Source organism: Heptranchias perlo, unplaced genomic scaffold (genome assembly GCF_035084215.1).
Source record: "Heptranchias perlo isolate sHepPer1 unplaced genomic scaffold, sHepPer1.hap1 HAP1_SCAFFOLD_122, whole genome shotgun sequence".
Lineage (NCBI taxonomy): Eukaryota > Metazoa > Chordata > Chondrichthyes > Hexanchiformes > Hexanchidae > Heptranchias > Heptranchias perlo.
In genome coordinates, this window is record NW_027138451.1 from 868,078 (window position 1) to 932,984 (window position 64,907).

The 64,907-nt window shown below is 45.6% G+C and overlaps 1 protein-coding gene and 1 non-coding gene across 2 annotated transcripts; both read right to left on the reverse strand.

Moving 5' to 3' along the window:
* Positions 1 to 36,370: 36,370 nt before the first annotated feature.
* Positions 36,371 to 39,426, reverse strand: LOC137308158 (probable G-protein coupled receptor 139). Its single transcript, XM_067977043.1, has 2 exons — positions 39,354 to 39,426; positions 36,371 to 37,269 (listed from the first exon to the last, which is right to left on the reverse strand). The coding sequence occupies exons 1-2, from the start codon at positions 39,424 to 39,426 to the stop codon at positions 36,371 to 36,373; spliced, it is 972 nt and encodes a 323-aa protein (XP_067833144.1).
* Positions 39,427 to 58,394: 18,968 nt separating this feature from the next.
* trnai-uau (transfer RNA isoleucine (anticodon UAU)) lies at positions 58,395 to 58,490 on the reverse strand. The gene is made up of 2 exons: positions 58,453 to 58,490; positions 58,395 to 58,430 (listed from the first exon to the last, which is right to left on the reverse strand). It is a non-coding gene; the product is annotated as a tRNA-Ile (tRNA).
* Between the last annotated feature and the right edge of the window lie 6,417 nt (positions 58,491 to 64,907).

Sequence of the window (64,907 nt, forward strand, 5' to 3'; positions counted from 1 at the left end):
ACATACAGAGAGAAAGAAAGACAGAGTGAAACAAGAAGAGAAAACAGGACCGATATTATAAAATTATAATTTGACGCTTATTTATTTTTTTGGTTTACTGCACATGAACACACCATAACCAAAAAAAAAGAGAAAACAGGGAAAAAGAAAGCCAGACTGAGAGGGAGAGAGAGAAAGACCAAGAAACAGAGAGATAGTGGGAGCGGTGGCAGAGAAAGAGGTAAGCCGAGAGAGTAAAACAGAGCATGAGAAGGAGAGAGAGAGAACCAGAGCGTTGGGTATGGAGACCACTAGTGAAATGGTCAGTTGCAGGTGCCGTATAATGCTTCAAAATATAATCATTTTATAGTCCCCCTATATATAATTCCCTCTCTATAATTATGGGTTTAAATTTATCCCGACCAACATTTCTCACCTGACTTATGGGAATGAACTTTCTTGATCTCCGGCCGTCGAACATTCCTCCCGTAGTGATCACATAAATGGAATCATAGAATCTTACAGCGCAGAAGGAGGCCATTTGGCCCATCGTGCCGGTGCCGGCTCTTTGAAAGACATAACCAATTAGTCCCGCACCCCTACTCTATTCCCATATCCCTGCAATTTTCTCCCATTCGAGTATGTATCCAATTCCCTTTTTAAATTTACTATTGAACCTGCTTCCACCACCCTTTCAAGCAGTTCTTTCCAGATCCTAACAACTCGCTGCGTAGAATAAAGCCTCCTCATCTCCCCTTGGTTTTTTTGCCTATTATCTTAAATCTGTGAAAATTGATAACCGCCTCTCGGACCAATGGAAACAGTTTCTCCCTATTTATTCCATCAAAATCCCTCAGAATATTGAACAGCTCCATTAAATCTCTCCCTAACGTTCCCTGCTCTGCGGAGAACAATCCCAGCGTCTCCACTTTCTCCACATAAAAGCAGTTCCTCATGCCTAGTACCATTCTTGTATGTATCTCCTGCAGCCCCTTGAAGAACCTGACGTCTTTCCTAAAGTGTGGTGCCCAGAATGAGGCATATCGGGTGATTGATGAAGGTTTACCATAAATTCCTTGTTTTTATACTCTATGTCTCTATTTATAAAGCCAATGCTTTTTAATGAGACTTATCAATCTGTCCTGCCGCCTTCAAAGTTGTGTGTACCTAAACCTTTAGTATTCTGTACCTACAAAACTTTTAAAATTGTACCATTTGTTTTATATTGCCTCTCCCCATTCTTCCCACCAAAATGCGTCACTTCACACTTCTCTGCATTAAATTTAATCGGCCACATGTCTGCCCATTTCACCAGTCTGTCCATGTTCTCCTGAATTCTGTTTCAATTATCATGTAATTGAATTGTATAGAACTACCCCTGTAGGATATTCACTGCTGCTTCTGGAGTGTGTGTGTGTGTGTGTGTGTGTGTGTGTGTGTATGAGAGAGAGAGAGCGGAAGAGAAAGAAAGGAAGAGAGGGAGGCATGGAAAGGAGGAGACACAGTTAGACAAGGGGACATAATAAAGCAGGCAGGCAGAAAGTGAAAGTGAGAGAATGGGAAAGTCAAAGTCAGAAACAGATATAGAGAAAGAGGGAGAGATAATAGGGAAGAGAGAGACAGAAAGGAAGAGAATGAAAATGCATAATAATAATCAGTGACTAAGGAGGAGAAAGGTAAAGACAGAAAAAAAAACATGAGAGACCACTAGAAAGACATAAAGACAGAGAGAGATATTGCCGGAGAAACAAACAACGATAGTCAGAAATAAACACAGAAAGGAAAAAGCATGAAGTGAAGAAACAGAGGGAAGGCAGCACGTGGGCCAGAGAAAAGAAGTGATATGGAGAGAGACAAAAATTAAAATAGAAAGACACGGAGAGAGAACACAACGACAAAAGAAATATAATGATCAAAATACAAAGAAAATTAAGACAGATTCAGATAAAAGGCGGGGGGGGGGCAGTCTGTGTGAGTGAGATCGAATCAAAGAGGGGCAGAGATGGAGAAAAATAAGGAGATTTATTAAGACAAGAGAGAAAAATAAAGGAAGAAAAAAAGCGGAGATATATTATATATATATATATATATATATATGTGTGTGTGTGTCAGAGAGAGAGAGAACGCACTCATGAATGGAACCAGAGAAAGGTACACTGACGAGGAATTACAACGTGCTAGAATCGGAGAGATAAATAGACAGAAGAAATCAATTCAAAATAACCAGAGACTGATAGAGAGGCAGAGGAGGAGAGGGTCAGACATGAAGTAAGACAGTAAGAGAGAGAAAGAAAGAGGACCAGAAAGCAAGGAGAAAATAGAAAACAGAAGAGAGGAGGAGAAATACGACAATTCAAACCGAGATTGAAAGAAATGGAATGAAATACAGAACCAGATGAAAAGAAGAGATCGGGAAGTCAACTCGCAACAGAAAGAAAGAAGTAGACAGAAACAGAGCTGGAGAGAGTGGGACATAAACAGAATGAAATAAAGACGGATGAAAAAAGGGAGAAGGAAGAACGAGGTCGAGAAAAGGAAAACGGAAAAGTAGATACACAGAGAGAAACAAAGAGCGAGATAGACAGAGGGAATAAAAAGAGAGAGAAGGATACGGAGAGAGAGGTGGAAAGATAAAAAGACGGATGAAGTCAGAGAGAGGGAGAGACAACGAGGGAAAGGGGCAGGGAAGCTGATGTGAAAAAAGACAGAGAAGGCAAAGAGAGAAGATAGGCAGCGTCATGCAGACAGAGAGAGAGGCGCATAGAAAAAAGCCAAGAATAACAGGAAGAAAAAGATAGAGATACAAACAGCACCAGAGAGACAGAAATTAAAGTAGAAATGTAAAAAACAAGATTGAAAAACACACAGGAGATAAACAGGGATAAACGATATACACAGAGGACAGGCACGTAGAAACATGAACAAAGATAAAACGTGACAGCAAGGTAGAGGCAGAAACCATTAAATAGCCAAATAAACTGGATGATCAGCCTGGAGTGTGAGGGTGCTGACTAGCAGAACAGCAACAGATGAAGCAGGCCAGACAGTTCATGTCTGTTCTGGGGTTACATTTTTGTGGATTTAATTTTGACAGTTCGAAAGGTGATACCTGGAGGCTGCACAATAAAATCACTCAGTCGTATTTACCTGACCCTGACCATTATTTTCTGTGGGAGATTCGCAGCTGCTCTCTGAGGCAAACATTCTTCCGATAAACGAAAGCCTGATATTAAATCGGCGTCAGCACGTCTGAAGGTAAAGGACTTTTAAAAGGTGGAAGGACTGTTAATCGGATTGTTAATGACACATTGTAAAAGAAGATCACCATGTCAACAAGAACGATTCCAGGGGGGGGGGGGGGGGCGGCTAGAGGTCGTTAGAACACCTGCGGACTTAATTTCGTTAAGTTGTGGACATTGAGAGAAAACACATTTGGTGTCAATCAATCGTGGGTTGCATTTGTAAGAACGTATTGTTGACAAGTCATCGTCCCAGAGGCGTGGTTCTGTATTCAAACGGATTTTATAAGCTGCACAGAAGTTGAGTGGGGAGAGACACAGATCCACCACGACTGTCCCATCCTCACATTTCGCTTCCTGGCAGCACCACCTCAGCTGAACTGTTCATTATACTCACTAACACACAGCTTGGTGCCTCCATGCAGGTTTACAGATTGCCTGTGAAGCAGGTGACCTGACTACATGAGAAATGCACGCTACACAACTACCGTATCAATCAAAAAATATCTGCAACCTTCCCAGCAAGCTTGAGCCAACCATGAGCATATCACTTTCGTTATGGGGTTAGTTTAAGGCGCACATTTGATTTCCAAACGGTTATGGATTTGGGGGTTTCAGGATGTGTTTTTTTATTGTTGCTAAAGCAATTCTAAATCGGTCTTAAACCCAAGATGTTGATAAATTCTAATGTCATTTTTACTAATGTATTACTAACAATAATAAATGATTGTTTTCTTCATAAAGCCAAGGTTTGTGCCTGAAGTTTCTTTCGGCAACATCGCTCATTAAGTTAAATGTAAAATTAAACCTTTTGCAAATTGAAGTCTAAAATCATTTTGCACCTTTTTTATACCTACATTTGTACCATGTGAAACTCCCCCAATAAGTTATTGGATTCTGTAATAAATCACAATGTACTCTTAACCCTTCTACAGTTTTGCTAAACTAGACAGGACCCCACAGCACTCTCCTGCTCTGTTACTTTACAAATATTGTTATTGTTTCAGCTTAAAGAAAAATATGAACTTTGGAGAAATAAACTCAATCCCAGATCAGAGCTATATTTAGATTGAGTCCAACTTTAATCTGATTTATTCAATAAAAGCTACAACGACATTCTTTACATAAAATGAGTAATTTGACCTTTCCTCTGAATGTCTGGTCTCTCCTTCTCCGTAAGCATTATGTTCAAATAACCAAATGTTAAATGTACATTTTCTTTGCAGAAATTCACCCTTTCTTGTTTAATTCCATCACTGCACGACTGCACTGATGTTTAACAGCAACTAGTTCCAGTCTCACTCAGTTTGTATCTTTAACTAGAGTGGAACTGTGATTTAACAGGAGCAGCAAATGAACCTTCTCCGTGTCTCTCAACACAACAAGCATCCGCCTTGTCCCTCAGTTAAGTGGCCGCTTCACCCATCAGTAAGACGGCTGCCTCACTGGCGGCCATTTTGTTTCATATTCAGGGCGGCTATTTTGTTTAAACTTCATGATAACACTTTTTTCAACATGGCCACTTGTCCCTCAATAAATTGCCTCCGTGCAGCGGGCCATTTTGTTTCCAGTTCAGGGCAGTGAAGCTGTTGTTCACAATATCATCATAGGTACGGCACAGGAGGAGGTCATTCGGTCCATTATGCCTGTGCTGGCTCCTTTAAAGGACAATCCAATTAGTCCTGTTTCCTCCTCTGCTCTTTCCCCACAGTCCGAATGGGGGCTTTTTGTAGTAGTTGTTATAATTTATAAATACAGGTTGTTTTTGTCTATCAAGGTCATTTCCCAATCTTTCACACTTTCGATCCATCTGCCTTATAAACTGGGCTTTGTTTCTGTGTAAATGAATGTTAGTGAGATACTGAGCCTGAAACTAAGTGAGGGATCTTGCTGTGGATTAGATTTTTAAAAACGATTTATTGTTTTGGCACCTCTGAATGTCTAGAATTTGTTTTAACACGTTGGCTAATTGGAAAAAGCCACAAATTGGAAGTTGACCACAAACTACAGGCGTTTTATTCCCTGCTCCAGGAACAGAAGGGAAAACGAACACAGCGACCGTTTGGATTCTGCAGCAAACGCTAACACGGACAGACAGACAGACCGGCACGTTTAAGGGGGAGTTTGTGAGTGAGTGGCAAAGCAGGAAAAAAAACCTTGCAAACTTCAATTGTAGAGAGAAGCAACATGTGCTCTTCAGTCTGTACTGAGTGTATTTCTCTTTCTCCCCATTCCCAACTTTTCTCTCTCTTTAGATTCTCTGCTTTGTAAATGGGGATTTCGTTTGTCAATGGTGTCTGCTGAGAGATTGCCTGTGTAACGGAATGAGTGCGTGAGTGAGTGAGTGTGAGTTCGATCTGGGCTCTTGCTGTGCCTTTTTAATCCCTTGCTTTGATTTTAATCAAATCCTTTCTCTCATTCTAACTCTCTCCAGAGGATTTTTTTGTGTAAATGCTGTAACATGAAGACGTGGAAAGCTAAAATTTGGGAGGACGAATCTTTAGACAAGGGGCTTTCTCTCCAGAGGGGACTGACCGAGGCATTCACCGGAGGTTGCTCTCAATGGGGCTCACGTGAGCTGTATCTGGTTAACTGTGCGATCACTGGGAGCACTTTGGGATCACTGGGTCACTGTGGGATCATTTTGTGATCATCGTGGGATCACTGTGGGCATTGTCGCACCACAGGGACACTGTGGGATCACTGGGACAACATGGGGTCGGTGGGACACTGTGGGATCACTGGGAGCTTCCAATGTTTCCGATTTTACTATTTTTTTTCAACTGAGGTTTCCCCTCCACTGTAGTTGAAAGGTCCCTCGACCGTGTCTGTCCCATTTCCTGCATTCTGCCCTCACCTCTTCCCCTCCCTCCCAGAAGCACTATAGGGTCCCCCTTGTCCTCACCTTTCACCTCACCAGCCACCACATTCAAGGTATCATCGTCTGCCATTTCCACAATCCCCAGCGTGATGTCACCACCAAATTCATCTTCCCCTCCACTCCCCCTGCAATAAATGCTGGCCGTGCCAGCGACGCCCACGTCCAATGAATGAATTAAAAAGGGGGTTCATGAAACACAAGGGATTGTGGTTATTTTAGCGGCCATTCGAGACGGATTCTCGGTAAGTCTTTGTATAACTTCGCATTTCCGAATGAACGTCAGTACAGATAATATTAGTGGGACAGGACGCTGGCGAAGGGCTATTGAATGACACCATGAGGAGTTTGGGTAAACGTCAGTACAGATACAGTCAGTGTCGATTGGGTAATCCAGCATGAGACGGGCTTTGTAATGGTCAGAGAGGTTGGGTGGGCTTTGTAATGGAGAGAGACATCAGGAGGGCTCTGTAATGGACAGGGAGTATCAAATAGGATCTGTTGTGGGTCGGGGGGTGGATAGTTGTGTCTGGTGCGCTGTAATGTGCAGAGAGGATGTGCTGTCGTCTGCAATGGGGGAGGGGGAGGATTACATGGGCTCTGTAATGGACAGGGAGGATCAGATAGCCTCTGTAATGGGCGGGAGGATCAGATGGGCTCGGTAATGGACAGCAAGGATCAGGTAGGCTCACTAAATGACAAGGGGGATTTGGCGGGCACTGTAATGGGTTGGGAGGACCAGATGGGTTCTGTAATAGGCGGGGAGGATCAGATGGTCTCTGTAATGGGCGGGGAGGGTCTGGTGGGCTCTGTGATGGGCATGGAGGATCGTGTGGGCTCTGTAATGGGCGGGGAGGATCAGGTGGGCTCTCTGATGGGCGGGGGGATCAGGTGGGTTCTGTAACAGGCAGGGAGGATCAGGTGGGCTCTGTAATAGGCAGGGAGGATCACGTGGGCTCTGTGATGGGCGGGGAGGATCAGGTGGGCTCTGTGATGGGCGGGGAGGATCAGGTGGGCTCTGTGAGGGCGGGGAGGATCAGGTGGTCTCTGTGATTTGCGGGGAGAATCAGGTGGGCTCTCTGATGGGCGGGGGCATCAGGTGGGTTCTGTAATAGGCGGGGAGGATCAGGTGGGCTCTGTAATAGGCGGGGAGGATCAGGTGGGCTCTGTGATGGGCGGGGAGGATCAGGTGGGCTCTGTAATAGGCGGGGAGGATGAGGTGGGCTCTGTAATATGCGGGGAGGATCAGGTGGGCTCCGTGATGGGCGGGGAGTATCAGGTGGGCTCTGTAATAGGCGGGGAGGATCAGGTGGGCTCCGTGATGTGCGGGGTGGATCAGGTGGGCTCTGTAATGGGTTGGGAGGATCAGGTGGGCTCTGTAATTGGCGGGGAGGATCAGGTGGGCTCTGTGATGGGCAGGGAGGATCAGGTGGGCTCTGTAATGTACAGGGAGGATCGGTTTGCTCTGTTGTGAGTGGGATTATTGACGAGCTTTATTGTGAGGTGGGAGGAAGGGCGGGCTCTGTGTGTGTGGGGAGCATTTGCGGGCTCATTTCTGAGGGGGAATATAGCCGAGCTCTGTTATGGGGGGAAGGGCAGCCTCTGTAGTGGAGACGGGTTGTGGGCTCTGTTGTGGAGAAGGGGATATTGATGGGCGGGTTCTGTTGTCGGCGGGGGGGGGAGTGGGCTATGTTGTGGTGGGGGTGTTTTTGATAGGCGGACTCTGTTGTGGTGGGAGGTGGTATTGCTGGGCGGGCTCTGTTGTGGGGGGGTCGTTGATGGGCTCTGTTGTGGGCGGGGGCGGTTGATGTGCGTGCTCTGTTACCGACCGGCCTGTGATGTGTGGTAACAAGTTTCGTATCAGCATTCGGCGCCTTCTGTATTCGGTGAAATGGCTTCAAACTTCTTCATTTTGGGATATGGGAAGCGAATGGGATGGGGTTTGATGGATGCAGTTTATGGGGAGAGAGCTAGAATTTTGAGATCTCAGTGCCTCCAAAAACTCTGATTTTTCTTAAAGATCCGTTTAACTCCCTTGTTTCATTTGGAAACATTTCAGAATTTTTGCAGTGACAGGAGACAGATTTGTTTAATGGTTTTCACAAGTCTCATGTACAGACCAGGAATGACCCGGGTTTAATCCATATTCTGTGCTGAGTTATTTGATACCAGTTGGAACAATACAACTAGACTGAGTGCCGCTGGGGTATGTCAGGTGTAAAATCCACCAGGGCTCCTGCTTTCGATGGCGATCCAGTGACCCCGGTACCGGGTGAGAACACCATCAGTGAACTCCACAAACTCAAACTCAAAGCTCAGACACCTGGGCAGCAAACTGGTGGCAACCAGTGACTGTGGAACTGAACCATAGCCTGAGTTTGCACTTTAAGGGGAGGACGAAAAAATATTTGGAGAGGTGGAAAGAAAAAATAAGTGACCAAGTGATGAACTCGCCAAGGCTTCTTCGACAGCACCTCCAAAACCCGCGACCTCTACCAGCTGGAAGGACAAGAGCAGCAGGCACATGGGGACAACACCACCTGCACGTTCCCCTCCAAGTCACACACCATCCTGACTTGGAAATATATCGCCGTTCCTTCATTGTCGCTGGGTCAAAATCCTGGAACTCCCTTCCGAGCAGCACTGTGGGAGAACCGTCACCACACGGACTGCAGCGGTTCAAGAAGGCGGCTCACCACCACCTTCTCGAGGGCAATTAGGGATGGGCAATAAATGCTGGCCTCGCCAGCGACGCCCACATCCCGTGAACGAGTAAAAAAAAAATTCAAACAATGAACACAGAGAGGGGGCGGAGTGTGTGAGACGGGGATTTACAGCTTTGGGGGAAAAGGAGAGGAAAGAATGTTCCATAGATACTAGAATTTTCTGTTCTGAATTTTTATCCTCTATTTACAGTGATGACGTTTGTAAACTCCATTTGCAGGGTAATAGAAGGGGAGGATTTGAAGACGGGAAACTCAAACGAAACATCATCTCAAGCTCTGATAGAGTCTCTCCATTCATCAGGACCTGAATATTAGCGGCCTTTGAATGTGGAAGGAGAATTGTTTGTCTGGTCTGTCTGTGGGAAGAGATTTCAAACATCAGTGTGACTGGAAAAGCACCGAGACAAACACACCCGAGTGAGAGTGTTCCAGTGCACTGACTGGGGGAAGAGATTGAACCAGTCACAGAGCCTGAAAAAACATCGCACCATTCACAGCGGGGTGAAACCGTGCACGTGTTCTGTGCGTGGGCGAGACTTCAGCTGATCGTCCAACCTGGAGAGACACATGGACACCCGCACCATGGAGAAACCGTGGAACTGTGGGCCTGTGGGAAGGGATTCAATGACCAGTCCCAGCTGGAAACTCATCGACGCAGTCACACTGGGGGAGATCGTTCACATGTTCCATGTGTTTAAAAGGATTCACTCTGTCATCCCATCTGCTTACTCACCAGCGAGTTCAAACTGAGGATAGACCGTTAGTCCGCTCCATGTGTGGGAAGGAATTCACCAATTCATCCAAACTGCTGAAACACCAGCCAGTTCGCACTGAGGATAGACCGTTGGTCTGCTCCATGTGTGGGAAGGAATCACTAATTCATCCAAACTACTGAAGCACCAGCGAGTTCACTTATGACTGCAGGGGTTGGATTCTGCTGTTATTGCTGAAATCACCTCGAGGGCTGAACCATGTTCATTCTACATAAGAACATAAGAACATAAGAAATTGGAGCAGGAGTAGGCCAATCGGCCCCTCGAGCCTGCTCCGCCATTCAATAAGATTATGGCTGATCTGATCCCAACCACAAATCTAAAGAACACAAGAAGTCGGAGCAGGACCCGGCCACATAGCCCCTGGGCCCTCTCCGCCACCCACAGGGCATTGACCGATCCGAACTCAGCTTCATGTCCAATTTCCTGCCCGCTCCCCATAACCACTAATTCCCTTTACTTCTAGGAAACTGTCTATTTCTGTTTTAAATTTATCTAATGATGTAGCTTCCACAGCTTCCTGGGGCAGCAAATTCCACAGACCTACCACCCTCTGAGTGAAGAAGTTTCTCCTCATCTCAGTTTTGAAAGAGCAGCCCCTTATTCTAAGATTATGCCCCCTAGTTCTAGTTTCACCCATCTTTGGGAACATCCTTACTGCATCCACCCGATCAAGACCCTTCACAATCTTATATGTTTCAATAAGATCGCCTCTCATTCTTCTGAACTCCAATGAGTAGAGTCCCAATCTACTCAACCTCTCCTCATATGTCCGCCCCCTCATCCCCGGGATTAACCGAGTGAACCTTCTTTGTACTGCCTCGAGAGCAAGTATGTATTTTCTTAAGTATGGAGACCAAAACTGTATGCAGTATTCCAGGTGCGGTCTCACCAATACCTTATATAACTGCAGCAATACCTCCTTGTTTTTATATTCTATCCCCCTAGCAATAAAAGCCAACATTCCGTTGGCTTTCTTGATCACCTGCTGCACCTGCATACTAACTTTTTGATTTTCTTGCACTAGGACCCCCAGATCCCTTTGTACTGCAGTACTTTCCAGTCTCTCGCCATTAAGAAAATAACTTGCTCTCTGATTTTTCCTGCCAAAGTGCATAACCTCACATTTTCCAATATTATATTGCATCTGCCAAATCTCCGCCCACTCACCCAGCCTGTCTATATCCCCTTGCAGGTTTTTTATGTCCTCCTCACTCTCTACTTTCCCTCCCATCTTTGTATCATCTGCAAATTTTGATATGTTGCACTCGGTCCCTTCCTCCAAATCGTTAATATAGATTGTAAAGAGTTGGGGACCCAGCACCGACCCCTGCGGAACACCACTGGTTACTGGTTGCCAGTCCGAAAATGAACCATTTATCCCAACTCTCTGCTTCCTGTTTGATAACCAATCCTCCACCCATGCCAGAATATTACCCCCAATCCCGTGATTTTTTATCTTAAGTAATAATCTTTCATGTGGCACCTTGTCGAATGCCTTCTGGAAGTCTAAATACACTACGTCCACTGGTTCCCCTTTATCCACCCTATACGTTATATCCTCGAAGAACTCAAGCAAATTTGTCAGACATGACTTCCCCTTCATGAAGCCATGCAGACTTTGTCCTATTAAATTATGCTTATCTAAATGTTCCGTTACTGTCTCCTTAATAATAGACTCCAAAATTTTACCCACCACAGATGTTAAGCTAACTGGCCTGTAATTTCCAGCCTTCTGCTTGTTTCTGGTTATGTTACTAACCCATGGAACTGGGCTGGGGTTTAATATTCTGGATAAATGTAAAGTAAATCAGCATTGTTTTAAAAACGTTGTTGTAGATTTTGGTATTTCCAACCTGAGTGTTCAGCATCACCTAACTGGAGCTCAGAAAGGACGATCCGGGGGCAGGATTTTACGGTGGGAACAGAACTTTACCCTCGACACAGTCCTTTAGGGCCACACTGAGAGGGGCAAACGGGATTTTCGTCTTTCTTGTCTCTCTTTACTGACAGCAAAGTCGCCTTGGGGGTCAATCTTGATGCGTCGAAGGAATGTGTCCGAGCTGCTCTCTTCCGTGGTTCAGAGCTCATGGACAGGGAAAAGAAGATTCCTTTACACCTGTGTTCAAAGCCGGGAAGAACAATGGAGAATGCTGCGAACGTGTTCTCAAATCAGAGATTGGAGCAAAACCGTGATCTGTTTCACTGAAACGGCAGGATTAAGTTTCGAGTTTAAAGATGACTGGTAATTGTTCTTTAATTGTAACAATTATTTCCGCTTTAAACAGAATCACTGCACCGTGCAGTGTCCACCAGCGGACGGCGACATTTCCACCTTACTGGAACCACTGCACCGTGCAGTGTCCACCAGCGGAGGGCGACATTTGTCTCCAATTGTAATCCTCGCAGCAGTGAGTCACTTCGAACTTCAAAGGTAAAAGAACCAATTAAAGAGCAACCTGTGGAATTATTGTCACTGGGATATATGCTATCAGCTTTTTTTGTACTATCATTTCTTGTTTCTTGTAAAAGATTGACTACAACCTGTAGTTTTTGGTCATTTTACCAACTGTGCTTGGATGAAGTTTACACTTTAGCGAATATCGTCAACACAGTTTAATAAAGCCCTGATTTATCAAGCGTATCAGAGAACACAGAGTGCATTCTCGGAGGATTGGACAGAATATGGGAAGAATTGAGTTATGACGATGGGTCATGAGGGATACAAGGAAGTAGTGGAGATGGCTTATCTGTGATCGAGACAATGGGAATAGAGATGCCACATAAGATGACAAGGTCAAGCATGTTGCCGTGAATATGGATTTCATATGGAGCGAGAGGTTAATGGAGGACAGGAGGCCAGTGATTTGCGAGGAGAGAGGGCAAGTTCATTGATTTCAATTTCCAACCGAACTTATAGCCTGGTCGGAAATTTAAGAAAAGGAAGGAGACAGTCTGAGAGAGTCCAAGGTGGATGTCTGAGTCCTGTGGTGGGAAGAAATTGAGTTGCAGACCAGGTGGAGACAGCTTGAAGCATCGACATTCAATGTCCGCCTTCGGGACAGTTTGGGATAGGAAGTGATCCCAGGAGGTGTTCGACGTGCAGAGTATCAGTGGGCGTACAGCTGGAGGTGAGCGGGAAAGGTAACAGTGTCTGTTCCTTTAACTGGCGACCGCACAGTAACAGAGGGCGCACTATCCCTTTAAGAGCCGACCCTTCCTCGCTACAACATTTTCTTTTGTCTAAAATTAATAATAAAACTCCAGAAAATCCAACACATTTATTTATAAATACTATAATATTCTGGCTCACCACACTGTTGCCTTTTTCATTTGTTTTTAAAAACGTCGTTCTTTTTCAATAATTAATATTTTGAAAAATAATCCTTTATTTAAAAGATAAATGAATAAACATCCCCGGCCCGTCTCCTTGAGTGTTTGACACAAAGAGACACTGGGTTTGGATCCATCGCACTGGTCAGCAGAATCCCGCCCCCTCCCTACTGTGAGTGGACCATGAACAGACTATCGGACTCCAGTCCATCTCCGCGCTTACTATTGGTAATGAACTAATGTCAATCATCTACACCCGCCAAGTTTGATTTGGGGGGGAGGGGGCGTCGGTGGGTGGAACTGAGGCCCCAGAACAGAACTCCGGCCAAGCAACAGAATCGGTAACAATCGAATTTTCAATTTGCCAATTGAAATAAAGGGCTCAGGCGGCGGGTCACTCCGGGTCTCAGGTTTTCTGATCGGGGAAAGAGCGGCGGGTCGCTCCGGGTCTCAGGTTTCCGATAGGAGACAGGGCGGCGGATCGCTCTGGGTGTCAGGTTTCTGACAGGGGACAGGGCGGCGTGTCGCTCCGGGTCTCAGGTTTCCGATAGGGGACAGGGCGGCGGGTCGCTCCGCGTCTCAGGTTTCTGATAGGGGACAGGGCGGCGGGTCGGCTCCGGGCCTCCGTTTACTGTTTAGTGTTAAATAAAAAGAGAAAACTATGCAAACACTCAGCAGGAATGTTTAGTGTCGCCTCTTCACTCGGCGCTGAAAACCCGCTTCTCGCCACGGTAAATTTCAATCAGGAATTCGGGATCTCAATGGCAGGTGCTAGTACCCAGAATACCCGGGAGCTGGAAAACGGCCTATTCATACCAATGGAACCCAGCGCGCAGGCTCAGTATATGTTTGTTGCCAGTTGCAATGTTGTAAGGGGGTGCAGACAGAGATCGAGGACCGGGGATCGATACAAACCACGATGGGGTGGGGCGGGCGCGGGGAGATAGAGAGCGAGGGCCGGGGATTGATACAAACCACGATGGGGTGGGGCGGGATGGGGAGATAGAGAGCAAGGGCCGGGGATTGATACAAACCACGGGGGTGGAGACAGCGAGCGAGGGCCGGGGATCATTTGACACCCCGAGAGGTGGAGATAGTGAGCGAGGGTCGGGGATCATTTTAAACCCCGAGAGGTGGAGATAATGAGCGAGGTTCGGGGATCAATGCAAACCCCGAGAGGTGGAGATAGTGAGCGAGGGTCGGGGATCATTTTAAACCCCGAGAGGTGGAGATAATGAGCGAGGGTCGGTAATCAATGCAAACCCCGAGAGGTGGAGATAATGAGCGAGGGTCGGGAATCAATGCAAACCCCGAGAGGTGGAGATAATGAGCGAGGGTCGGGGATCAATGCAAACCCCGAGAGGTGGAGATAGAGAGCGAGGGTCGGGGATCAATGCAAACCCCGAGAGGTGGAGATAGTGAGCGAGGGTCGGGGATCAATGCAAACCCCGAGAGCTGGAGATAGTGAGCGAGGGTCGGGGATCAATGCAAACCCCGAGAGGTGGAGATAGAGAGCGAGGGTCGGGGATCAATGCAAACCCCGAGAGGTGGAGATAGTGAGCGAGGGTCGGGGATCATTTTAAACCCCGAGAGGTGGAGATAGTGAGCGAGGGTCGGGGATCAATGCAAATCCCGAGGGGTGGAGATAGTGAGCGAGGGTCGGGGATCAATGCAAATCCCGAGGGGTGGAGATAGTGAGCGAGGGTCGGGGATCAATGCAAACCCCGAGAGGTGGAGATAGAGAGCGAGGGTCAGGGATCAATGCAAACCCCGAGGGGTGGAGACACACTCTTCGGAAACACGACTGTGGGTCTGAGGACCCTGAGCACACGGAACCCGTGCGTGTCCAGAGGGCGGCATCTGCGATGATCTCTCCCATGTGATGGCACCGGTATACCAGATAACCAGCCGCCATCTTGGAAGAGGAAGTTGGGAACAGTTCAGTGATCAGCACGGCGCATGTGCGGCCCACTTGCTACAGGAACAAGGAGTGGGCGCGGATTCAGGGTCTCAGTGACCAGGAGTATATTTTGGGCGAGGCTTCCGGATTTCAGTGATCAGAAGCAAAGCGTGGTCGGGGCTTAAGGGTCCGAGAAAACAGGAACGAAGACTTGGGAGGTTTCAGTGTCCCACTAACCAGGAACAAGTTATGGGAGGCGGGGGGGGCGGGGGGGCGGTGTGGGCCGGGTCACTGTGAGCAGGAACAAAGCCGGGTCGTGGCTTTAGGGTCCCAGTGGCCAGGAACAAATTATGGGCTAGGGTTCCGGGTCCCAGTGAGCAGCAACAAAGCCTGGTCGGGGCTTCATGGTTCCAGTGACCGGGAAGGTGAAGTGAGAGTGACTGCCCTTGACATCAAGGCAGCATTTGACTGAATGTGGCACAAAGCAACCCAGTAAAATTGAAATCAATAGGAATCGGGGGAGAACTCTCCAGTGGCTGGAGTCATACCAAGCACAAATGGAGATGGTAGTGGTTGTTGGAGGCCAATCATCTCAGCCCCAGGACATGGCTGCAGGAGTTCCTCAAAGCAATATCATAGGCCCAACCATTTTTAGCATTTTTTTATTCGTTCATGAGATGTGTGCGTCTCTGGCAAGGCCAGCATTTATTGCCCATCCCCAATTGCCTTGAGAAGGGGGTGGTGATCCGCCTTCGTCAACTTCTGCAGTCCATGTGCTGAAGGTTCTCCCACAGTTGCTTCATCAATGACCTTCACTGCATCATAAGGTCAGAAATGGGGATGTTCGCTGATGATTGCACAATATTCAGTTCCCTTTGCAGCCCCTGACATAATGAAGCAGACCGTGTCCGCATGCAGCAAGAACTGGACAACATCCAGGCTTGGGCTCATAAGTGGCAAGAAACATTCGCGCCAGACAAGTGCCAGGCAATGACCATCTCCAACAAGAGAGAGTCTAACCAACTCCCCTTGACATTCAAGAGCACTACCATCACCGAATCCCCTACCATCAGCATACTAGGGTCATCATTGACCAGAAACTGAACTGGACCAGCCATATAAATACTGTGGCTGCAAGAGCAGGTTAGAGTCCGGCTATTCTGCGGCAAGTGACTCACCTCCTGAGTCTCCAAAGCCTTTCAACCATCTACAAGGTCAACTCAGGAGTGTGATGGAATACTCTCCACTTGCCTGGATGAGTGCAACTCCAACAACACTCAAGAAGCTCGACACCATCCAGGACAAAGCAGCCCGCTTGATTGGCACCCCATCCACCACCCGAAACATTCACTCCCTCCACCATCAGCGCACCGTGGCTGCAGTGTGGACCATCCACAGGATGCACTGCAGCAATTCGCCAAGGCTTCTTCGACAGCACCTCCCAAACCCACGATCTCTACCACCTAGAAGGACGAGGGCATAAGGCACATGGGAACAACACCACCTGCACGTTCCCCTCCAAGTCACACACCCTCCCGAATTGGAAATATATCGCCGTTCCTTCAACGTCGCGGGGTCAAAATCCTGGAACTCCCTTCCTAACAGCACTGTGGGAGAACCTTCACCACACGGACTGCAGCAGTTCAAGAAGGCGGCTCACCACCACGTTCTCAAGGGCAATTAGGGATGGAAAATAAATGCTGGTCTTGCCAGTGACGCCCACATCCCATGAACGAATAAAAATAAAACAAAGAGTATGCGAGGCTTCAGCGCCCCAGTGACCAGGAACAAATAGTGGGCGGTGATTTCGGCTCCCAGTGAACCGCAACAAATAGTGGGCGAGGCTTCAGGGCCCCACCGACCAGAAACAAAGTACGGGCGGTGTTTCAGGGCCCCAGTGACCAGGAACAAAGAGTAGTAGGGCCTTCAGTGTCCCAGTGACCATGAACAAAGTATGGGCGGGGTTTCAGGGTCCCAGTAACCAGGAACACAGAATGGGCGGGGCGTCAGAGTCCCAGTGGCTCGGATCAAATAGTGGGCAGTTTTTCAGTGTCCCAGTGACCAGCAGCAAATAGTGGGCAGGGTTTCAGTGTCCCAGTGACCAGGAACAAATAGTGGGCAGGGTTTCAGTGTCGCAGTGAACAGGAACAAATAGTGGGCAGGGTTTCAGAGTCCCAGTGACCAGGAACACATATTAGGCAGGGCTTCAGGGTCCCAGTGACCGGGAACAAATTGTGGGCAGAGTTTCAGTGTCCCAGTGAGCAGGAACAAATAGTAGGCAGGGTTTCAGGGTCCCAATGACCTGGCGCAAATAGTGGGCAGGGTTTCAGGGTCTCAGTGACGAGGAATAAATAGTGGCAGGGTTTCAAGGTCCCAGTGACTAGGAACAAATAGCGGGCAGCGTTTCAATGTCCCAGTGACCAGGAACTAATAGTGGCAGCGTTTCAGGGTTCCAGTGACTGGGAACAAATAGTGGGCAGGGTTTCAATGCCCCAGTGACCAGGAACAAATAGTAGGCAGGGTTTCAGGGTCCCAGTGACCAGGAACACATATTAGGCAGGGTTTCAATGTCTCAGTGACCAGGAACAAATAGTGGCAGGGTTTCAGGGTTCCAGTGACTAGGAACAAATAGTGGGCAGGGTTTCACTGTCCCAGTGAACAGGAACAAATAGTAGGCAGGGTTTCAGGGTCCCAGTGACTAGGAACAAATAGTGGGCAGGGTTTTGGGTCCCAGTGACCAGGGACAAATAGTGGGCAGGGTTTCAGAGACCCAGTGACCAGGAACAAATACTAGGCAAGGTTGCAGGGCCCCAGTGACCAGGAACAAATAGTAGGCAGGGTTTCAGGGTCCCAGTGACTAGGAACAAATAGTGGGCAGGGTTTCAGAGTCCCAGGAACCAGGAACAAATAGTAGGCAGGGCTTCAGGGTCCCAGTGACCAGGAACAAATAGTAAGCAGGGTTTCAGAGTTCCAGTGACCAGGAACAAATATTAGGCAGGGCATAAGGGTCCCAGTAACCAGGAACAAAGAGTGGGCGGGGCTTCTGCTTCCCAGTAACCTGGAGAGAAAATCAGTCACACATTTATTGTATTCTCACTCTGCACACAGTGGGTGTAGAACTGAACCCAACCAGAGTAGAGCGAGGGACAGAACTGGGAGTGGAAGAGAGGAATGTTGGAGATGGTGCGATAGGTTTGGATTTCAGCACAGGGAGGAGGGAGAGTGTGTGGGACGGGGATTTACAGCTTTGGGGGAACAAGAGAGGAAACATGTTCCATAGAAACTAGAATTCTGTGTTCTGAATTGCTATCCTGTATTTACAGTGATGACAGGGTATTAGAAGGGGAGGATTTGCAGTCGGGAAACTTAAACCAAACATCACATCAAGCTCTGACAGAGGCACTCGATTCATCAGGACCTCAATATCATCGGCCTTTGAATGTGGAAGAACAAATGTTTCTCTGTTCTGTCTGTGGGAAAATGTTTCAAACATCAGTGTGACTAGAAAAGCACGGAGACAAAAACCCGAGTGAGAGTGTTCCAGTGCACTGACTGTGGGAAGAGCTTCAACCAGTTACAGAGCCGGAAAAATCATCACACCATTCACAGCGGGGAGAAGCCGTACACGTGTTCTGTGTGTGGACGAGGCTTCAACCGATTGTCCGACCTGTCGAATTACAGGGACAGCCGGACCACGGAGAAGCCGTGGAAATGTGGGGTCTGCGGGAATGGATTCAATTAACCATGTGAGCTGGAAACTCATCATCAACGCAGTCACACTGGGGAGAGGCTGTTTACCTGCTCCATGTATGAGAAGAGATTCACTCAGTCATCCCACCTAGTGAAACACAAGAGAGCTAAAACTGGGGAGAGGCCGTTCACCTGCTCCGTGTGTGGGAAGAAATTCATTCATTCATCCCACGTCTCTGCACAGCCAGTTGACATGTGACTGCAGGCGTTGGATTCTGCTTTTATTGTTGCTGTCAATCACATTCAAGATTGAATCATGTGCATTCTGGCAGATGGGCTATGGATCTGCTGATGTTAAGAACCCCAATAACTGGGCTAGAGTTTAATAGTATGATATCGGTCAAATAAATCAGCTTTGCGTCAAACACACAGTGTGTGGAGTCCTTAATCTCTCCGGGATAAGACGAGAATATTTGATGTCCTGTTACTCATTTCCTGATATTGAGAAGAGCAATAGTTCCAACACCACTCTCTGTTTTCTGGCCTTTACCCAACTTTCTATCCATGTTGTTATGATCTGGAATTCACTGCCTGAAAGGTGGTGGAAGCAGATTCAATAGTTACTTTCAATATGGAATTGGATAGGACGAATTTGCAGGGTTATGGGCTAAGTGGAGGAGAGTGGGGCTAATTGGATCGCTCTTTCAAAGAGCCAGCACCGACACGATGGGCTGAATGTCCTCCTTCGGTGCTGTAACTTTTCTTTGATTCTTTCTATGATTCTATGATTCTACCTGCGTCTTTTCTCCTCATGCCTCTGCGTAATATCATGGCACTTTTCTCTCGAGTGCTCAAGTTCGAGCTTTGTGTTGCTGGTGTCACTGCGGGGCATTTCCTGGATCGCACGTTTCCCGAGGTGGTCACCCCACAGCTACAGAGAGTTCAGGAGGATAGTAAGTGGGTGGTCATCCGACAGGGTAGGAAGAGGCAGGCAGTTCAGGAATCCTCCGGGAGTGTGGCGCTCACGGACCGGTTTCAGTGCTGAATACCAGTGATGGTGACGCGAACTAGGGGAATCCAATCTAGAGCACATCCACGGCACCGTGGGGCAAAGGACTACACAGTGGTGGGGGGGGGGTGCACAGCCATGTATAGAAATGCACACAAATGATAGGTGATTGATAGTCAGTGGGATAGTCAGGCGTTTCTGCAACCGCCGACATGAGTCCTGCAGAGTGCTGTCTCCCCGGTCCCAGGGTAAAGGACGTCATGGAGAGGTTGCAGAAGATTATGCGTCTGGGAAGGGGAACAGCCAGAAGTCGTGGTCCATGTTGCAATCAATGATATGGGAAGGAAAGGGTTTGAGTTCCTGCACACAGAGTTTCAGGAGCGAGGGAGGAAGTTAAAGAGCGGGACCTCAAATGTGATAATCCCTGGATTACTCCCAATGCCACGTGCTAATGGGTATCGGACCAATGTCCTCGTGAAGTGTTTAACTGGTGCTCTGGGTGAGGATTTAAACTAAATTGGCAGGAGGAGGGGCACAAGGATAAAGAATTAGAGAGGAGAAACAAGGTGCATAGAGGACTGGGAAAGACAAACAGCATTAGCATAAAGAGTATTTCAGAAATTGGAGGGAGCATACAGGGGTAACGTGAGGCAGACTAAGATGAGTTTTGAGTGCATGTGCATAAATGCACGGAGCGTGATAAATTCAGTTCGTAAGCTGCAGACGCAAATTACCACGTGGGATTATGAAATAGTTGCAATTTGGAGGCCTGGCTCATACATATCAACTTAATATTTCTGGCTACAAGGTATTCAGGACAGGTAGGGAAGGAAGACTAGGAGAGAGGGTGAGGGGGCAGGGTTGATCAGTGATATTGTTACAGAACTGGAAAGGGTGATATAGAAGAGGGTTCAAAGACAGAAACTATTTGGTTAGTATTGTGGAAAAAAGAGAAGATATTACGATCCTGGGTGTATACTGTCGGCCAAAAAATAGTGGGAAGGAGATAGAGGAACAAATCTGCAGGCAAGTTGCAGAAAGGTGCAAGAAATATAGAGTCGTGATAATGGGGGTCTTCAATTATCCCAGTTTCGTCTGCGAAAGTAACAGTGTGAAAGGAAAAGAGGGGGATGAATTTCTAAAATGTGTACAAGAGAACTTTTTGACCAGTATGTTTCCAATCCAATGATGAAGGAAGCAGTGATGGATCTAGTACTGGGGAAGGAATTGGCGCAAATGAACCATGTTTCAGTGGGGGAGGATTTGGGAAACAGTGATCATAATATCAAGGGGTACTTATGGAAAATGACAACGAACATCAAATGTGAAAATACTCAACTGGAGGAGGGCTCATTTCAGCGAGTTGAAAGGGGACGAGACACTTTCCCACTAGGGGGAATGGGGAAGCATCGAAAGCTAGAAATAGATGATTAAGGATATAGCGACTAAAAAGAAACATAAAAAGGAGGCTGATGATAAATGTTAGGCTCATAATACAGTGGAGAATCAAGCTGAATACAGGAAGTACAGAGAAGAACTGAAAAAGGAAATAAGACGGGCAAAGAATATGTATGAGAATAGATTACCGGGTAACATAAAGTGGAACCCAAAAGTCTATTCTAAACATGTAAATAGTAAAAGGATAGTCAAAGGAAGGGTGGGGCCGATTAGGGAAAACGAGATCTTCTTGTGGAGTCCGAAGGCATGGCTGAAGTACTCAATGAGGAATTTGCATCTGTCCTCACCAAAGAAGAGGATGCTGCCAATGTCACAGTACAGGCGGAGGTAGAAGAGCAATTTGAAAGGATAAAAATAGATAATGAGGAGGTACTTAAAAGGTTGGCAGCGCTCAAAGTAGAAAAGTTACCCGGTCCAGAGGGGATGCATTCTAATTGGCTGAGGGAAGTAAGGGTTGAAATTGCGGAGGCTCCGGCCACAATCTTCCAATCTTCCTCAGATATGGAGGCGGTGCCGGAGGACTGGGGGATTACAAATGTTACACCCCTGTTCAAAAAATGGAAGAGGGATAAACCTGGCAACTACAGACCAGTCAGTATAACTTCGGTAGTGGGGAAAGATTCAGAGAGAATAATTGGAGACAAATTTAATTTTCATTTGGAAAAAGCATGGGCGAATAAATCACAGCCAGCATGGATTAGTTAAAGGAAAATCGTGTTTTACTAAATTGATGAAGTTCTTTGATGAAGTAATGGAGAGGGTTGAGGAAGTTAGTACAGTTAATGTTGTGTATATGAACGTTCAAAAGGCATTTGATAAAGTGCCACTTCATAGACCTTTTGCAAAATTAAATCCATTGGATTAAACGGGCAGTGGCAGCTTGAATAAGAAATTGGCTAAGGGACAGAAAGCAAAGAGTAGTGGTGAAATATTGTTTTTCAGACTGCAGCGAAATATATAGTGGTGTTCCCCAGGGGTCGGTAATATGACCACTGCAGTTTTTGATATATATTGATGACCTGCACTTGGGTATAGAGAGTATAATTTCAAAGTTTGCAGATGACACAAAACTCGGAAATGTAATAAACAGTGAGGAGGATAGTAACAGACTTCAGGAGGACATAGATAAACGGGTCAAATGGGCAGACACATGGCAGATGAAATCTAACGCGGAGAAATGTGAGGGGGTGTAGTTTGGTAGGAAGAATGAGAATAGGTTATATATATATATATATATATATATATATATTAGTTCATGGGATGTGGGCATCGCTGACAAGGCCAGCATTATTGCCCATCCCTCATTGCCCTTGAGAAGGTGTTTGTGAGCCGCCTTCTTGAACCGCTGCAGTCCGTGTGGTGAAGGTTCTCCCACAGTGCTGTTAGGAATGTAGTTCAAGGATTTTGACCCAGCGACGATAAAGGAACTGCGATATATTTCCAAGTCCGGATGGTGTATGACTTGATACAAATGGTTCACTTTTAAAGGTGGTGCAGGAACAGAGAGACCTGGGGTGCACGTGCACAAATCTTTGAAGGTGACAGGGCAAGTTGAGAAGGATGCGCAGTCAAAGGGTCTCCACACCTGCCATATTCCTATTCCTGCTCCCTAATGTAAAGCAGTCACACAAGTATGTGGCCCTAGATTCTTCGAAACATTCTAAACTCATATTATTAGAGACATAAACGTCTTCCAGTTGCGTTCGTATGTTTAGTCCTTCAATGAATCGTGTGTCGAAGTGCACACTCCTGGCGAGACACCTGAGAGCTGCGTTTTGATAACCCGACGCCGACCCGGAAGCAGGTTCCGATCTCTGAAGGGAAATGATGAACCAATTGGATCTTTGTGACAATCCGGCAATTTTTTTTTGCATATTCTTTTCCAAGATTATTATCTTTAGCTTTCCAACTCGCAATGATATAATTGGACCTCACTGCCTCTGATTTCTAGTTCCCGATATTAATAAAGTACACAACACGGATTTAGTTACAATACAGTAGTAGGACAGGCCTGAATATCCTCAATTTAAAACATGAATTAACTTATTTCAAAGATAGTCTGACTTCGTAATATGAGGTCGTGATATCACTGTAATAGTATATTGTTAACGTGTGCATTTTTAACTTTCAGTTAACACCCTGCTGCATTTCCTATGCCCTATGCAAGGGTATTCGATATTTAGGCAGGGCAGGCAAAAAGGAAAAGGAGGTGGGGTGGCGTTGTTAGTAAAGGATGAAAACAGAACAATAGTGAGAAAGGATATTGGCTCAGAAAATCAAGATGTAGAATCAGTTTGGGTGAAGTTAAGAAGCACCAAGAGGCAGAAAACACTGGTCGGGTTGTCTATAGGCCTTCAAACAATAGTGGTAATATAAAGGATGGGAACAAACAGGAAATTAGAGATGCGTGTAACAAAGCTACTACAGTAATCATGGATGAAATTAATCTGCATAGAGACTGGCCAAACCAAATTAGCAATAATATTGTGGAGGATGAATTCCTGGAGTATGTACGAGATTTTTGTTTTAGACAAGGACACTAAGGAGCCAACAAGGGAACAGGCCATCCTAGATTGGGTATTGTGCAATGATAAGGGGTTAATTAATAATCTTGTTGTGCAGGGTCCTTTAGGCAAGAGTGACATAACTTGATAGGATTCTTCATTAAGACGGAAAGTGAAGTAGTCCAATCCGAAATTAGGGTCCTAAATCTAAACAAAGGAAACAACGAAGGTATGAGGAGTGAGTTGGCTATGATAGATTGGGAAGCTTCATTAAAAGGCATGACAGTTGATAGACAATGGCTAACATTTAAGGAACAAATGCATGCATTGCAATAATTATACATTCCGTTCTGGCACAAAAACACAAAAGGAAATGCGGCCCAATCATGGATAACAAAAGAAATTAAGGATAGTATTGTAGCCAAAGAGGATATAAAGTTGCCAGAAAAAGTAGTAAGACTGAGGATTGGGAGCAGTTTAGCATTCAGCAAAAAAGGACCAAAAGATTGATTGAGGGGAGAAATAGAGTATGAGAGTAAACTTGCAAGGAACATAAAAGTGGACTGTAAAAGCTTCTACAAGTATGTAAAAAGGAAAAGATTAGTGAAGACAAATGTAGGTCCCTTACAGTCAGAAACGGGAGAATTTATGATTGGGAACAAGGGAGTGGGAGAGCAATTAAACAAATACTTTAGTTCTGTCTTGACGGAAGAGGACACAAATAACTTCCCAGAAATGCTAGTGAACCAAGAGACGAGTGAGAAGGAGGAATTAAATGAAATTAGTATTAGTGAAAAAAATAGTGCTGGAGAAATTAATGGTACTTAAAGCCGATAAATCCCCAGGTCCTGATAATCTACATCCCAGAGTACTAATAGAGGTAGCCATGGTAAGAGTGGATGCATTAGTTGTCACCTTCCAACACTCTATAGAGTATGGAACAGCTCCTGAAGAATGGAGGGTGGCAAATCTAATCCCATTATTTAAAAATGGAGGGAGAGAGAAAATAGGGAACGACAGACCGGTTAGCCTAGCATCAATAGTAGGGAAAATGCGAGAGTCTAATATAAAGGTTGCGATAACAGGACACTTCGATACTATCAACGGAATTAGGCAAAGTCAACATGGATGAATGAAAGGGAAATCATGTTTGACAAAGCTACTGGAGTTTTTTGAGAATGTAACTGGTAGAATAGATAAGGGAGAAACAGTGGACGTGGGTTATTTGGATTTTCAGAAGGCCTTTGACAAAGTCCCATGTGGAAAATTCAAAGCACATGGGATTGGTGGTAATATACTGGCATGGATTGAAAATTGGTCAACATTCAGGGAACAGAGAGTAGGAAAAAATGGGTCTTTTTCTTGGTGACAGGCAGTGACTAGTGGGGCACAGCAGGGATCAGTGCTTGGGCCTCAGCTATTCACAATATATATATGAGAATACCTACGAGATGCCCCTCTAATGAAATGCATATGTAGTAAGCTTTCAGTAGCTCAATAAGATGCCACCAGAACAAAATGGCAGTATGGTAAACCAAGGGTTAATATAAGTGGCCCATTTTGCTAGCTAGAATTAGAACAATGAGCTTTTCAATTAGCTTTTCTTTGATCATTCGTTTATGTTATTAATTTTCTGTATGAAAATGTATGCTTTATGATCAATCAAGCAAAGAGAAATGATAAAGCTGAATTCTGGGGTAAGGAGGTGTAGGGAGTGTTGTTTTGCAGCTACCTAATGAATGGTTCCTTATTTCAGACAAGGTCGAAAAACATCCCAGGCCAGAGATAAGCAAGACTCCCTTTCCTTTGACCTACGCACGAACAGGGATCACCTGTGAGTGGTCGGTCATTACGTCAGTTAGTATGGCTTGCCCAGACTCAGCTTATGATTGGTTTTAACCCCTTGCTAATCATGTCCCTCCCCACTCTGAAAATGTATAACTGTGTGAACTCTGACTATGTAATTTGCCTGTTCTATGAGATTGACCAGACTCTGTCAAGAGTTGAAATCAATTCTATAGATGGGTCAGCTGCAGCTAATAAAATTGTGTTAAAACTTTCAAGTGCATTCACTTTCAGTTTTTGCTGAAACAGACTAAGAGTAAAGAATCCGGTATCGTCATTTGGGGGCTCGGGTCCGGGATCTCAACGGTCGATCGCCGAGAGTTCGCGGCGTAAGAGACGAATTGTCTTGGACACGGACGAAGGAGAGGGCGCACCGGGTGAGTAAACACTTCTTTACCACTCCGGCTTTCCTAAATCTGTCACGTCTGACGACGAATCGTCCCATCGCTAACTCTTGCGTGGCGTCCTTCCGAGATTCAGCCGAGTACATAGTCTGGCGAATACACGGATATAGGTTAGTGATTAACATCACTTAGGTTCAGTCGGCGTACTGAGGGAGTGGTAATCAACATATCACTAGGTCAGGCTTTGAGTTCCGGGTCATTGAGTATAAACCGAAACTCTGAAGCGGTAGGTCAGTGATCAACAAACATCACTGAGTCCAGTTCGCGTTCCTGGTCATTGAAAATAAACAGGAAGTGCGAATACGGTGCGTTAGTGATCAAAATATCACTCGGTTCGAGTTCCTGGTGATTGGATATAAACAGGACCTTTGAACACGGTGGGTCAGTGATCAATATCACTAAGGGTTAGGTTTCAAGTCTCTGGTGATTGGGTATAAACCAGTACTTTGAATCCTTGGGGATTGGATACAAACAGGTACTGATTGCTTGTGCTGATCGACTGCAGAAGGAAGTGCCTGTCACACACCCCGCCTTAGACTGGCTGTTAAGAGAGGAGATCCTCCACGCGAAGGTCAGGACCCTGAAGTGGGTGTAGTCACAAAGGGCACTTAGGATTGTGAGGCACAAGCAGTCAGGACCATCATTAAATCCAGGAAGTAACTGGGTGGCGACATACGGTCGCGTTAACTAGTTGACTTGACTGGGTAGCGACCAGTACAGTTGTGTTAACTGGTCGACTAAGGGTAACAAAACAAGATAAGATGGGTAATTGTTTGGATGTCACGACGGAACCGGGAAGTCCCTTACAAATTTTGTGTGAAAAATATCCAGACAAGGTAAAACAATTAAGACAGTTGTCAGGGGGGCTGAATAAAAGACTGGTCAATGAGGAATGGCCATTGGGGGGCAATAAAAACCTAGATGCCGTCACTAAGGCTGAGGAACTAATTTGGAAAAATAACGGCGGTAAACCAGCCAAAGGGTTAATTGCTTTATGGAAACAGCACTGTCAGGAATTGAGAGGAGCGTCAGTATTAGCCAGCTGGCAAGATAACGCGTTAAAGTTAGGAATAGGACTCACTGAAGGAGGAATAGTTAAGTCTGCAGAACTCCGAGAAAAATAATGTGCTCATGCAGAACTGGAGTCTGAAAAGACTTCGGTCGAGTCTAAAACACTTGATAGGAGTGGATTACGTCATCCAATGGTTGGCATGGCTTTGACCGGGGAAGACGATGAATTCGATGAATGGAACTTCAGGTCCCATGTAACTCCCCAGGGTCCGAGTGCTCCTCCTGCATACAGCAGCCTCTATCCCTCAGCAGCTCCGAGACCGGTTGTTCAAACCGCTGTCATAACGCCTCAAATTGTTTCCCCAGTCTCCTCCCGTACCAGAAGTCAAACTAAGGGCTTATTGGCTCCAACTTTTAAACCCTCAGCCAACCCACCTAGTTCCGGACAGCAGCTGAGACTGCACAGTCAGGGACTTAGAGACACAGACACTAGAGAGCCGGGTGACGACTTGATATCACTAGACTCAAGACGTAATACTGAGACACTAGTTAGATATGAACCGACCCCTCGTCTGTTACCAATGAGACAGGTGCCGAATCTCGCCTATGTCGCGGCTAACGGCGGAGACGCTGACAACCCCCAAACGATAAATGTGTACTGTCCATGGAGACCCCACGAAATAATGGCCATTCTAACCGGGATACCGGATAGAAAACAAGCACCTACCTCATTCGTGGACTTTCTTCGGACTACCATTTCCGTCTATAATGCCGAATCAAGGGACTTATGGTCGCTAATACAGCAAGTTTTAACCCCTGCTGAACATACTAAATTCCTAGCAAAGTTCACCTATCAGAATCATGCCGCACTGGTGGAACAGGTAGCAAATGATGAACACCGCCAGCAGCGTCTTTTTCCTGCCCTTAGTGCTATTCTACAAAAAACAGTTGACATAACCAAGATCTTAGACACCAAGCCTAAAAAGGGAGAGGGAGCAGAAGAATATTTGGAAAGATTCTCTGAAATATACCAAAATCAGTCAGGGGATGTAGCATACCGTGACAAAAAGGACTCACCACAGTACTGCGCTATGCTATTGAACTGCCTACCGAGTCAGGTTGCTCAAGCAATTAAGACTAATAATATGAACTGGTCAGAGAATACTCCCACCCAGATGAATAGGGCAGTAAAATACTACTGGACGAATAATAAGCACCAGGAAGGTCAAGCCCAAGTTAGGGTCAAGACTGAGTATGTGATGAAAAAGGAAGAGCCAAAACTCATAACAGGATATCAGATGGAGCCTCAGTCTTGTGTCCCAGGATGGGTGGACAGGGAAGGGAATGGATATGTTACACATCCTAACGGACCAACCGCCCCTAATTATGGCCCACACTATGTTCCCCCGAGACGTAATTCTGAACCGAGAAGAGGAGGAGGGAGACAGACAGGGTCAGATGGCTGTTTCAATTGTGGTCAGCGGGGCCACTGGAGCAAGGAATGTCCCTCCCGTAGACAACAAAAAAGGGAACAGATGCAGGGGCAGCGAAGAGGAGGTTGGCAAGGGAGTCAAGGACGAGGAAGATATACGGACTTTTCCCAAAATAATCCCTTCCCCCAGTATTGACTAGCTAACCTTGTGGTGAACGGGATCCAGTCAGAACAGGAGCCCGTTCTGTCATTAATGATCGAAGGAAACCCACATACATTCTTAGTAGACACCGGAGCAACTATGTCATCTGTCCGATCGGAGCTCAATCTCCCTGAGTCCGGGCAAAGACAGAGTCTGTCTGATTTCCAGGGACAAGTGAACCAATACCCGATATCTAAACCAGTGGAAGTATATTTTGCAAAATGACTCAATAAAACACCAATTTATAATCACAAATGGACTAGACTGTAACCTCATGGCTAGAGACTTGCTCTGTACATTTCGCCTCAGCATTGAGTGCGGGGACAAAGGACTGACTGTGAAACCATGGGCCCCCAAAAGGCAGTGTAATGTTTCTATCACCACACAATGGTGGTCTCTAGATTTTAAGGATGAGGGTCCCCTTCATGTAACCTTGGCTTACGATATGAGTGGGAAGAATAAGGAATTGGAGGACTTTTACCGAAGCTATGTAGGAACGGAATGGGAAGTTATCCGTCGAGCTATGGTTACAGGACCAGAAGGGAGAGCAGAGTATGTTGAGATCCCCTCAGAGTTGTGGAAGGAAGCACCTATTATAGGTTACATCGCTCGACGTGCTGCAAAAACAATGGGAAGGGATCCAGGATACTTTGAAATAAAAGGAGCCCCACATATCACCCGGGAGGTGAATTACCCGCACCATGCGAGGAATCTAGGACCCATGGTAAATCGGGCAGTCGAACAAGCTGATCCAAATAACCGGCAGAAGCACATCCTGTCAAATGGCCGGACTATTCTGTTTTATCAGACACCAAAGATTAACAGGGCACAATTGCACCACCATGTGGGCAAAGAAAAACCAGAATATGTCAATCCGCAAGTGTGGGCAGAGGACCCCACACAAGTAGGATGCGTTAAGATGACTCCTATTCATGTGGCCCTGCAGGACAATGTTGCATTACCCTCTATTCGACAATATCCACTAAAGCAACAGGCAATACCAAGCATTGACAAACTGATCGCTGGGTTGTTAAAGCAAGGGATTTTGATTAAATGTCAGTCCCCGTGTAACACGCCCATTCTTGCAGTTCCGAAGCCAGGGAAACCAGACCAGTACAGATTAGTACAGGACTTACGATCTATTAATGCTATTGTACAATCGCTACACGCACTTGTACCCAATCCGGCCCATATTCTGGCTCAAGTCCCGGCAGCAGCTAAAATCTTTGCGTTAGTTGATCTCCAACATGCCTTTTTCGCCTTGCCGCTAGACCCATCGAGCCAGTATCTTTTTGCCTTCACTTACAAGGGACAGCAATATACGTGGACCCGACTGCCACAAGGTTTCGTTAACTCCCCAACGTTGTTTTCTAGATGCCTACAGGAGCAATTACAGACATTGACTTTAAAACAAGGGTCTGCACTAGTCCAGTATGTGGACGATCTGTTGATAGCCAGCCCTGATGAGCAGAGTAACCGGGAAGACACTGCCCAACTGCTAAATCACTTATCCTCGCTAGGGTACATAGTATCCCAGTCGAAAGTACTGGTGGCCAAACAGAGGGTTAAGTTTCTTGGCGTCTTGCTCTCAGCAACTGAGCGAGGCTTAGAAAGAAGCAGGATTGAACCAATCTGTCAATTCCCTGTACCTCACACTGCAAAGGAGGTACGGCAGTGGATGGGAATGGTAAACTATTGCAGACAGTGGATCCCTAATATTGCCTTGGACACTAAATTATTAACGCCATATACCAACAAAGAGGGCGAATTTCAACTAGATTCCTAAGCTTTAGAGGCATTCAAGAGATTAAAGGAAGCTTTGTCACAAGCACCCGCATTGGGGAGACCCCTGTACGACAGACCCTTTCAGTTGTACTGTACTTTCTTCACTGATTGCTCGACTGCTGTTCTGACTCAAAAACATGGAGACAAACATAGACCGGTAGCGTACTACTCTTCAAAGTTAGACCCGGTAGCACTGGGACATCCAGTTTGTACTCAGATTTTAACGGCCATTTACAATAGCCTGCAGTCGGCTGCTAATCTGACGTTACAACAGGACATCACTGTATACAGTTCACACTCGGTAACTGCATTATTAGGACAGCTGCAGACTCAACATCTTACCATGGCCCGACAAAATAATTATGAGATATATCTGCTGAATAATCCTAAGCTGCAATTTAAACATTGTACTACCATCAACCCAGCATGTTTTCTCACAGAACCACCCTTTGAACAAACTGACCCAGGACACGATTGTTTATCTTTAATTAAGGAAGACACCTCTGTCAGGGACGATCTGACTGATGTCCCAATAAAGGATCCAGACCTAACTATGTATGCAGATGGGAGTGCCTCTATTGGTTCCTTTGGGGAGAAACTTTCGGGATATGCAATCGTGAATCAATACCGTGAAACTATTGAATCTGCTGCTTTTGAATTTCCATATTCTGCCCAACAAGCGGAACTGTTTGCATTAATAAGAGCCTGCATTTTAGGAAAAAACTTGAGAGTGAACATCTGTACAGATTCGAGATACGCTTTCGGGGTAGTTCACGATTTTGGACAGTTATGGAAAAACAGGGGATTTCTGACTTCTGCAGGAACGCAGATTTCCCATCAGAAGTTAGTCTCAGATTTATTACAAGCCCTTATGCTACCAAGACAGATCTCGGTTATGAAATGCTCCGCCCACACGACAGGACAGACCTCAGTAGATATAGGGAATAGATATGCTGATCGGGAAGCAAAGGAAGCGTCCCAGACACAGAGGGTGGTTGTCCCTAGAATGATGAGTCAGACTAAAAGCTCAAACAAGAGCAAGTCTCCCTCTGAAAAACCAATGCCAACCATCCAAGACGTCATTAAATTACAGGAGGACGCTCCTGGCTGTGACAAGAAATTGTGGGAACAACTTGGTTGTACTTATGACTGTGTGTCTAAATTGTGGCTTACCCCTGCGGGGCAGACTTGTATGTCGGATGAATTAGCAGTATGGGTTATTGAATGTGTACATTTTGCAACTCATTGTGGGGCCAAAGCTGCTAGCGATACACTGCTGGCCACTTGGTGGCATCCTAGTTTGCAAGCCCTAGCCCAGGGCATCAGCAGTCGTTGCCTTATTTGTCAGAAACACAACCCTGGAAAGGCAGTGTCTTGCGAAAAGGGAAAAACCCCTTTACCTGAAGGTCCCTTTGAGACCCTCCAAATGGACTACATTGAGCTGCAAAGATGTCAGGGTTATAAATATGTTCTAGTTATTGTTGATGTATTTAGTAAATGGATAGAGGCCTATCCGACAACGGATAATAAAGCCTCCACTGTTGTAAAAGTTCTGATGAAAGAGATCATTCCTAGATACGGAATCCCAAATCAATTGAGTTCAGATAACGGCCCTCATTTTGTAGGCCAGGTGAATAAAGAATTCTGCACACAGATGGGCATCAAACAACAGCTACATTGTGCCTACAGGCCACAGGCCGCTGGGTTGGTTGAGCGTGCTATCCAGACTTTGAAAAATAAACTGGCCAAGCTGCAGGCTGAGACTGGTACTACTTGGCTCAAACTTCTTCCTATAGCCTTATTTCAGATACGTACTACCCCGGCTGGGGCAATGCGGTTAAGTCCTGCTGAAATTATATACGGTAGACCCCTCAAGACACCGTGGAATCAAAACGTTACGAAGACTGTCCATTTTCACCACATGACAACAGAAATGACTAACTATATTTTGTCATTAACTAAGGCATTGAGAAGCCTTCACTCTCGGGTACGAGCTGCCTACATCGAACTTGCTCCTATAGCCAGTCCATCTAAAATCGAACCTGGAATGTATGTGTTAATCAGGAATTGGACAAGGAAAGGACTGGAACCTCGTTGGGAGGGGCCCTATCAAGTCTTACTCACCACCCCTACCGCTGTGAAAGTGGAGGGGAAGAGTGCTTGGGTTCACCTCCACCACTGTAAAACTATCAGTCCCACGTTTTAAATTTAAAATGCTAACTTCTCTTTTCTTTCAAGAAATCTTTCCTATACAGGTGCCGTGACCAGCCATGAAAGCCTTACTACGGATCTCCTCTATTCTACTCTGCTTCACCCTGGGAGTGAACAAACAGGATACCTGTCAGCGCGACCAGCCTGAACACATATACCACCTATGCTCAGGAGACGTACTTCGATGCAACGACCCAGATGGATTCGGAATATGGAACGTCACTCAGGTGGACGCCTCTACCGGGCTCTTGCGGCAGCCCTACCGCACGCTGATATTGGGAGCACAACAAAGGAACAGTCACTTACCATGTTACCGGACTAAATGCAAATTTGATTTTGTTTGCCACCAAAACGAAAGTGAATTCCCAGCCCCAGATCCATGCTCTAAAGGAGGGATCAGGCGCTCTGTGACTCGGGTGTCTAGGGGACTGTATTTAAATACTTTTCTCTGTATGTCTCATCTCTATGCCCAAAGCTTAAACATGTCCTCCTGCTGGGTGTGCGCCCATGTCCCTACCCATTCCAAGGGAGGTATCCCTCTAAGGCCGATTCCCCTAACTTCCCCAGAAATGGCAGAATGGGTGATAAATCGGAATGAAACTGACGGGAACGGCATTAGAGACAATGGCTATGTACGAGCATACGATTTAACAGTGCCAGTTCCAGTGGGGGAGCAATGGAGAAAATACACCAACCACACCAAGTTGGGATCAAATTTAAGGGGTGGTACCAACCCAATTACAATCGTACCTATAAGCCCCCATTCCTGATGCTCACCAACACGTCAAGGCCTCAGGGGGTAATATGCCTCTCTAAAAACACCACGGGTGGACAGGTAATGGGATGGAGCAGATGTACTCAATACATCAATGTGACAATGTACGCCAGCCCCAGTACCATCCAATGGACCGGCTGCGGAAATGGGTCAGTATTGCAGCACAGACTCCGGGGGGGGTGGGGGAACAACCTCTGGGACCAGACGGGGTGCCCCCATTCACGGAATTGCCCTCCAATCTGACAGCCTATAATGGTACGTATTTCATATGCGGCCATAAGGCATACCCATGGTTGCCTCAGAAATGGACTGGGTCCTGCTTTTTGGGATATGTGGTACCATACATCCATCACTTGCCCTCCCTAGCAGATCATCGCCATTACCGACTCAAAAGGGAAATCACAGAGACAGAACGATACTTCGCTATTTTGTTCCCTGGGTATGGGGTTGGCAGGACAATCAAGGAAATTCGGCTTATCGCTTCCGTCTTAGAACAGGTAGCTAATGAAACAGCAGACGCACTGCAGGACATTAACGCCGAAATGATAGCCATGCGTACAGTGGCCTTGCAAAATCGCATGGCTCTAGACTATCTGTTGGCCGAAAAAGGGGGAACATATGCGCTGATTGGATCAGAGTGCTGCACCTACATACCAGATAACTCAGAAAACATAACTAATCTGGCTAAGCACATACGGGACGAAGTAAAGAAATTACGCCAAACCCCAAGGGAGGGTTGGTTAGACTGGCTTTTCCGTACCTCATGGGGAGCGTATCTCGTGCATGGATTGGTTATCCTAATTGCAGCAATACTCATTTTTGCCATAACCGTTCTTAGCATCAAAATTGTCTGCAAGATAGCCATCAACCAAATCCGAGTATAGAGCCTTGACCAATCAGAACTGTTGATTGAGCAAAGATTAGTTATCATAAATGATAAAAGGGGGGAATGAGAATACCCACGAGGTGCCCCTCTAATGAAATGCATATGTAGTAAGCTTTCAGTAGCTCAATAAGATGCCTCCATAACAAAATGGCAGTATGGTAAACCAAGGGTTAATATAAGTGTCCCATTTTGCTAGCTAGAATTAGAACAATGAGCTTTTCAAATGAGTTTATCCTTGAGCATTCGTTTATGTTATTAATTTCCTGTATGAAAATGTATGCTTTATTATGAATCAAGCAAAGCGATATGATAAGCTGAATTCTGGGGTAAGCAGGTGTAGGGAGTGTTGTTTTGCAGCTACCTAATGAATGGATCCTCATTTCGGACAAGGTCGAAAAACATCCCAGGCCTGAGACAAGTGAGACTCCCTTTCCTGTGACCTCCGTATGAACAGGTATCACCTGTGAGTGGTCGGTCATTATGTCAGTTCGTATGACTTGCCCAGACTCAGCTTATGATTGGTTTTAACCCCTTGCTACTCATGTTCCTCCCCACTCTGAAAATGTACAATTGTGTGAACTTTGACTGTGTAAATTGCCTGTTCAATGAGATTGACCAGACTCTGTCAAGAGTTGAAATCAATTCTATAGATAGGGTCAGCTGCAGCTAATAAATTGTGTTAAAACTTTCAAGTGTATTCGCTTTCAGTTTTTTCTGAACCAGACTAAGAGTAAAGAATCCGGTATCGTCAATGATATTTGAACTTTTATATAATTTTATAATGCAGAATGGTGTGGATTTCATATACATATAGAGAGAGAAATATATAAAAGTTGCCAGTTTGTAATGATTGTTTTCATTCGTAAAGGCCCAAGATACTGAGCCCAGAACGGTAATATGTTTGGATCCCCAAACAACCATCATCAGGTGTGGTTGTATGTATTGCCTTTTAAGTGTATGTTTACGTGGTGTGACATGAGAACATAAGAACATCAGAAGTAGGAGCAGGAGTAGGTCATATGGCCTCTCTCAAGCCTGCTCCACAATTCAATTAGATCCTGGCTGATCTTCGACCTCAACTCCACTTTCCCGACAGATCCCCATATCCCTTGATTCCCTTAGTGTCCAAGATCTATCTATCTAAGCCTCGAATATACTCAACGACTGGGCATCCGTACCCCTATGGAAGTAGATAATTCCAAAGATTCACAACCCTCTGAGTGAAGAAATGTTTCTTCATTTTGTCCCAAAATGGCCGACCCGTTATCTTGAATCTACGTCCCCGAGTTCTAAACTCTTCAGCCAGGGGGAACGGCCTCTCAGCATTTACCCTGGCAAGCCCTCTAAGAATGTTATACATTTCATTGAGATCACCTCTCATTCTTCCAAATTCCAGAGAGTATAGGCCATTTCTATTCAATCTCTCCTCAAAGGACAACCCTCTCTTCCCAGGAATCAATCTGGTGGACCTTCGTTGCACCCCCTCTAAGCAAATGTATCCATCCTTAGGTTAGCAGACCTAAACTGTACACAGTAGTCCAGGTGAGGTCTCACCAGAACCCGATAAAAATGAAGCAAGACCTCATTACTCTTGTACTCCAACCACGTTGCAATACAGGCTAACACATTATTTGCCTTCCTAATTGCTTGCTGTACCTGCATGTTAACTTTCTGTGATTCGTATACAAGGACACTCAAATCCCTCTGACTACCAACATTTCTCAGTCTCTCACCTTTTAAAACAATGTTCTGTTTTTCTATTCTTCGTACCAAAGTGGATAATTTCACATTTCACCACATTTTACTTCATCTGCCATCTTCTTGCCCCATCTTAACCTGTCCATATCTCTTCCCAGCCCTTTTGCATCCGCCTCATAGCTTACTTAACCACCCAGCTTTGGATCGTCAGCAAACATGGATACATTACACTCGATCCCTTCATCTAAGTCATTGATATATATTGTAGACAGCAGAAGCCCAAGCACCGATAATAGTAACAGTCTGCCAACCTGAAAATGACACGTTAATTCCTACTCTCTGTTTTCTGTTCGTTCACCAAATCTCGATCCATGCTAATATATTACCTCAAGCCCATGAGCCTATATCTTGTGTAACAACCTCTTCTGTGGCTTCTTACCGAATGCGTTTTGAAAATCCAAATATACTCCATCCATTGTATGTGTAATAATTCAGTGAATCCTTTCATGTCACATTGAATGTGATAATGTTCACATGTTTAATGTTTGAATGTTGTGGAACCCGTAATGTTGAAGAACCTTATTGATAACCTTTTGCGAACAGGACTGTTGGAAAGATTTCAGATCTCCATATCATTTAATGAATTTAACAATTAGAACAAAGGGAAATTTCACCGCATTCTTCAACTGCTCTCTGAATTTAGTCTGGGTCACAGCATAAATACAGGTGTTCGTGCAGCAACTCAGGAGCTGGAACATGAATCCCAATTCTTGTATAAATTCATGTAAATATACTGAATAAAAGCCCAAATAATGCATTCGGTTCCATATAGAATACACCATGAAATATCCCCATAACAGTATGAAATTCCCCGAGATAACAAACAGTAAAATAATGGATTTCCTTCTGCTCTTCATCTCTGGGTCACTTGGACTCTCCCAACCGCTGTGAACACGAAGTCTCCTGCGAGCTTTGCTGATCACTAAAATGTGTCGGACGGTTAAAGCATTGAGCAGCAGAATAAGAACAAATGGGACCCCCGGGGTTAGAATATAATGAAGGGCTTCAACAACAGCCCAAATCCGTGAAGCCATAACACTGGGTGTGACAGCACAGAACCAGGGTTCATTGCCAAGCATGTAGCCACTCGAATACATAAAGTACCAGAACGTATCCTTTAAACAGCTCAGCACAGTCACAGTTCCTAGAACCACAGCCGCCGTTTTCTCGGTGCAATACGTAATTTTCAGCTTCTGGCAACAAATGGCCACAAATCGATCAAAGGTAAAAGTGACGGTGAACCAGACAGAACAGTCTGTAGCTGCATAAAGCAGGACGGCGTGGATATTACACACGAGGATGGACCGCACGAATCGAAACTGGGACCAATAAGCAATTGGAATCTGCCTCAATATAACATCGGTGATAATGACCAGTAGATCCGCCGCTGCCATGGCCACCAGGTAGCGAGTGACACATTTGGAGAGACCGCACTTTCCCCGAGATAGGATCACAATCGTCACTAAGTTAACTAAATGAAAAAGAAGAATTAAACGCAAAAAGGAAACATTAAGTGTGAGGAACAGTGTGATTGGGTTGGCAGTTAAATGTCCAGCTGTGTTCCTCCATTCAGTGATAGAATCTGATCATTGGGGCAGTGGGAATCTCCTTCTCCTCACTCGACAGGTGATGGGGGTTTCCTCTGATCACTGGGTCAGTGAGAAGCTCCTTCTCATCACTCCACAGGTGATGGGGGTTTCCTCTGATCATTGGGTCAGTGAGAAGTTCCTTCTCCTCACTCTGCAGGTGATGGGGGTTTTCCTCTGATCATTGGGTCAGTGAGAAGCTCCTTCTCATCACTCTACAGGTGATGGGGGTTTTCCTCTGATCACTGGATCATTCAGAAACTTCTTCTCCTCACTCTACAGGTAATGGGTTTTTTCTTCTTCTATCACTGGACCGGGGGCGCTTTGTTTTGGTCAGAGTCAGCGATTAAAATAGAAATAATCATTGATTAATTCGCAAAGAAATAAATAGATGTTAAGAGTAAATAATGGAATGAAGGATAATGAACGGGAGCTTCCCTCCACCACTCTGACTGGACTGACTGATCACTGTTTCATCGATCTATAAAGACCAGAAACGTTTGGTGAGTTAGTCTAACTCAGGTCGTGCGGCTATGGCAGCAGGTTTGGCCGAAATATCCACTTCCCTTGCCCACAGATTTCGGGAAGAGGTGTCTCTGTTTGTTCTTGTGATCACTGTACAGAGGTACAAGCTGAAAGGCTCCAGTGCCTGGAGGCGAGATACGGACAGGATTGGACGCGGCTGTCATTCTCCACAGTCCGATGGTCTTCAGACTTACACTGACAGGCTCACACTAGAAAGAGGTTTTGCCGAAGTTACCAGAGGTCAGTCAAGGCTTTAGAATGTGACCGTGGGAAGAGGCAGCGCTTTCAGGAGAGGAAAGAAACTGAAACATCATAGCAATAATAATAATAATAATAATATTAAACATACTAATATAACAATAAAATTAATATTCATAACACTGGAAACAATTATTTGAACAGCTGAAATGGGCTCTTCGTCCCAACAGGCCACTGGAAGTGCACAATGGGGAAGGAGAGGAACATGAGCAGCAGAATGTGAGCAGAGTCCTCCACAGCGACAGCGATGTCAGATGTTCCATTGTGGACTGGAACATCCTTGGCTGTGATTCCCCAGAATGTACTGGAGGGGACCCAGGGGTCAGGAACCGAGCTGAGAACTTCAGGGCGGAAAGATGATTGTATCATAAGGAGTTTCACACGATTCTTAAACTGCTAATGTGGCGCCTTTCACATCTTACTGGAAACCATAAATGTTTCCACTGGACACAAGAATTATTGCAGCTCGTCAACTGGATAATATCCAACGAGGGACAGCTGGAGATTGTAGAAAGTCGGGCTCGGGCTTGCTGACAGAACCATTGGTCTGAACGAAGTGGGCTCGTGTTGTTATCTCAAAACTGTGATTAAAAATAAATCCTTTGAAAGATAACTGAATATACATTTCATTAGAACATAAATTACACTTGCAATCATCGCCCCGCCATCAATAAGCAGAGAGTTACACAGAGCGGGGGTGTGAGAGGGAAATAGCTGACTGGAAACCTAATTGACAGTGAAAAATGTCCAAACTTTCTGAGTAAACTGTGATCTGTCTGTCAGGACTGGTCTCTGCAATTCGACAGAATTTACCCTCCTGTGGAAACGAAAATAAATCAGGTGAACACATAGACCACGTGACCAGTGTTCCACCCGTGTTCAGTGCAGCCAGCAGATTGCACGCTGTCCTGTTCAAAGATTCATCAGTAACTTTGCTCGTGGTGGGGACTAAACGGACACTAAATAAAACCGGATCATACAGAGCTGATAGGGAGGACTGAGAATCTATTATTCATTCAACAGAGACCTGTGAATGGCCGACTGTGCACCAATCGCATCAAGGGATCACGGTGGATTCTCAAACACATAATAGGAATAAATGAATTATAAATAATAGCTGGATAAAATCACGAGAATAATACAGTTAACAAGTTTACAGAATAAATAGTTGGATGGAATGAGTTACCAGGAACACCAATAGCAGCGAGAATGGGATAGTAAATCATCTCTATATCCCAAAGTGCGAATAGAACCTTCATATCTGCTCCTCAATCGCGACACCTAATTTTGTTGTTAATCAATGATTCTTGTTTGTGATAGAAACAGTGCTCCAATTTATACTGTGAGGTTACATATTGAATGGAACCCTGATTCATAAGGGAGGGAATCCCTCCGCAGAGACAAGCTGGGGCCATGGAGAGCTCCATTAATCACAATCATTGAACAAACAGGTTCTGTTTGCTCATTTCAGCCCAACCTTTTTTTCTGCTTTTCTTTCTGCTGACCAAAAAACTGAAACCACCAATAACTCCTAATCTCATTTTTAGGAACTATTGGGATGGCGACTAACCGTGAAACAGAAATTTGTCCAGCACTGATGTGACGTAAGAGTCTGATATCATCTTACCATTTCAAAGAGGTTTTAATCCACGTTCTAGTGATGAAGTGTACCCACAAACAAGGGAATTTATTGATTTAAGTTACCAAGGGCGTTGTTTTTTTCACAGAGATCTCTCCTGTTTATCTCTCCTCCTCACTCTATTCACTTACAATGCGTCTGTTGATAAAGTAGAAATCAGTGTTCGGGTATTGCAGTATGAACACATAACCAGTTCGTCACACACTCCTCAGTCACTATTATAATTCTGCTGTGACAAAATGTATTAATAAATGTTTGCACCACACACTTCACATGCAGAGCAAAGCTCCACACTCTCATGTTAAGCATTTGTAAGTCAGGCATATGCTAACTGAATTTGAGTATAAGACTCGCTCGATACTGTCCCATTCTGTGCACCCAGGTCAGGGACAGAAGACATTGAGTGCGAAATAAAGCGCCCTTTTGAAAGTATGAGGCGCTGGAAACGTCCCAATATGTTTGGATACGAGGATCACTGGAAATTCTGCTGGCCTCACGAGCCCTGTTCATGGCCGATCAGGTTTTAATGTTACAGACAGGGCTTTCCGTGTGCATGTCTGTGCATGTGTGTTGGGGAGTGTGGGGGTGGAGCGTAACATGGTATGAGGGGAGGTGGGTTGGATTGTGGTGGGAGTGGTGGTGAGTGGGGATGTTGGTGGGGGTGGAGGTGTTGGTGGGAGGGAGTGATGGTGGGTGGGGTGGTTGGGGGTGATGGTGAGAGGGAGTGATGTTGGGAGGGGTGGTTTGGGGTGATGGTGGGAGTGGGTGATGGTGGGAGAGGTGGTTGGGGCTGATGGTGGGAGTGGTTGATGGTGGGATGGGTCGTTGGGGTTGAAGGTGAGAGGGGTGGTTGGGTTAATGGTGGGAGGTGGTGATTGTGGGATGGGTGGTTTGGGGTGATGGTGGGAGGGTGTGATGGTGGGAGGGGTGGTTGGGGGTGATGGTGGGAGGGTGTGATGGTGGGAGGGGTGGTTGGGGGTGATGGTGGGAGGGGGTGATGGTGGGAGGGATGGTTGGGGTTGATGGTGGGAGGGTGTGATGGTGGGAGAGGTGGATGGGGTTAATGGTGGGAGGGGGTGATGGTGGGGGTGGGGATGTTGGTGGGAGGGTGTTATAATGGGAGGGGTGGTTGGGAGTGATGGTGGAAGGGGTGATGGTGGGGGTGGCGTTTTTTGATGGGAGTGGTGGTTGGGGGTGATGGTGGGAGGGTGTGATGATGTGAGGGGTGGTTGGGGGTGATGGTGGAAGGGTGTGATGGTGGGGGTGGGGATGTTGGTGTGAGGGTGTGATAGTTGGAGGGGTGGTTGGGAGTGATGGTGGAAGGGGTGATGGTGGGGGTGACGTTTTTTGATGGGAGTGGTGGTTGGGGGTGATGCTGGGAGGGGGTGATGGTGGGAGGGATGGATGGGGTTGATGGTGGGAGGCTGTGATGGTGGGAGGGGATGTTGGTGGAGGTGGGGATGTTGGTGGGGGGGTATGATGGTTGGACGGGTGGTTGGGAGTGATGGTGGAAGCGGTGATGGTGGGGGTGGGGGTTTTTGATGGGAGTGGTGGTTGGCGGTGATGGTGGGAGGGGTGGTTGGAGGTGATGGTGGGAGGGGTGGTTGGAGGTGATGGTGTGAGCGGTGGTTGGAGGTGATGGTTGAAGGGGTGGTTGGAGGTGATGCTGTGAGGGGTGGTTGGAGGTGATGGTGTGAGTGGTGGTTGGAGGTGATGGTGGGAGCGGTGGTTGGAGGTGATGGTGTGAGGGGTGGTTGGAGGTGATGGTGTGAGGGGTGGTTGGAGGTGATGGTGTGAGGGGTGGTTGGAGGTGATGGTGTGAGGGGTGGTTGGAGGTGATGGTGTGAGGGGTGGTTGGAGGTGATGGTGTGAGGGGTGGTTGGAGGTGATGTTGTGAGGGGTGGTTGGAGGTGATGGTGTGAGGGGTGGTTGGAGGTGATGGTGTGAGGGGTGGTTGGAGGTGATGGTGTGAGGGGTGGTTGGAGGTGATGGTGTGAGGGGTGGTTGGAGGTGATGGTGTGAGGGGTGGTTGGAGGTGATGGTGGGAGCGGTGGTTGGAGGTGATGGTGGGAGGGGTGGTTGGAGGTGATGGTGTGAGGGGTGGTTGGAGGTGATGGTGTGAGGGGTGGTTGGAGGTGATGGTGTGAGGGGTGGTTGGAGGTGATGGTGTGAGGTGTGGTTGGAGGTGATGGTGTGAGGGGTGGTTGGAGGTGATGGTGTGAGGGGTGGTTGGAGGTGATGGTGTGAGCGGTGGTGGGAGGTGATGGTGGGAGGGGTGGTTGGAGGTGATGGTGTGAGGGGTGGTTGGGGGTGATGGTGTGAGGGGTGGTTGGAGGTGATGGTGTGAGGGGTGGTTGGAGGTGATGGTGTGAGGGGTGGTTGGAGGTGATGGTGTGAGGGGTGGTTGGAGGTGATGGTGTGAGCGGTGGTGGGAGGTGATGGTGTGAGGGGTGGTTGGAGGTGATGGTGTGAGGGGTGGTTGGAGGTGATAGTGTGAGGGGTGGTTGGAGGTGATGGTGTGAGGGGTGGTTGCAGGTGATGGTGTGAGGGGTGGTTGGAGGTGATGGTGTGAGCGGTGGTTGGAGGTGATGGTGGGAGGGGTGGTTGGAGGTGATGGTGTGAGGGGTGGTTGGAGGTGATAGTGTGAGCGGTGGTTGGAGGTGATGGTGGGAGGGGTGGTTGGAGGTGATGGTGTGAGGGGTGGTTGGAGGTGATGGTGTGAGGGGTGGTTGGAGGTGATGGTGTGAGGGGTGGTTGGAGGTGATGGTGTGAGGGGTGGTTGGAGGTGATGGTGGGAGGGGTGGTTGGAGGTGATGGTGTGAGGGGTGGTTGGAGGTGATGGTGTGAGGGGTGGTTGGAGGTGATGGTGTGAGGGGTGGTTGGAGGTGATGGTGTGAGGGGTGGTTGGAGGTGATGGTGTGAGGGGTGGTTGGAGGTGATGGTGTGAGGGGTGGTTGGAGGTGATGGTGTGAGGGGTGGTTGGAGGTGATGGTGTGAGGGGTGGTTGGGGGTGATGGTGTGAGGGGTGGTTGGAGGTGATGGTGTGAGGGGTGGTTGGAGGTGATGGTGTGAGGGGTGGTTGGAGGTGATGGTGTGAGGGGTGGTTGGAGGTGATGGTGTGAGGGTTGGTTCGAGGTGATGGTGTGAGGGTTGGTTGGAGGTGATGGTGTGAGGGGTGGTTGGAGGTGATGGTGTGAGGGGTGGTTGGAGGTGATGGTGGGAGGATTTGATTGGTGTGATGGTTGTTCGGGTTGTTGATAGGTTGAGTTGGTGATGGTGTCGGTAGCTGGGTTGTGTTAAATTCTCCATTTATCCTCCTTTCGGTGATTGCTGACTTTATCCAGAGCAATTAGCCCGCCTTGCGGCAAGATTTGAACACAAAGAACAGACGTGAAAAGGTGAAAAGTCACGCACAATAAACGGGAACACCTGCCCATATCCTGGATTAGATTCCAATCTGTCTTTCAGGGTACAAAGCCCAGAATCTAACACACTTTAACATCGACTCGCTCTCTGGGCTGCACTGAACCCAGGGCCAATGGTGAAAGGGAATTCTCAAACATTACTTTGTTTGTAATTATTTTGAAACAGCCATGAAACTCACTTTTTAAAAATATGTTCTGATGATGCGACTATATTTTAAAAGATGTTTTGAATAGTTAAAGGCTCACACTTGCATTGGACCCTCAATTATAAGACCTTTGGGAAATGGGATCTGGCGTTGTGATTCGCTCTTTAAACAGGGTCACTGTGCTAATGGTGAGAATCTCTTCAAACAGGTTCATGATGCTGATTATGAGACTCTCTATAAACAGGGTCATGGTGTTGATGGTGAGACACGTTCTTTAAAGAGGGTCATGATTCTGGTGGTGAGACTCTCTCTTCAAATATAATCATGATGCTGATGGTGAAACTCTATCTTTCAACAGGGTCGTGATGGCGATGGTGAGAATCTATTTTAACCGGGTCATGATGTTGATGGTGAGACTCTCCCTTTCAACAGGGTCATGATTCTGGTGGTGAGATTCTCTATTTAAATATGGTCATGATATTGATGGTGTGGCTCGCTCTTTGAAGCGGGCCATGTTGCTCATGGTGAGACTCTCTATAAACAGGGTCGTGATGTTGCTGGTGAGACTCTCTCCTTAAAAAGGGCCATGATGCAAATGGTGAGAATCGCTCTTTAAACAGGGCCATGATGCTAATGGTGAGACTCTCTCTTTAAACAAGGCCATGATGCTAATGGTGAGACTCTCTATAAGCAGAGTCATGTTCTTGATGGTGAGACTCTGTACAAATAGGGTCATGATGCTGATGGTGGGACTCTCTCTTTAAACATGGTCTTAATGTTAATGGTGTGACTCGCTCTTTAAACCTGGTCACGGTGCTAATGGTGAGATTCTCTTTAAACAGGATTATGATGCTGATGTTGATACTCTCTCTTTAAGCAGGTTCATGAGACTGATGGTGAGACTCTCTCTTTATACCTGGCCATGATGTTGATGGTGAGGCACGCTCTTTAAACAAGGTTTTGATGCAGATAGTGAAACTCTCTCTTTGAACAGTGTCGTGATGCTGATGGTGAGAATCTCGAGAAACAGGGTCATGATGTTGCTGTTGAGACTGTCTTTCAACAGGGTCATGATGCTGATGGTGAGACTCTCTCTTTAAACGGGGTCATGATACTGGTGGTGAGACTCTCTCCTTATAGCTGGCCATGATGTTGATGGTGAGAAACGCTCTGTAAACAGGGACATTATGCTGATGGTGAGAATCTCTCTTTAAACAGGGTCATGATGTTGCTGTTGAGACTGTCTTTCAACAGGGTCATGATGCTGATGATGAGACTCTCTCTTTAAACAGGGTCATGATACTGGTGGTGAGACTCTCTCCTTATAGCTGGCCATGATGTTGATGGTGAGAAACGCTCTGTAAACAGGGACATTATGCTGATGGTGAGACTCTCTATAAACAATGTCATGATGCTGATGGTGAGATTCTCTTCCATCAAGGTCATGATGTAGATGGTGAGGCTCTCTATAAACAGTGTCATGTGCTGATGGGGAGACACGTTCTTTAAACAGGGTCATGACTCTGGTGGTGAGAATCTCTCTCATTACATCTGGCCATGATGCTGACGGTGAGACTCGCTCTTTAAAATGGGTCACGGTGCAAATGGTGAGAATCTCTCTTTATGCCTGACCATGATGTTGATCGTGACACACGTTCTTTAAACAGGGCAATGATGCTGATGTTGAGACACTCTCTTTAAACAGGGTCATGATGTTGCTGCTGAGACTCTCTCTTAAAACACGGCCATGATTCCAATGGTGAGATTCTTTCTTTAATCAGGGTCATGATTCTGGTGGTGAGATTTTCTCTTTAAATAGGGTCATGATTCTGATGTTGAGACTCTCTCTTTAAGCAAAGCCATGATGTTGCTGCTGAGACTCTCTTTTTAAAAAGGGTCGTGATGCTGATGGTGAGAATCTCTCCTTAAATGTTGTCATGTTTCTGGTGGTGAGTCTCTCTCTTCAAACATGGTCATGATTCTGGTGATGAGATTCTCACTTCAAACAGAGTCATGATGCTCATGGTGATACTCTCTATAAAGCGGTTCACGTGCTGATGGTGAGACTGTCTTTAAACAGGGTCATGGTGCTGATGGTGAGACTCTCTATAAACAGGGTCATGATGCTGATGGTGAGACTCTCTATAAACAGGGTCATGATGCTTACGGTGAGACTGTCTATAAACAGGGTCATGATAGTGATGGTGAGACTCTCCATAAACAGGGACATGATGCAGATGGTGAGACTCTCTATAAACAGGGTCATGATGCTTACGGTGAGACTCTCTATAAACAGGGACATGATGCTGATGCTGAAACGCTCTTTATACATGGCCATGATGCTGATGGTGAGACTCTCTATAAACAGGGCCATGATGCTGATGGCGAGACACTCTTTAAACAGGGTCATGATGCTGATGGTGAGACTCTCTCTTTAAACCGGGTCAAGATGCTGATGGTGAGACTCTCTTTAAACCGGGTCACGATGTTGATGGTGAGACTCTCTTTAAACCGGGTCATGATGCTGATGGTGAGACTCTCTTTAAACCGGGTCATGATTCTGATGTTGAGACTCTCTCTCTAAGCAAAACCATGATGTTTCTGCTGAGACTCTCTCTTTAAAAAGGGTCGTGATGCTGATGGTGAGACTCTCTCCTTAAATATGGTCATGTTTCTGGTGGTGAGACTCTCTCCTGAAACATGGTCATGATTCTGGTGGTGAGATTCTCACTTTCAATAGAGTCATGATGCTCATGGTGAAACTCTCTATAAAGAGGTTCATGTGCTGATGGTGAGACTGTCTTTAAACAGGGTCATGATGCTAATGGTCAGACTCTCTATAAACAGGGCCATGATGCTGATGGTGATACTTTCTATAAACAGGGTTACGATGTTGATGGTGATACTCTCTTTAAACAGGGTTATTATGTTGATTTTGAGACTCTTTTTAAACAGGGTCATGATGCTGATGGTGATAATCTCCATAAACAGCGTCAGATTGCTGATGATGAGACACCCTCTTGAAACAGGTTCACGATGTTGATGGTTCGACTCTCTTTAAACAAGGTCATGATGCGAATGGTGAGACTCGCTCTTTAAAGGGGTTCACGGTGCTAATGGTGAGACTCGCTCTTTTTTCCCTGGCCATGATGTTGATGATGAGACACCCTCTTTAAACAGGGCCCTGATGCTGATGGTGAGACACTCCCTTTAAACAGGGTCCTGATGTAAATGGTGGGACTCTCGATAAACAGGGCCATGATGCTAATGGTGAGACTCTCGAGAAACAGGATCCTGATGCTGATGGTGAAACTCTCTATAAACAGGGTCATGATGCTGATGGTGAGACTCTCTCTTTATAGCTGGGCATGATGTTGATGGTGAGAAACGCTCTTTAAACAGTGTTAGGATGCTGATGGCGAGACTATCTTTAAACAGGACTAAGATGCTAATGGTGCGACACTCTCTTTAAACAGGGTAATAATGCTGATGGTAAGATTTTCTCTTTTAACAGAGCTACGATGCTTATTGTGAACATAGCAACATCGGAACATAGGTACAGGAGAAGGCCATTCAGCCCCTCAAGCCCGCTCCGCTATTTGATAAAATCATGGATGATCTGTGATCCAACTCCATATACCTGCCTTTGGCCCATATCCTTTAATGCCGTTGGTTGGCAAAAAGCTATCTATCTCAAATTTCAAATTAGCAATTGAGCTAGCACCAATTGCCGTTTGCAGAAGAGAATTCCAAACTTCTACCACCCTTTTTGTGTAGAAGTGTTTCCTAATCTCACTCCTGAAAGGTCTGGCTCTAATTAGTAGACGATGCCCCCTTGTCCTAGAATCGCCTAACACCGGAAATAATTTGTCTCTCTCCACCATTTCTGTTCCCCTTCATATCTTATAAACTTCGATCAGATCAACCCTTATCTTTCCAAACTCGAGAGAATACAACCCCAATGTGTGTAATCTCTCCTCGTAACTTAACCCTTGAATTCAGGCGATCATTCCAGTAAAGCAACGCTGCACTCCCTCCAAGGCCAATATGTCTTCCCAAGGGGCGGTGCCCAGAACTGCTCACAGTACTCCAGGTTCGATCGAAACAAGGTTTTGGATAGGTGCAGCAGAACTTCTGCACCCTTGTATTTTAGTCCTCTCGATATTAAGGCCAGCATTCCACTCGCCTTATTGATTATTTTCTGCACCTGTTCATGACACTTCAATGATATATGTACCTGAACCCCTAAGTCCCTTCGGACATCCACTGTTTTTAACTTTTTTACCATTCAGAAAGTACCTGTCCTATCCTATTTTGGTCTAAAGTGGATGACCTCACATTTGCCGACATTGAATTCCATTTGCCACAGTTTTGCCCATTCACCTAATCTATCAATATCCCTTTGTAATTTTATGTTTTCATCTACACTGCTTTCAATGCCACCAATCTTTGTGTCATCAGCAAACTTAGATATAAGACTTTCGATGCCTTCATCTAAGTCGTTAATAAATATTGTGAATAATTGAGGCCCCAAGACAGATCCCTGCGGGACTCCACGAGTCACATCCTGCCAATGTGAGCAACTACCCATTATCCCGACTCTCTGTCGCCTTTCGCTCGGCCAACTTCCTAACCAAGCCCGTACTTTTCCCTCGATTCCATCGGCTTCTATCTGAGCTAACAGTCTCTTACGTGGGACTTTATCAAATGACGTCTGGAAGTCCATATAAATAACATCCATTGACATTCCCCTGTCCACGACTTCAGTCACCTCTTCAAAAAAAAACAATCAAGTATGTCAGGCACGACCTACCTTTCACAAATCCATGCTGGCTCTCCCTGATTAACTGAAAATTCTCGAGGTGTTCAGTCACCCTATCCTTAATTATAGACTCAAGAAATTTCCCCAAAACAGATGTTAGGCTAACTGATCTATAATTCGTTGGTTTCCCTCTCTCTCCTTTCTTAAAAGGCGGAGTAACAGATGCAATTTTCGAATCTGCGGAGACGTTTCCTGAAACTAGTGAACTTTGAAAGATTATATTTGGGGCATCTGCAATGTGCTCACTTTAAAACCCTGGGATGAAAATCATCTCGTCCTCGGGATTTGTCACTCTTTTATGTTATTATTTTTTACATTACTGTAGTTTTACTTGTGTTAATTGTATTGATTCAATATTAGTTTTCTTGGGATTTCTGGCATCTATTTTTCAACTGTAAATACTGACGCAAAGTAATTATTCAACATTTCCGCCGTTTCCCCATTGTCAATGACAATATCCACCACGTTCAGTTTTTAGGTGGCCAACACTGCTCCTGACCATCCTCTTTTGCCTAATGTAACTATAAACGTTCTTCGTATTGGTTTTGATATCCCTTGCAAGTATATTTTCATACGCCCTTGTTGCACCTCTTACTATCTGTTTTGTGACCCTTTGTTGAACTTTATATCTTTCCCATTCGCCAGGATCTGTACCATTTTTTGCTTTTTTATGTCCTTTCCTTATGTCTTATACTGTCCCTTTCCTCTTCAGTTGTCCATGGCTGTTTTTTTGGCAAGTGCAGTTCTTGCCCCTCAGAGGTAGAAACCGGTTCTGTATCACATTAAATGTTTCTTAAAACATTTCCCACTGATCGTCAGTCGTTTTACCCATTAACAGATTTGCCCAGTTCACTGTGGACAGTCTCTGTCTCATCCCATTGAAGTCTGCCTCACCCAGTCTAGAATCTTAGCAGCTGATTCATTTATTTCTCTTTCAAACACAACTTGAACTCGATCATGTTATGATCGCTATTGGATCGATGTTCAAGCACAGTTAAGCTGTTAACTAAATCTGGTTCATTCGTCATTATTAAATCCAGGATGGTTTGCCCCCTTGTTGCCTCTCGGACATACTGCTGTAGAAAACTATCCTGGACACAATCAAGAAATTCACTACCTTTCTGATAGTTGCTTGTCTGCTTTTACCATTAAGACCACTATGCCTTTGTTACACGCATTTCTGATCTCTGGATTTATACAATCTAGCACTTCAGAGCTACTGCCAGCAGTCGTATCGACAACTCGCACCATAGCCTGAGATCATTTCCTATTTCTCAATTCAACCCATAAGGTCCCTATTTGGTGCTTACCTCTCGTTATATCATCCTTTATCATTGAAGTGATTTCATCTCTGATTAATAAGGATACTCCTAAACCTCTTCCATTTTCCCTGTCTCTCCAGTAAAACTTACAACCCGTTACATTTAGTTCCCAATCCTGACCATTCATAGGAACATAGGAACAGGAGTAGGCCATTCAGCCCCTCGTGCCTGCTCCACCATTTGATAAGATCATGGCTGATCTGTGATCTAACTCCATATACCTGCCTTTGGCCCATATGCCTTAATAACTTTGGTTGCCAAAAAACTATCGATCTCAGATTTAAATTTAGCAATTGAGCGAGTATCAATTGCCGTTTGCAGAAGGGAGTCCAAACTTCTACAACCCTTTGTGTGTAGAAATGTTTTCTAATCTCGCTCCTGAAAGGTCTGCCTCTGATTTTTAGACTGTGCCCCCTACTCCTAAAATCCCCAACCAGCGGGAATAGTTTCTCTCTATCCACCCTATCTGTACCCTTAATATCTTATAAACTTCGATCAGATCACCACTTAACCTTCGAAACTCTAGAGAATACAACCCCAATTTGTGTAATCTCTCCTCGTAACTTAACCCTTGAAGTCCGGGTATCATTCTAGTAAACCTACGCTGTACTCCCTCCAAGGCCAATATGTCCTTCCGAAGGTGCGGTGGCCAGAACTGATCACAATACTCCAGGTGCGGTTTAACCAGGGTTTTGTATAGCTGCAGCATAACTTCTGCCCCCTTGTACTCTAGTCCTCTAGATATAAAGGCAAACATTCAATTTGCCTTCTTGATTATTTTCTGCACCTGTTCATGACACTTCAATGATCTATGTTCCTGAACCCCGAACTCCCTTTGGACATCCACTGTTTTTAACTTTTAACATTTATAAAGTAGCCTGTTCTATCCTTTTTTGATCCAAAGTGGATAACCTCACATTTGTCTACATTGAATTCCATTTGCCACAATTTTGCCCATTCACCTAATCTATCAATATCGCTTTGTAATTTTATGTTTTCTTCTATACTGCTTACAATGCCACCAATCTTTGTGTCATCGGCAAACTTCGATATGAGACTTTCTATGCCTTCATCTAAGTCGTTAATAAATATTGTGAATAATTGAGGCCACAGGACAGATCCCTGCGGGACTCCACTAGTTATATCCTGCCAATGTGAGTACCTTCCCATTATCCCCACTCTCTGTCTCCTTTCGCTCAGCCAACTTCCTAACCAATCCGTACTTTCCCCTCGATTCCATGGGCTTGTATCTTATCTAACAGTCTCTTATGTGGGACCGTATCAAATGCCTTCTGGAAGTCCATATAAATAACATCCACTGACATTCCCCTGACCACTACTTTCGTCACCTCCTGCAGCCATGTCTCCGTAATAGCTATCATATCATATCATACCTCCAATTTGAATTTGTACCTGTAGTTCATTTAATTTATTCCTTCTACTCCGTGTATTTGTATATCGAACTCTTAGTTGGGCCACACACCCCAGCCTGACCTTTAGCTATGATGCTGGATTAATCGCTTTACACCTTCTAGTTTTTACTTTATCTGTAGTGCCAAAAGTACATTTTCTTTCTGCTGCTCTACGCTTTTCCCTTTCACTTGTTCTTGAACAACCATTTGTACTGATTGTGTTGTAAATTTCTCTTGATCCTCCTCTCCCTTGTTGCTTTCAACTTTACTCTATTATGATTCCCCGCTCAAGTTCCCATCTCCCTGCCACTCCAGTTAAAACCCTCGCCAACAGCAGTAGCAATACCCTGCGAGGATATGAGCCCCGGATCTGTTGAAAAGCAATCTATCCGGCTTGTACAGGTCCCACCTTCCCAAGAATCGGTCTCAATTCCTCAGGGATTTAAATTCCTCCCTCCTGCACCAACCCTGCAGCCACGCATTCATCTGGCCCATTCTCCCACTCCGATACACACGAGCACGTGTCACTGGGAGTAATCCTGAGATAATTACCCGTGAGGTCCTGCTTTTTTAACTTATTTCCTATTTCCTTATATTGCGCTTGCAAGACCTGGTTCCTCTTTTTACCTATGTCGTAGGTACCGATATGTACCACTTTCTCTTTATACCTGTCCGTGATGTTGATGGAGAGATACGCTCATTAAGCAGGGTCATGATGTTGATGGTGAAACACGCTCTTGAAACAGTCCATGATGCTAATAGTGAGACTCAATCTGAACAGGGCGATGAGGCAGATAGTGAGACTCTCTATAAACACTGCCATGATGTTGATGGTGAGACACTCTTTAAAAAGGGTCGTGATGTTCATGGTGAGGCTCCTTTTAAACAGTGTCATAATGAAGATGGAGAGAATCTCTCTTTAAACATGGTCATGATGCTTTTTAAAGTGGGCAATGATGCTAATGGTCAGACTTTAAAAAAAATAGGGTCATGATGCTGATGGTGAGATTCTCTTTTAACAGTGTCATGATGCTGATGATGAGACAATACCTGTAAACAGGGTAATGATGCCATTACAGACCTCATTACATCCTTGGTCCAAACATGGACAAAAGAGCTGAATTCCAGATGTGAGGTGAGAGTCACTGCCCTTGACATCAAGGCAGCAGTTGACCGAGTGTGGGACCAAGGAGCCCTAGTAAAATTGAGGTCAATGGGAATCAGGGGGAAAACTCTCCAGTGGCTGGAGTCATACCAAGCACAAAGGAAGATGGTAGTGGTTGTTGGAGGCCAATCATCTCAGCCCCAGGACATTGCTGCAGGAGTTCCTCAGGGCAGTGTCCTCGGCCCAACCATCTTTAGTTGCTTCATCAATGACTTTCCCTCCATCACAAGGTCAGAAATTGGGATGTTCGCTGATGATTGCACAGTTTTCAGTTCCATTCGCAACCCCTCAAATAATGAAGCAGTCCGAGCTAGCATGCAGCAAGACCTGGACAACATCCAGGCTTCGGCTCATAAGTGGCAAGTAACATTCGCGCCAGATAAGTGCCAGGCAATGACCATCTCCAACAAGAGAGAGTCTAACCACCTCCGCTTGACATTCAACGGCATTACCATCGCCGAATCCCCCACCATCAACATCCTGGGGATCACCATTGACCGGAAACTTAACTGGACCAGCCTTATAAATATTATGGCTGCGAGAGCAGGTCAGAGTTTGGGTATTCTGCGGCGAGTGACTCACCTCCTGACTCCCCAAAGCCTTTCCACCATCTACAAGGCACAAGTCAGGAGTGTGATGGAATACTTTCCACTTGCTTGGATGAGTGCAGCTCCAACAACACTCAAGAAGCTCTACACCATCCAAGACAAAGCAGCCCGCTTGATCGGCACCCCATCCACAACCCTAAACATTCACTCCCATCACCACCGGCGCACTGTGGCTGCAGTGTGTACCATCCACAGGATGCACTGCAGCAACTCGCCAAGGCTTCTTCGACAGCACCTCCCAAACCCGCGACCTCTACCACCTAGAAGGACAAGAGCAGCAGGCACATGGGAACAACACCACCTGCACGTTCCCCATCAAGTCACATACCATCCCGACTTGGAAATATATCTTCATTCCTTCATCGTCACTGGGTCAAAATCCTGGTACTCCCTTCCGAACAACACTGTGGGAGAACCGTCACCACACGGACTGCAGCGGTTCAAGACGGCGGCTCACCACCACCTTCTCATGGGCAATTAGGGATGGGCAATAAATGCTGGCCTCACCAGCGACGCCCACATCTCATCAATGAATAAAAAAAAAATCCCTTCATACCTTTGGTTGCCAAAAATCTATCTGTCTCAGATTTAAATTTAGCAATTCAGCTAATATCAATTGCCGTTTGCGGAAGAGAGTTCCAAACTCTTACTACCCTTTTGTGTAGAATGTTTTTCTAATCTCGCTCCTGAAAGGTCTGCCTCTGATTTTTACACTGTGTCCCCTACTCGTAAAATCCCCAGCCAGCTGAAATAGTTTCTCTCTATCCACCCTATCTGTTCCCATTAAAATCTTATAAAGTTCGATCAGACCACCACTCAACCTTCGAAACTCCAGAGAATACAACCCCAATTTGTGTAATCTCTCCTCGTAAATTGATCCTTGAAGTCCGGGTATCATTCCAGTAAACCTACGCTGCACTCCCTCCAAGGCCAATATGTCCTTCTGAAGGTCCGGTGCCCAGAACTGCTCACAGCACTCCTGGTGCGGTCTAACCAGGGTTTTGTATAGCTGCAGCATAACTTCTGCCCCCTTGTACTCCAGTCCTCGAGATATAAAGGCCAGAATTCCATTTGCCTTCTTGATTATTTTCTGCACCTGTTCATGACACTTCAATGATCTCTGTCCCTCAACCTCGAAGTCCCTTTGGACAGCCACTGTTTTTAACTTTTTACCATTTAGAAAATACCCTGCCCGCAATATAATGGGAAGAGCGGACTTCAAATATCACCCTCTGAGTCTGAAGAACAAAATCTGCGCACAATATAATGGGAAGAGCGGACTTCAAATATCACCCTCTGAGTCTGAATAACAAACTCTGCCCACAATATAATGGGAAGAGGGGACATCAAATATCACACTCTGCACAAACACAAGATTGCAGGGTGTGAGAAAGACAAATCAACGGTCTTCTGATCACTCGCTAAATAACACATTTATCTGGGGAAGAACAGAAATAAAACTAATTTCTTGGCATTATCTATATTTAACATTATAGTTGCGGCTTTAATTTTGAAAACCGCCCTTCGCTGAGCTGTGAGTGCGACAGAAAACTCTGTAGTTCAAGTAAACGATCAGTTAACACAGTTGGTGTCGGGAACACATGAAAAAGAAACAAAATAGAATCATAGAAATGATAGAAATTTACCGCACAAAAGGAGGCCATTCGGCCCATCGTGTCTGTGCCGGCCGAAATAAGGGCTGTCCAGCCTTATCACACTTTCCAGCATTTGGTTTCTCGCCTTATAAGTTAAGGCAGTTCAAGTGGATATCCACGTAATTTTTAAACGTGATGAGGGTTTCTGCCTCTTCCAACCTTCCAGGCAGTGATTCCAGATCCCCACCACCCACTGAAAAACATTCTACTCTCCCCTATAATCCTTCTACCAAGTCATTCTTCAAAATCATCCACCTTCTTCAAAATCATGACGGGTCCAGACAGAGCAGATTGAGAGAAGCTGTTCCCATTGGCGGAAGGGTCAAGGACCAGAGGAGATAGGTTCAAGGTGATTGGCAAAAGAACCAATGGTGACATGAGGAAAATCTTTTTTGCACAGAGAGTGGTTCGGATCTGGAATGCACTGCCCGAGGGAGTGGGGGAGGCAGATTCAATCATGGCCTTCAAAAGGGAACTGGATACGTACTTGAAGGGAAAGAATTTGCAGGGTGACGGGGATAGGGCGGAGGAGTGAGACGAGCTTGATTGCTCTTGAATAGAACTGGCGGAGACTCGATGGGCCGAATGGCCTCCTTCCGTGCTGTTACCTTTCTGTGATTCTATGAATATAAGTGGATGGAGCTTGCACGACTGAAACTGTGCTGTGTTGTCTCTGAACATCAAACTCACCGAGTCCCTTAACTGCTGTATGTTGGAGAGCTCAGACCACCAATGTGGAGACCATTGTTTTTTCCAGCTGTTATTCACATCTTCTCTTTCAGTAATTTTCCCGGTAGCTGAGAATGAAGTGAGCTGAAATGAGCAGGTCCAACGAGTTGGTTTGGAGCACAGGCCAATGACTGATCGCAGCTTGTTACTCAGTCAGTCAGCTCCGTTACAGCCGCTCCTGTCAGTAACAATTGAAGAGAAACTGTAAATCTGAAACAAAAATAGATAATTTACAATAATTTATATCATCCCACACTTCTCTGTTTCACAGTTTGTCAAACCCAAAACAGCCTCTGTCTGAGAATTGAATGGTTATCGGGGCCGTCACTTAATATCGGAACTCGTTGATTTTTCGGGGCTGATGCTGGTTTATTTCTTTCAGTGAGTGACCCATTTTACACCAAGTGAAGGTCCAATTCTCAGATCAGAGTCTGGGACACTCTGCTATGTCCAGTCTCCGTTTTGCGAAATTCTAAACCCCTCTGGTCCGGTCATTTCTTGGGAATGAGTCCGAAGCAGTCGGGCCACTCGTTTTTAATATCTGTGTCCTCACTGCTAAATAATAAGATTGCGGGTTTCCTTATCAATAATTGTAAATTATTATACTGACTGTTGAGAATCCAATGGAATTGAGCCCCAGATAATCAGTCTGTGCATCTCCTCATAATTGTTGGTGTTTCTCTACAAGTAATAAAAGCAACCGTCTGGTGAAGTAACTCATTGCACAAATATTCCCCGCAATTAATTCCTCGTTTGTTTAATGCAAGGCGAGTGTAGCTCGAATATTATTTTGACGACTATAATTATTTCCCGAATTTCTTTCCACATTGTGCTCCATTTTTTTAGGATGATTTGTGAATGATATTTACCAAATGAGCATTTCCTGCTCAGTGGTGATTTATATTTACCTCCAGCAAAAGCTGATTTCTCCTGACATATTACTCCTGCTCCTAACTACAACAACAAGCTTGGTGTGAAATATATGAACGAAAGTGTTTAATAAAATGGAATAGGGAGAATTTAGATATTTACAAAAGTTTGCCCAACATCAGATCGTCCCCAGATTCACAAGAACAGAGTGAAAGAAGAGGTAAAATGTATTGGGCTCTGTGGCGCAACGCACAGCACATTTGACTTTTAGTTCAAGAGAATAACGACATTTGAAAGGTTCTGGGCTTGAGTTCTCTCAGAGTTATATTTCAGATCACGACTCTATAATAATGATGCTGTGTTCCACTAGAGTTATATTTCAGATCAGGCCTCCATAATAATGATGCTGTGTTCCCCCAGAGTTATATTTCAGATCAGGGCTCCATAATAATGATGCTGTGTTCCCCCAGAGTTATATATCAGATCAGGGCTCCATAATAATGATGCTGTGTTCCACTAGAGTTATATTTCAGATCAGGCCTCCATAATAATGATGCTTTGTTCCCCCACAGTTAGATTTCAGATCAGGCCTCCATAATAATGATGCTGTGTTCCCCCAGAGTTATATTTCAGATCAGGGCTCCATAATAATGATGCTGTGTTCCACTAGAGTTATATTTCAGATCAGGCCTCCATAGTAATGATGCTGTGTTCCCCCACAGTTAGATTTCAGATCAGGCCTCCATAATAATGATGCTGTGTTCCCCCAGAGTTATATTTCAGATCAGGCCTCCATAATAATGATGCTGTGTTCCCCCACAGTTAGATTTCAGATCAGGCCTCCATAATAATGATGCTGTGTTCCCCCAGATATGTATTTCAGATCAGGGCTCCATAACAATGATGCTGTGTTCCCCAGGAGTTATATTTCAGGTCAGGGCTCCATAATAATGATGTAGTGTTCCCCAGGAGTTATATATCAGATCAGGGCTCCATAATCATGATGCTGTGTTCCCCCAGAGTTATATTTCAGATCAGGGCTCCATAATAATGATGCTGTGTTCCCCCAGAGTTATATTTCAGATCATGGCCCCATAATAATGATGCTGTGTTCCCCCAGATTTATATTTCAGATCATGGCTCCATAATAATGATGCTGTGTTCCCACAGATTTATATTTCAGATGAGGGCTCCATAATAATGACGCTGTGGGTGAAACAAAAATCCAAGCTGATGTCCATGAAAGGCAACTGCCGCCCCGACACTTCCTGTTATGCGAGTGGCGCCGGTCCACCCCGACTTTCTCAATCCTGAATTCCCTTTGATCTGGATTGACCAACCGCTCTCAATGATGACGTTTTAGGCCTGCACTGTTCTGGTCTCCATATTACGGAAACGGATATAGAAGCACTGGAGAACGAAAATAAAATATTCACGAGGATCATAACAATTCTAAGAGGTTATAACTATCAGGAAAGACTGAACAGTGTGGGACATTTCACTCTAGAAGAGAGAAGACTAAGAGGTGACCTGGTCGAGGTCTTTACAATTATGTCGTGGTTTGATAGGTGGGGATAGAGAAGATGTTTCAACTTACGGGGAGCCGAAATTTTCGGGTGATCAGTAGAAAATAGTCACTATTACCTTCAATAAGGAATTCAGGAGAAACATCTTTACTCAGAAAGTAGTGAGAATGTGGAACTTACTGCTACATGGAGTAGTTGAGGAGAACATCTTAGAAATATGTAAGGGGACGCTAGATAAGTACACGAGAGAGAAAGGAACAGAAAGATATGCTGATAGCTTTAGATGAGATGGAGTTGGAGGAATATTGTGTGGAGCATAAACACCAGCAGAGACCAGTTGGGGCGAATGGCCCGTTTCTGTAAATTCTATCTCGAATCTGTGTATTGTTTTATCGCAGGGTTACACTGTCGTATTGTGTAGTGTTTTGTTTTAAACACAGGTTCTGGATCTGAGACAATATAGTACACAGGCGAAAGTAAAAGGTACTACTTTATTGTAACACTTATAACATACAAGTATTGTAACAGACAAACAATCAATCACAAGCTCACGTGCGTCTGCCCGTCGGGGACCCCTGAAGTCGACGGCTGGTAATTGAGCCTGTGGTTCTCCAAGGCACCGTATGCACTCGCAGTCCTCGGTGAAGTCCTCAGAGTCTGGAAAGTCCCCGATAGTTATACTGGGGCATGAACAAGTGCATTTGTGGCGGACGGCCAGTTCAAACAGCTGGTGGCATGAGGCGTCTTGCGCGTTGTAAACACATTTAGCTGCTGACACTTGTGATATGTCATAGAGTTCACCCTTATGTTCCAGTGCCCACATGAGAACACGAAGAAGGAGATGCTTCAGGGAACAGACCAGCTGTCCCTTGAACTCCGGTGGAAATGTTAGAAGCAAAAGGTTAAACTGCTCCAGGTGAGGCTCGAACTCACAACCTCGGCATTTCTTGAGCCTGAATACTGTTATATAAGTACCGCGCGCTAACCGATTGCGCCACTGAAGCCGCGTTGGTTTAGTAGTCTCATCAAACACACTCATTTTCGGCCTGTAAGACTGCATATTCTTTCAGGCAGGTTTCCAAGTGGACACATGCCGCCACCTGCCACTTGGGCATTGGTGTTTTGGAAATCGAATTCTTTCCTGCCACACACGAAGCAAGTGTTCGATTAACGCCCAATGTAGCAGCATTTTCATTCTGCATTCATGACATCGCGTGAATTGCGATAAATTCATATTCAGCTTCGATCTGCACAACATCTTTTCTCCATGTGTGTTGTTTTCACTTCACCTCGGCTTCTATTCGCAAAGGGTGGGAGACGTTTTGGAACGCTCTTCTGCAGATGGAAGTTGATGGTAGCACACTTGTGAATGCTAATTCTGAGATTGAAAGATTTCTGTGAAACAAGGGTATTAAGGGATATGGGGCGAAGCCGGGTACATGGAGTGAGGTCACAGCTCCGCCATGATCTCATTTAATGGTGCAACAAGATCGACGGGCTAAGTATCACTGCTACTTGCTGCCTCCTGATATGCACCACCTTCACCTGCAAGAAAGCGGGATGTGTGGCTGAGTGATGTGCCTGTCATGGTTAAATAGCTGCCAGTGTGTGTGACCTATGAGTTGTGGGTGGGCGGCTTGCAACAGTGATAATGTGGAAGAGTGAGAGGAAGCCTCTGGTTACAAGAGTTGAGACTTTTCAATTACTTTCTCTACCTGCCTTTCAATGATTTATGTGCTTGGACTCCCAAATCTCTGTGCTCCTCTACAATCCCTCGCTTCTAACCATTCAGAAAATTCGCCGATTTACGTGTCCAAAGTTGATGACCTCACACTTGCCCACTTTGAACTCTATTTGCCATAGTTTTGTCCATTCTCTTAATCTGTCTATGCGCCTTTGCAACTTCCTGCTCCCCTTTTCACTTACTGTCCGTTCTCACTTAGTCACATCTGCAAACTTGGATATCCAACCCTGTATTCCTTCATCCCAGTCATTAATAAATATGGTGGAGAGTTGAAGCCCCAGAACAGAACTCTGGGGAACATCACTGTCACATCCCGCCAATCAGAATACCTAAACTTTATCCCCACTCTCTGCCTCCTACATCCCAACTAATGTTCAACCCAAGTCAAATGGCTCGCTCCAATTCCGTGCCCTCTCATTTTGGCAAAAATAATTCTTTCCCATTTTATTAAATTCCCGCGAGTTGAATATTACCAATTTCGCAAAATATTCCCTGCAGAAATTAAACACACATTACAGGGCATGTGTTGAGTGCATAGCAAGAAACCCGCGATTTAACTAATAAACAGTGAGAATACACATATTAACACTGAGCGCCAGATCTGAATCGAACCCATTACCCCGAGGTTCCGGGACCCCCACCACGCTCACACACTCTCACAAATACACTGCGTTCATATTTAATACCAAATGAAAATCAGAAAATAGTAATCACGCCCAGTGGAATTGGAGAATGTTCGTATTTTGCAGAACAGGAAGAGACCATTCGGCCCGTCGGGGCCGGCAGTAAATTATGTTCGCTCTCTCTGCTCTGTGTTGCTCTCAGTATAGATTTTCAGTTCACCAATTTGTCTTTTCCTCTCTCTATTTTACGGACTGAGTGTGGAAGAGGTTCGGTTTGGCGGCTAATCATTTCGATCAATTATTTGAACATAATTTATTTTGATTGTAAATTTCTCGGAGACCGAGCGGGAGTTCAGTTGTCAGTTTTCTGAAAGATTTATTTCGATTTCGGAAGCTGAAGGGCCAACTTGGTAAAAGAACAGATAATCAATTAAATGACCAACATCCACAAAGTGAAAGCAAGAGACAGAATGAAGTAAAGGCTTTAATGAACACTGTTCCGGGTTTTGGATCATTTGGTGATCGTGGTCTAATAAAAAAAGCACCTGATTTCGCTCTTTATCGTGATGTCATCACAAGATTGCAGGTTCCAGTCCTGCTCTGGTCGGTTTTCACACTGGTTGATAACGTGTTCTACATGGGTCGGAACTGTTTTACATCCGACCATTTCTAACTGTCCCAGAAAAGACTTGAGGTAAATACATACATTCCTTGTCTTCCTGACTGTGCGATTTCAACATTGTCGATCTGGGTGCACGGGCAGGACATGTTGTACCGGTGACTTAATTCACACTGTTTGGATTCAGAAAGAAGGAAATAAAACGGCTTTTGGAAGCTACCGGTGCATCGAGGTGGCCGAAATCTTGTGGTGATGCTGATCTACTGCGCTCTGACCTATGATATAACTCGTTCCACGGACATTCCCCATAATTAATTCTCCTTCTGGATTAATTCCAATATGATGATGATGAGGATTATTATCGTTATTTTCATTATTATCGTTACTGTTTATCATTTTTCCCATTTCATTTCACGATGTGTTTAATTTGTGAGGATCTATTTTGCGCTGTTATTTGCCAAATCTGCATTTCTGCCTGTCCCTTTGTCTGCACGTGCTGTATTCTCAACAGCACATTTCAAATACAAGGGACTTAGAATGTCGAATGAAATCTCTTTCTCTAACATTGGGGAGTTGCTGTTTAGTGTTAGAGCTGAGCGCAACAATTGTAAGGATCTGCTGCTCCTCAATTTCTCTGCCCGTCCAGTAAACCGGGTACATCGAGGAGGCGGTTTGTAGATCGAGAGCAGCTTTTGTCACGGGCACTGCTTTTCCGTGAAATCTAGAACTCTCTCCCCGAAAAGGCTGTGGTGACTCCATGAAATGAAAATATCAGGACTGAGATCGAGAGATTTTTGTTGGTTCAGGTTGTCTGAGGGTGTGGAGAAAAGACGGGAAAATGGAGCTGAGGTACAGATCAGCGAGGAACTAGTTGAATGATGATGTGGAGATGCCGGTGATGGACTGGGGTGGAAAAATGAAAGGAATCTTACAACACCAGGTTATAGTCCAACAGTTTTATTTGAAAATCACAAGCTTTCGGAGATTATCTCTTTCGTCAGGTGAGTGAGTGAATGAGAGGTTCTCAAATCGCATATCTTATATTAAGCTGGGATTCAAAGGTGTCGTTGGTGTTCAGACAGGTTCGCCACGGAAAACAGTATGTCCCAGTATACTGAATACACAAGGGTCAAATTACACAGACAAGAAGAGAAAGAGACCCGAAAGGCAGAGAGAGAGAAGAGAGAATGTCCAGTTGTATTAAAAACAGATAACTTTTTTTTCCCGCTGGTGGGGTTACGTGTAGCGTGACATGAACCCAAGATCCCGGTTGAGGCCGTCCTCATGGGTGCGGAACTTGGCTATCAATTTCTGATCGACGATTTTGCGTTGTCGTGTGTCTCCAAGGCCGCCTTGGAGAATGTTTACCCGAAGATCGGTGGCTGAATGTCCTTGACTGCTAATGTGTTCCCCGACTGGGAGGGAACCCTCCTGTCTGGCGATTGTTGTGCGGTGTCCGTTCATCCGTTGTCGCAGTGTCTGCATGGTCTCGCCAATGTACCATGCTCTGGGGCATCCTTTCCTGAAAAGTATGAGGTAGACAACGTTGGCCGAGTCACAGGAGTATGAACCATGTACCTGGTGGGTGGTGTCCTCTCGTGTGATGGTGGTATCTGTGTCGATGATCTGGCATGTCTTGCAGAGGTTACCGTGGCAGGGTTGTGTGGTGTCGTGGACGCTGTTCTCCAGAAAGCTGGGTAATTTGCTGCGAACGATGGTCTGTTTGAGGTTGGGTGGCTGTTTGAAGGCGAGTAGTGGAGGCTTGGGGATGGCCTTAGCGAGGTGTTCGCCGTCATCGAGGACGTGTTGAAGGCTGTGGAGAACTTGGCGAAGTTTCTCCGCTCCGGGGAAGTGCTGGACGACGAAGGGTACTCTGTCGGTTGCGTCCCGTGTTTGTCTTCTGAGGAGGTCTATGCGATTCTTCGCTGTGGCCCGTCGGAACTGTCGATCGACAAGTCTAGCGTCATATCCCGTTCTTACGAGGGCGTCTTTCAGCGTCTGTAGGTGTCCATCGCGTTCCTCCTCGTCTGAGCAGATCCTGTGTATCCGCAGTGCCTGTCCATCGGGGATGGCCTCTTTGACGGAGTTTGGGTGGAAGCTGGATCGGTGGCGCTTCGTGTGGTTGTCCGTGGGCTTGCGGTAGAGTGAGGTGCTGAGATGCCCGTCTTTGATGGAGATTTGTGTGTCCAAGAAAAAAAAACGATTCTGAAGAGTCGTCCATGGTGAGTTTGATGGTGGGATCGGTTCCTTATAGTTGAATGATGGTACAGGCTCGACCAGATGAATCGCTTCCATTTGTTCCTACGTACAGATCAGCCAAGATCTAATTGAATGGCTGAACGGACTCGAGGGGCTGAATGGCCTCCTCCTGTGCTGCACCGACAATGATCCTGTGATATCCCGGCCGCTCTGTGCTGCTGCCCTTGGAGTGTTTGATGGGACAGTTTAGAGGCAGTTTTACTTTGGATTTAACCCGTACTGTACATGCCCTGTGAATGTTTGATGGGGCAGTGAAGAGGGAGATTTACTCTGTAATCTAACTCGTGCTGTACCTGCCCTGTGAGTGTTTGACGGGACATTGTTGAGGGAGCTTTACTCTCCATCTAACCCCAGCTTCCCAGTTTTCACCATATCCATCAAACCCAACTAAGTCCTTCTCTCCATGCCTCTCAACCCACTTATCAAGCTTCTCACAATATCCCTCAACCCCCATCTCTCAGTCTGCTGTCGTAGCTCTGTAGCTCTGTTTAGATGTTTGGCTGATAAAAACGTGCGTGTGAAACCCCACGGAAAATCTGTGGGAAGTGCAAATCTACCGAACGGCTTGCCCGGTCGGTTCAGCACTCAGCAAAATTGACCTTGCTGCTTTTAGCTCTGTGACGCAATGGATACGTCATTGTGAGTAAATGAAACGGTTTTAAAGGTTGTGGGTTCAAATCCCACTCGCGTTGTATTTTAGATAACGGCTACATAGTAATGATACTGAAGGGTGGGACCTTGTGATAAAAACCCAAGCTGTTCACCGATGTCCTTCATGGAAGGCAAACAGCCATCCCGACGCTTCCTGTTTTAAGAACATAAGAAACAAGAGCTGGAGTCGGTCATACGGCCCCTGGAGCCTGCTCCGTCATTCAATCAGATAATGGCTGATCTTCTACCTCAACTCCACTTTCCCGCCCGATCCCCATATCCCTTGATTCTCCGAGAGTCCTAAAATCGTTCTATCTCAGCCTTGAATATATTCAATGAATCAGCATCTACAGCCATCTGGGGTAAAGAATTCCAAATTTCACAACCCTCTGCGTGAACAAATTCCTCCTCATCAAAGTCTTGAATAACCGACCACTTGTCCTGCGACTATGCCCCTGGTTCATTTCTATCTAACTAGGAGAAACAATCTCTCAGCACCTAACTTGTCACGCCCCCTCACAATGTTTTATGTTTTAATGAGATCACCTCTCATTTTTCTAAACTTCAGAGAGTTTAGGCCCATTCTACTCAACCTCTCTTTATAGGACAACCCTCTCATCGGAGGAATTAATCTAGTCAACCTTCATTGCACGTTCTCCAAGGCAAGTATATCCTTCCTTAGATAAGGAGAGCAAAACTGTTGGCAGTACTTCAGGAGAGGTCTCACCAAAGCCCTCACAACTGCAATAAGACTTCGTTACTCTTGTCCTCCAACCACCTTGCAATAAAGGCCAACATGCCATTTGCTTTCCTAATTGCTTGCTGTACCCACGTAATAAATGTTCTGACCTAGGTCACCCAAGTCTCTCTGAAGACCAACCTTTAATAGATTCTCACCATTGAAACAATATTCTGTTCTTCTATTCTGACTGCCAAAGTGAATAACTTCACATTTCTCCACGTTATACTCTATCTGTCACCTTCTTGCCCACTCAGTAAATCTTTTGATATCCCTTTGCAGATTCTTTGTCTCCTCCTCACAACTTGCTTTGCCGCCGAGCTTTGTATCGTCAGCAAAGGTGGATACAGTACACTCGTTCCCTTTATTTAATTCATTAATATAGATTGTAAATAGCTTAGGCCCAAGCACCGATCCTTGTGGCACCTCACTAATTACAGACTGCCAACCTGAGAATGACTCGTTATCCCTGCTCTCTGCTTTCTCTCCGTTAACCAATCTACTATCCATGCTAATATATTAACCCCAACCCCATGCGCCCTTACTTAATGGAACAACCTTTTATGTGGGAACTTATCGAATGCCTTTTGAAAATCCATGTAAACTACATCCACTGGTTCCCCTTGATCTACCCTGCTAGTTACATCCTCAAAAAACTCGAATAAATTAGTCAAACAAGGGGCTCCAGTCCCACTCGACTTTCATGACACTTAATTCCCTCTGATCTGGATTGGCGAATCGCTCTCAAGGAGGAGGTTGATCTCCAGCTCAGGGGATTCATAGAGA

Coding starts and splice junctions, on each gene's coding strand:
- LOC137308158 (XM_067977043.1), bottom strand. CDS start 39,426: ATGAAGGTTCTATTCGCACTTTGGGATATAGAGATGATTTACTATCCC. Junction 37,270..39,353: donor CGCTGCTATTGGTGTTCCTG/GTAACTCATTCC, acceptor TTTTTCATTTAG/TTAACTTAGTGACGATTGTG.